Raw genomic sequence first — 72089 nt, forward strand, 5'->3', positions numbered from 1 at the left:
ATCCTGTGACGTAGTAGAATATTATAAAATATACATATGCTTTAGTATGCAAATATCTTCATATGAATGTATGTATAAATATACATGTGGAGATATTAATATGTAGAATGTTCATTTAGATACTGATTAGAACAAATGATGAATCTCCTGAAGTGATCATATATATGATTCACTCTTTGATGTTATAATTATGTGATATATGATAAGTTTTAAGTCAATGGAAATATTTCCCCCTACTTTTCTTTAAGAATATTTCTAATTGTATTCAATGGTCCATTTTATTTTGGCAGAAATTTTTGATTGTGCCATTGAAACAAGAATTAAATTTTTTGGTGATTACCCTTCTTTTAATTTAAAAATATAGAAAAGAAATTCAATATATTTAATTGAAGTTATTTATATTTGTACTTGGGCAAAAGGAATAATTTCAGAATTACAGTAATTATAGCACTTGAAAAAAAGGGCAAATTTGAATCTGTTTAGTAAACAAGAAAGATGAAATTAAGGAGAAATCATCAAATCGTAAAATGAAAAAGAATTTCTGGAAAAAATGCCTAGTCCTTCATCTTATCGTTAAGCTTAAAAATGGGAAGACATTTAAGACTTTTAGTTGTCCTGTTTAATCTTTAATGTTCTCATTTATAAAGTATCCATAAACTCACTCAGTTCTATATTTAAATCCTTAATAACTTTGATCAACTTTTAGAAGTTACTCTTTAACTGCAGTTTAGATTTTTCCCATTTCATGCCAATTTCTTCTTGATTTGTTCTTTAAAAGCACAATGAAAGACTGTTCAACATACTTCTCACAAAGGCCCTTCATTGACTTGAATGGGAATCAAACCACCCTTTAGCCTGCTTTTAGATTAAACCAATTGAATTAATTTAACCTGTTTTTTTAATGCCTATTTTCCATGCAATTAACATTATCCTTATGGCTTTTCTCAGAACCCTTTTTAGTTTCTTCATATTTTTTAAGATAGAGAACAATTACTTCTTTAACCCTTCAAAGTCACTGATTTCAATTTACTATCTTAGTCTCTCATTGAAATAGTGTGAAAAATTTACTAAATCGGTATTTTTTTATACCAGATTTTTGTCATACAAGCCCTTCATCAGAAAACTCTTGATGATTTAATTTCTTTTTTTTCCCTTCCTACTCCCATAGGCATCTCTCCACTTACTCAAATTTTACAAAATCAGCATTTATCTTATTACCTTTATTCACTCCCACAACTGTCGCATCAGCCAAGTTTATAACTTTTGTCCTCCCACTTCAGTTTATTTCATTCTTATTTTTTCTTTTTTTTTTTTAAAGATAATGAAATTTCATTCTGGTATCATACCATTATTATTATTGATATTTTTCTTTGGCATATCTCTCACTGAATATGTAGATCATTCAATTTATCTCCTTTTTCTCCCACTAAATTCATTTTGTCTTGAAGAAAAGAGAAATGTTTCTTAAAAATAAAAAATTATCCTTTGGGCAAAAGATATCATTTGCCTTCAATTTTAAGTATCATGTAGTCAGAGGTATGATTAACTTATGATCACACAATTCTTTTTATAAATAGAATTAAAAAATCACTCAACATACATTTATTGAGGAAATTCTCTTACTCAAATTGTCACCTTTTTTATATAGTTCTTTGTATGCTATTAAACTCTGAGATTCTTGAGAGTAGTAATGACTTTTAAGGTACTTTTGTATCCTCAGAGCTTAATGCAGAATTTGGTACATAATAGGCACTTAGTGTTTTTCAACTTGATTTGTTTAGATAAATTTGGAGTGAACTCAATGCATGACTTCTTTCATTGATGTTCAGTTGCATAAAAATTGGAAATGAAAAGAGAGATAATGGATGTAGTCCAAAGTCTTATTTTTCTGTGTGGCCAGTGGTAGGACAAGAGGACAAAGGTTTGGAAAATAATATATATTTTTCAACTAAATATATAATGAATACATTATTGTTTCAAATCTCATTTTCCTATCAGAATAAAACCAAACTCCTCAGCATGACATTCAAATCCCTTGGGTATATGAGACTGACAATTTTTTCCCATTATTTCCTTTGGTAAGTACTTTGCTCTAGAGAAATCAGTTGAACCAATGTTGATGGCTTGTATTTTACCTATTCTTGTCTTCACTTTTATTCTCATATTCTTTCTTCTGTCTAGAATGGGGCCTCCTCATTCTCATCTATTAAAATTCTTCCAATCCTTCAAATATCATATAAAGCCTCACCTTCTCCCCATTCTATTGCAAATTAATCTATCTCTTTTTAAAATAAACCATTACACAAATTTTAATTAGATTTTACTTTATGTTATATTGTAAATTGTCATTTGGAACTTAGAACACATTTTCTATAGCAAATAATGACATAAGAATGCGGTGAGGTACTCAGGCTAACCCAATAAAGTCCATTCACACAAAATGGAGCTCAAGAATAGTTAAGCATTGCCTCTATGAGAGAATATTCTCTCTCCCACTTCTGCTCCTGCTGAAAAATATTAAGGAGCTGGGAAGAGAAGCTTGCATAGGGATCTCTAGGTTCTGTAGTATTATAATGCTAGATTGTAACTGACTTCAGAAAGCCAAGTATTACATTTTCTATAGAGCATTTCTATCTCAAAAAATTGGCAAACAGTACAAATCAAGATTTTGTTTATTGTCTTGTTAATTGTATAGCTTTAAGATAGCAATGGAGAAAATATCAATAATGATACTTTAACTTAAAAACTTCTGTCTAGAATGGGGCACTTCTCATCCCCCCCCAAAAAAAAAAACTTTAAACATTTACTAGTATATTTATGAACAAGTTCCTAGACATTCTCAAAATGGTAGTCATTAAATAGGTGATATCAACCATAGAGGAAAAAAAGAAAGAAAAGATTTCTATAGGCAGTTATGGTGAGGAAGACAGTTAAAGTGTTTGTGGCAAATAGTGGGTTACTTTCTGGGGAAACCACTTGTATATAAGGGTCATAATAAAGCATGTTAGGAATTCCCTACTATTGCTGTACAAACCAATTCATTTAGTATTTCTTCATATCAGAAGTAATTTGTATTACTAATTGCCTTTTTAATGGATCCTCCCTATCTTCTGTTCCAGATTTATAGTTTCTATACAAAAAAATTAATTTCTACTTTAGTGTTGTGTATGTGATAAATACTTGATATTTTTTCTTTATTATAGACTTATATGTCATATATATATGAATATATATGTATATATATATATATATATATTTAATAACTGAAGGCATATACCAGTTCACATGTAGGTCACCTAGTCAATTATATCCATCTTCAAAGTACACCATTCATTTCCACTCCCAAAATATGTCACAAACCTCCAGTGATATGCTTATCTTTTTATATTTTTTTGTGACAAATAGAAGAAAATTAAATCAAGACAAATTTATTTAAATAAATGGCAAATACATGTTTAATCTATATTGGGTTGCTTGCTCTCTAGGGGAGAAGGATGAAGGAAAGGGAGGGAGAAAAAACTGCAAAACAAGGTTTTGCAAGGGTGAATGTTGAAAATCATCTACAAATATTTTAAAAATAAAAACCTATTATTAAAAAAAAAGAAATGACATAGTGAACGTAGCATAAATATTGACACCATTCTCCTACCACTAAATCTCACTAATAAGTCAGATCCCCATAGCCAAACTAATATGCCATCTCTCATGTTTTAGAGTTAGTCCTGAGATCTTAGGGAAGTTCTTCTCTAAAACTCTCAGCTTAAGCCATACTGGTATTACTCTCTCTTTCCTTTCTCATTCTCTGCTCCAATTTTCAATTGATATCATTCAGTTAGCCAGATCCAATTAACTTCTAGAAAATGTTATATATGAAAGTTATACTGTTAGAAAAGCTGGTATTAAATACCCCTCAAAAATCTGACATTCTCTCACTAGTCCACAGAATACATAAGAAAGTGAGCTCAAAATTAAAGAATATCTATTACCAATTGGATAATTCATATAAATTGAAATTCCTTTTGCTTGACTCCTTAAGATATTTCCCTTCATTATACAATAATTTTCTATTAAAGTCTTTGTTCAACCTATCCATGGCTACAGATGAAAACTTGGTCTTCATATGTTTCAGGGATGCTATTAAAATACTAGTGGTATAATGAGAAGCTACAATCGTCTTCTGACCAATAAAGTTCATAAGGTTCTCCTTTGTTCAAAAGTGACCAGAAGGAAAGAGATCTAGGCACTCTTCTTGCTACCCCCAATCTTTATGATAGAAAATACTCAAGAGTGTTTAGCTGAAAGAACCACTCATCTCCTCATGTCTTCAGAGCCTCTCCATTTTGTGCTGTTCTAAAGAAAATCCATGGACCATGATGAACTTTCCTCAGTCAAAAATCTGTAAAATATCATACAAGCTCTTCTAGTGACTTCTTGAAGATACCAAAATTGATTAGGATATTTTCTTATTTAGATGAAATGCTATTGAGTTATTTGATTCCCTTTATATATGTTCCTACTTGGATAAAATGTCATATCATTTTAAAATTTACTTTGTGTTGAATGGAGTAAAATGATTGATTTACTTAATGAACATGCTTCCCCTACATAAGAAAAGTAGCCATAAAAGTTGCCCCAAAACCTGGATCACAGTTATAGATATGTTGGAAGCATAAACACAAATAGGCAATTTATATGGAAAGTAACATCAGAAATGTGTGTATTCAAGATCTGTGCACAGAGGAGGATACACAAAAAAGGAGACACTTGTGGTCTAATCAGTGTGCATATGTGGATAGAGAACTCCTTTGTCTTATTCTCTATACTCCTTGCTGACCCTGCATGGCATTCAGTCTTTATGAATAAATATCTGTCAAGATATTAAAAAAGTGATTTCTCACCAAATATTGTTTGCTCCTAGTCTGTAATGGCCACTCAGTGGAATGCTTCATCAGTACAATGATAGCTAACATGGTTGTACTGGATACAATGTTTATGGAATGTCTCTTCACTTGTAGTATCTGGCTTCTGTTGGTAGGTTCCATTGGATTATGACTCCTTCATTATGAAGCTTGAGTAAGCTATCATTCTTTTTGTAATTTAAAATTCATAGATCTTTAAGACAGCTTTTTTATACAAACAAATCTCTAATTCACTTATTTATTAGAATAAAAGAAAAAAAAAAACTAAATCCATAAGGATTTCTCTGTGTAAGTAAATCCCCAGGTACCCTGATCTTTGAAGTATAGAATTTCATAGCTAACTACTATCATTTTAGGGTTAAATCCATTTTTGAAAATCAGTTTCCCAGTAATTGAAAAGTAAGCTTCACTTTGATTTAGGATTGGAAATTATTTGTGGCTCCCACATTTTTTACTTTAAACTTCTTTTGAATCATATTCCTATGAAAGTATATCTTCAACTATATACAGAAACATAGAAGAAAAAAAGTAAACTTTTGGGACAATGTTATTTTATTTTCCTTGCCTAGTAGTATTCCTGATTACATTCCTGATGTAATTTTGTGTATTTTATTTGTGTGTGTATTAATATAGATTATATATATATATATATAAAACATATAGTATATATACTATATATGTTTTAGTATATATTGCATGTTTAACATATATTATATATTATATGAGGCAGCTAGGTGGTACAGGGTGTCAGGAGAACCCAAATTCAAATGTGACCTCAGGCATTTATTAACTGTAAGTCATTTAACTCTGGGCAAATCATTTAATCTGGATTGCCTTCTACAAGGAGGTATGTGTATATGTGTGTGTATGTGTGTGTGTGAGAGAGAGAGAGAAAGAGAGAGAGAGAGAGAGAGAGAGAGAGAGAGAGAGAGAGAGAGAGAGAGAGAGAGAGACTCTGTGTGTATGTGTATGTGTGTACATTAAGTAAACTAATTAACTCAATAGATAAAGAACAGGGTCCGGAGGAGGAAGACCTGAGTTCAATCCAGCTCAGATACTTACTAGGTGTGTGATCCTGAGTAAATCAATTAATCTCCATTTGCCTTAATCCACTGGAAAAGAAAATGAGAAACTAGTATTCTCACTAAGAAAACCATGGGCAGTATGGTTCATGAAATCATGAAGAGTCAGACATAATTGAAGCACTAAACACAAAAATATATGTGAATCTTTTTTGTGTATGAGAATACTAATCTATATATTTTTATGTGTTGTGTGTGTGTGTGTGTGTGTGTGTGTGTGTGTGTGAATGTGTATATTCCCATAAAGGGACTTAAAATAATAGTAAATATAATAACAGATTTCATAAACTGTAATTGAAAAATGCCTCAATATCTAAAAGTCATAAGATATTCAGTTATCTATATTTAGATAAATTTACCTTGATATTAACACAAAATGACCATTATTCCTGTCTCCTCAATCACATGCTAGTAGGTATTCGATTATGCAGACTGGGTGAATTTTAATAGTCTGGCCATTAAGCTTATATAGCAGAGTTTTCAAACATATTTGTATTGCCATCAAAAGATGCAATTATACTTTATTTTCAAAACATTAGTCTGAATTTGGACCTTTGTTTGCTGTTATCCTAACACAATTTCCAGACATTTTAGTATCATAAAATGTGCTGTGGCAGCAATTCTCCAGCCGAAATGCATTGTCTTTAAATAGAAATTGTTTTCCTTCTATTATCAATATGCATTAGAACTGTTGAACACAAAATAAAATACTGCATTTGTAATTTTAAGTGAAACTATCTTTGCATAATTATCTGGTTGAGTAGCATTGAATGTACATAGAAGTCTTCCCAAATCACATAAATATTCATGTAATTGGAATGTATGCTGTGCACTTTGTATCAACAGTTTAAAAAAAAAGTGGCATTTTGTGATTATCATTGTTTCAATGTATCCCTTGAAATGAAAATAAAATTTCTGATGTTTGTTGAACATTCAGAATAACAAATCCAATGTCAGAATGAGAAACTAGCACATTTTAGTAAGTTAAATTTAATAGTATACAAGTCATTGTCAGGATACCCATTTTGAAGAAATATCTTTAACTAAGAAAAATTAAACCTTACCTAAAATTTCAGCTTTCACAAAAGGTACCTTTAAAAGATATTTTCATTAAGGGTCTTAAAGAAAAGATTTAAGTTTTTCTTAGTGTAAGTTCTTCCCTACACAAAGCATCACAACCCAACCAGCACCTCAAACATAGAAATTAAGAGATTAACACAGGTCAATGGAACAAAGACACAATTTAAAGCCAAGTCTTTCTCACTCCAAGTTTCACTTACTGTCACCTGCATAAACAACCTATTCCATTAAAGTCAGCTAAGCCTTTTAAAAACAATAAACTAAATGTCATTATTGAGAGATACTCTGAGGCTTTTAGAAACAAATGGTTGTTGTTGTTGTTGTTGTTGTTGTTGTTGTTTCCAAAGAAAATTGGAATTTGATTATGATCAGTTTGGGTTAAAATTTTTAGTTACAAGATCATAGATATTTAGATTTGGAAGTAACTGTTTTACAAATGTGAAAATTGAGAGTACAGTCAAATTTTAGTTGAAAAGGATCACACAGGTGGAAGTGGAACCTGAATTTAAAATAAATTTCTCTAATTTCAAATCTTACTCTTTCCACTGTACCTTCTTTAGCAGGCAGAGAAATAAGGTGAATAAAAGCCTTAATCTCCTTGATTTGGAATTCAAAAAAGACCTGATTTCAAATTCACTCTGTGTTCAAATCCTATATTTTTGCTTTTCTAACTTCAAATTTCACATTCCTTTCAATTTTCTAGCCTCTCTAACTTCTTTGATTTTAAAGCTCAAATAATTCCTACAGTACCTTCTTTAGTTACCAAAGAAGTAATAAAAATGAAAAAAACTTAAAATAATAATTGCAGAATATTAGGAAAACCTAAGTTCAAGTCAAAAAGTTTAAATTCAAACTCAAAAAATATGACCCTAGGCAAATCACTTAACCTGTCTGATTTAGTTTTTTTCATCCATAAAATAAAGATAATAATAGTCCTTATCTCCCAGAGTTGTTTTAAGAATCAAATAAAATATTTGTAAAGTTATTAGTATAGTACATTGCATATAGTAGGTGCTATTATAAATGTTAGCTATTATTAATACTACTTAATTAAGTATCTGAACTGTATTGAGAGCTCTTATAGATCATCCAAAGATAATGCACTTTCAATTTACAGATGGAGAAACTAAGACCAATAGAGAAATGATTTTTTTATTGGTCTTATACTTAGTAGTAAATATCTAGAATCACTCAATTCTCTCAAGGCCTTTGAATACTGCCTAGATTGAATGTCTTTACTTGTTGCTCCTAAGGATGTAATTTTACAATATTCCCTTGCGATATTTAATTTATAACCTATTTCCCTAAATAAATAGCTGATTCTCGTTTCTATTAATTTCTCCCAAGAGTTGTGTTAATGGCATTATTCTTTATATTATTTAAAGATAAAATTATCTTCTAATGTTCTTGATTTTATTTGATTCCACTAATCATATAAAAGGGAAGAGTTTTATTCTTTTTTCATTACTATTTTTCTTCTAACTTTATTTTTATTGATGTTAAAAACACTTTTATTTCCACATATATTCTTTCCCCAAGAGATTTATTTCTTGTAGCAACAATAATAGAAATTCTTTTAAAAGTACTTTCACAAAACTCACCAACAAAGAGTGTCAGAAAGCATATGCAGTAGTCCATATGTATACTTATCATCTTCAATTTATAGTATATTATGTTTGGATATAGTAGTTTTTATACCATTTTTCCAATTAAACTGAGAGCTCATTGAGAACAGGCAAGAACTGTACATTTCATCCTTTTCATTTCCTCTTCATGCTAAAAGTTAGCCATTAAAAGAATGCAGCATTCAATTAATTTTTTGTTATTTATTAGGTGATCATTCTATTTATTTTTCATCAGTCCCTATACTTTCTTATGCTCATCTTATTTCTTCACATTCATCATTTCTTATGGCACAGTGTAATCTGCTTAATTATTTTTTAATCAATAAAAATCTTCTTTGCCTATTTAATATCATCTCTTGATAACACATTTTCCTCTTGTTTTCAAGCAGGGCATGACCATTTTTTTTTTTTTTTTTGCTCTCTCTGTGATGTTGTTCATCTTTAGTTCTTATCAGAGAATGGTATTCCAGATCTGGTATAAATCAAAGTGAAAAAAATGCATTGATAAAAGGACTCTTACCATTATGGGAAGTCAGGAGTCAATAAAAGTGTTTTGCAATATTTAGAAAGCCAGTCACCTTACTCTTTTTCTTTTTAACTCTGGGTCCAACTCATTGACCATTTATACAGTCTGTTTGAAATACTCATACTCTCCTTAGGATATCCAGTAGGATATCCATTTAGATGCATGCCAAAATCTGGACAATAGTCATTTTATTGATCTTTCTTGTGTAGATAGATGAGTGAAATTCATGTGTTGTTACATATCTCTTCGATCTCCTGTGGTATCTTGTCAATGTACAATCAACACAATGTCATCCTCAATAAGGACCTACTTGAGGACCTCACCTTATATAGGTGATTCCTGTTCAAAATCAAATTGGTATATATCTCCTCAATCTTCCTGTTTTATGTTTCATATTATGTTTAAAGTATATGTGCAATAAATACAAGATGATATGGTGATGGGGAGGCACGATCACAGATAATTTTGTATGGATTCCATCACCATACTGATATACTGCTTCCTGGATATTTTCCAGTTTGTCAATGTCCCCTTTTAAAAGCCACCTTTAAAATTAATAACTCCCTAGTTTTTCACCTACACTATACAGGCATACCTTGGAGATATTGCAGGTTCAGTTACAGACAATTGAAATAAAATATTGAAATAAAGCAATCACAAGAACTTTGAATCAGGCTTATTCCTCTGAAGATGCTTCTGTGTAACTATCTAGCCTATTAGCAGATTAGGCCTTCAGCAAAGATTTCCACGAACAGTAATTATGCTACCATTCTTTTGAAGCAAAATAAACTAGTATGGCTCTACACTATATACCTCAAGCATACATTGTCTCTGGGATCTTTTGGCCAAGTATAGTCCAAGAGTAATGATGTTGATTTACAGAAATCACAATTTTTAAATCTGACTTATTTAATTTTTATCTATTTGTCACAATACTCAGGAGAAATTCAGTGCAGAGGTTAAGCTTCAGAATTATATAATTATCTGTCCCTTCTGTCTCTGGTTTTTAGTATGAGTACGCACACAAATCCTACCAATTTATGATGATATGGGAAAAACAAAATAGAAAAAGACTTGGGATTTTTATCTCAGTCTCTTCTAATTTCACTTTCTCTTAAATGGAATGATTAGCAATTCTTATAACTTTTGGAAGCTGAAGAACCTGAAAAATAATACATAGAAGCCCCATGCCTAGGTAGTAATGTAACCATACATAAAATTGTTTCACATAATTCTTTATGTTCTTTTTGCTCTTGTGTCTTTCACACTCTGAACTTTTGTACATTACATTTTCACAAGGGTTAAAAATATTTCCTTAGATGGTTTCTAATCTTTGGTTAATAAAAATCATGATAAATTTGAGATGTCAAATATACAATGTATGCTTACTTAATACTGTTATAAAGCCTGCAAATGCACTTAGGTAAATTTTCTCTGTACTTCAAGTCACCCTTTGGGGTCAACAGCTACAAAGAGAAACATGTACTAAGAGTTATCTTTGATTCTTTTCAATCAGACCTGAATTCCCTCCTGAGGCTTTAGTGTGGGCTCACACAACAGCCTGGGACCACCTACTTTATGCTATAATAAGATTGCTCACATAATGCTGGTGCCTTAAGTCTAACGAAGCTTTAATTTTCCTGTATGCCATTATTTTATCTTGGTCTGATTTTGTGACATGTTCACACAAAACAAACATGATCACTGTTTCAAGGGCTCATCCAAAAGACCAGCAGACAGTAAACTGAATGAAACCCTTATCTCCAAAGGATGTTGGCCTGAGCCAGTCCTGCTGGGATTTAAAGTATTGGTTCCAAGGAGTCTAGAAATTTCAAACCAGACGCTTACACAACCCATTTTTCTCTGGCCTTATGACTGAATACACTAATTCATTTACCATCCAAAGTGTCCTTCTATAATTTATGTCACATATGGCCTTGTATTTAACTTCATAAAATGTTCTGAATACCATTTATATCAAGGTCATTATACAAAATAAACCATAATATATTCTTAAAGAGGCATCTTTGAGTGGAAATAAATGTATATGAAACTAGAAGTAGTTATTAATAAGGATCTATATGGCACTTCATATTTACAAAGTGTTTTACAATCACTTTTATTAGTTTAATGTTCTCTTTGCTTTTGTGCTCCAAGTGCAGCTTATACTAAGCAGGGATTGCCCCTAGGAGCCTAGACTTCTAGAGGTCAAAAGCTGGAGAGACTGTCATTCTTGTAAGTTGTATCCCAAAGCTTTTAAAGGGATTATAATGAGATAGATAAACCTTTCTTAGATTCTTGTTTTTGAAGATTTTTTATTTTAGTGCACATAATATAGTAAGTGATGGGAATTAGACTGACTATCTCCCATTACAAGAATATTAACTTACATATGCATACTCACATGCATGTCCCTATGATGTCATTATCATTGGCATTGTAACCCACTTTGCTACACAATCCATGGGAACTCATGTGAAAATTTCCTGAGTGAATGGGAAATGCCAGTGATGGGTGGTGTTGGCACAGTAAGCCTTAGGGAATTAGGTGTCCTATACCTTCTCAAAAAGAATCATCAAAAACTATTCTAGACAATTAGGATATAGTCTAGACCCTAAGAATTCCATGGTCTGTCTATTAATGGTCCATGCTATAATGATTTATTCATAAACTATCAAAGTAAAATTTAGGCTTTCAGCAAGGGAAGTGTTCACAGAAAGGCATCTTTTGAAACACAATTAGTGTTTAGTAGTAGTAGAATTAGTAGCAGTAGAATTAGTAAATTTGCAAAAAAAATTGTTAATGATATTCAAAGTGCACAAAATAGAACTATTTTGAGAAGTCAATCCAATGTTAATTGTTGTTTCATTGAGTCAGGAAAGTGATTTAAGGTCTTTTAAGTTTATATACAAAAGTAAACAAGTTCTGACAAATCTTGTGAAAACAGAAAAATCTCAGCTGCTGTTTCATTCAAGAATGGACTCATTTAAAGGCTCTTTACCAGAAAACTACCTTTTAGATAATAATATTTAGCCTCTGAAACTCATGAAACCATCTAAGACATAGAGGGATTGGGATGAAGTACACACATGGATAAAACAGAGTTTTTATTTGTTTTGTTTTTTGTTTTTTTTTTTTTAGGTGAAGTAATGGCATAAGATGTATAATAACCCTTACTCTTACTTTACTCAAAGCCCACTGCTCAGGTACAAATTTATCTTCTGAAAAATCAGGTCTGATCCTATCAAAAATTTTCACCACGACACCCTCTTCTTTTTCCTTATTCTAACACTTAAATAATTCCCCAAAGTCAGTTGTATTAAATTATATGTGTTAAGTATGTCTTTGAAAATTGCATTTTTATTGCAGAATTGACAAAGATCCTCTCCTTCTAATTTCCACTCCATTGAGTTTGGATGAGAATTGTAGTATTCACCCAATTGCTCTCTCCTATTAATTTTTACTCGTCTAGATCCAATTCTTTTTCCATAGAGAATCAAGTACATATGTGCTTTACAATTTCTAAAAGTACAGTGTTCTACTCCAAAATTATAATCAAACGTTGGCTTTTCATAACCTTGGCAATGCTCTCTAAACATTTTCCTTGAACAGAAACAGAAGGCTGTTTTCTAAACATCTGTCCCATCTTAGATGAAATTCTACTTTAACTCTTTTAACAAACTTTCTTTGTTGCACTCGCCCTAATTTCTGGGTTAAGGAGACTTTTCCACTGGATCAGGAGCAGAGATCAGGGTCCTGTCAGCCCCATGTTAGGAACCAAAATATAGTGTTTGTCTTCTTTTTCTGTAATATAAGATGGTTCTCTCTGGGAGCAGGTTTCTCGGGGGAGCTTTTCTGGAGGCAGCCTTAGTTTCATTTCAGAGTAATAACCACTCCAAATGCAGCCAGGTGTTAAAGTAGTTCTTTACTATTTCTTCCAAAATAGCCCAGTTAGTTTTCATTGGTTCTGAGAGCTCTTGCAGCTTGTCCTTTGCCTCTGCTTTCTTCAGCCTCTAGCCAGCATAAAGATGGAAGATGGAATGAATCTGACTCTGCCTCCAAGAGTGAGCTTGTGGGTTTCTGCATCTCCCAGAGTGTTCTGTGGCCCTGAGAGTTTCTTGATTATATGCTGTTCACTGAGTACACACCAATCATTATATCACTGGGAAACCATTATTTTTTGTATGATTAAATCAATGCTAAACTAGATTTAAACATTGTCTCCTCAATTCCACTTAGTACCTTGCTTCAAGTTCTGGCCCATAACATCTCCTTGTAGGATCAGATCAATCATACTGAACTATGCTAAATTAGATAATTATCGTCTATCAACTCTAATGAGTTAACACTTTGTAAGGATTCCAACAACACCCTGCATTCAAAAACTGCAGCATCTCCCTATTATTTCTAAGATAAAAGAAAAAATGTATATTTGTCTTTTAAAGTCCTGCATAACGTTCTACATTTAGTCTTCTTACACCTTACACCACTCCATGTTATCCAATGCCACCAGTCCCTTTGTTATTTCTCTCATGCAACATTCCATTTTTTTGACTCAGAATTTTTTCACTTTCTGTCCACCATACCTCCTCATCTCTTTCTCCTCACATCCTTGGCTTCATTTAAGCTTCAGCAGAAGTCCTACTTTTAAGAAACCATTCCCAGTCCTCATTAATCTTAGTGCCTTCTGTCTAAGATTATCCACAATTTCTCCTTAGTATATTTTCTTTACCTAATTGTTTTCATGTTGTCTCCCCTATTAGAATGTCAGCATTTTGAGAGCAGTGATTTTTTTTGTCTTTCTTTGAATTCCCAGAAATTAGCACAAGACTTGGAAAATAGTGGTACTTAATAAATACTAGTTGACTGAGTGAAATTGAGATCTTCACTGACTTCAAGTTCAATGTTCTATCAAATGTTGATATCATTGTGAAGAAACCACAGATAGATTCGTTTAAGTATCTCTGCACATCCACAAATTGTCCTTTATGTAACTTGCCATTCATTAATCCTGCTTCCTCCCCCAATAACCAAATAGAAAAAAAAAATCTGATTTGTTTCTCCACTTTGATAATCTCTCAAATATTTGAAGACAGCTAGCATGTTTCTTCTGAATTTTCTCCTTTCAATTTAAATATGTTTCTTCCATTCAGTAAAATTTTATATAACATGGACTAAAATTTGTTACCTTCCTTATTGCTTTCCTTTGGATGTCCTCCAGTTTATCAATGTAATTCTTAAATTAGAATGTAAATTCTATAATGAATGGCTTTCTGTGAGATTAGCCTCACAAGATATACAGTATGTACCCGGCACCACATTTGAAGTTTTCTCAGCTGAGTTGTAGGACTATAGAATTTGTATTACATCCTGGTAGAAACTTTGAGCCTATCAAATATTTTGTACTATTGACAGTTATTTTACATGAAATTTCTCTTTGTTTCTCTGGCTATTGGATATTATTAGTGATATATAAAAATTCTGATAATTTATGTGGATTTCTTTTGTATCCTGCAATTCTGCTAAAGTCATTAATTGTTTCAAGTAATTATTTATTTGATTCTCCTGGATTCTCTAAATATACCATCATATCATCTGCAAAGATCTAATTGTTTTCATCTCTTTTTCTTCTCGTATTGCCAAAGCTAACATTTCTAATACAATATTGAATAATAATGGTGATAGTGGGTAACTTTTTTTTTGAGAATAGTTCTAATTTATCCCCATTACATATGATGCTTACTGATGGTTTTAAATATATGCTACTGATCATTTTAAGGAAAATTCATATTTTTCCTATATTCTTTAGGAGTATAGTAATAAATATAAAATTTTATCAAATTTTTTTTTCTTCATCTATTGAGATAATCATATGATTTTTGTTAGTTTGGTTATTGACATAGTCAATTATGGTAATAGATTTCCTGATATTGATCCAGCCCTGCATTTCTGGTATAAATTCTACTTGGCCATGGTATTTTATCTTAGCGATAACTTGCCTTGATCTCTTTGTTAATATTTTCTTTGAGATTTTGACATCAATATCCATTAGGGTAATTGAGCATTTAGGGTTCTTTCTCTGTTTTGACCCTACCTGGTTTAGGTATCAGTACAATAATAATAAGTAAAAGGAATTTGGTAGAACTTCTTCTTTCCCTATTTTTCCAACTTGTTTGCATATTATTGGAATTAATTATTCTGTAAATGTTTGATAAAATTCACATGTAAATCCATCTGACCTTGGAGATCTTTTCTTAAGGAACTGATTAATAGCTCTTTCAATTTCTTTTTTCTAAAATGAGACTATTAAGTAATTTATTTCCTTTTCTGTTAATCTGGACTATCTATTTGTAGGCATTCCTCCATTTCACTTAGGATATCAAATTTAATGGCATAAAGTTGTGCAAAACAACTCCTAATTAGTACTCTAATTTTCTCTTCATGGGTGGAAAGTTTTCCCTTTTCATTTTGAGATTAATAATTTGATTTTCCTTTTTCCTTTTTCTAATCAAATTAATTAAAGTTTTATCTATTTTGCTGGTTTTTTTCATAAAACAAACTCTTAGTTTTATTTATTAATTCAATAGCTATTTTTTTACTTTCAATTTTATTAATCTCTACTTTTATTTTTAGAATTTCAAGTTTGGTATTTGATTGGGGATTTTTAATTTTTTTCTAGCTTTTTTAGTTGCAAGCACAATTCATTCATCTTCACTTTCTCTATTTTATGCAAGTAAACATCTAGAGATATAAAATTTCCCCTTATTACTGCTTTGGCTGCATTCCATAAATTTTGGTACATTGTCTCATTATTGTTATTCTCTTGGATGGAATTATCAATTGTGTCTATGATTTTGTTGTTTTACCCACTCATTCTTTAGGATTAGATTATTTATTTAGTTTCTAATTAATTTTTGTTTTATTTCCCCCTGGTCTTTTATTGCGTGTAATTTTTATTGCTTCATGACATGAAAAAAAACTGCATTTATCATTTCTGCCTTTCTACATTTGATTTTGAGGTTTTTATGCCCTAATATATGGTCAATTTTTATATAAATTACATGAGCCACTGAGAAAAAAATACATTCCTTTCTGTCTCCATTCAATTTTCTCCAAAGATCTATCATACCTAATTTTCTAGAATTCTATTTACCGCCTTAACTTCTTTTAATTTATTTTGTGGCTAAACTTCGAGAGAGCAAGGTTGAGATCCCCGACTAGTATGGTTTTGCTGTCTAATTCTTCTTGCAGCTCTCTTCACTTCTCCTCTAGAAATTTGGATTCTATACTACTTGGTGATTATATGTTTAGTATTGATATAACTTCATTATCTATGGTAACCTTTAATAAGATGTAGTTTCCTTTCTTATCTCTTTTAATTATATCTATTTTTGCTTTTGCTTGATCTGAGATCAGAATTACTACTGCTGCTATTTTTGGTTTTACTTCATCTGAAGCATGATACGCCAGCCTTTTACTTTTACTCTGATTTAAATGTTTCTTGTAAACAATATATTATAGGATTTTGACTTTTAATCCTGTCTGTTATGCACTCCCATTTCATGGGAGAGTTCATCTCATACATATTCACAGTTAAAATTAATAACTGTATTTCCTCTAGTTATATTTTTCTCTTTCCTTCCATCTTTCCCTCCTCCCCAATATTTTGTTTCTGACTACCACCTCCCTCAACAAACCCCCCTCTTTTACAGCCCTTTCCTTTTTCTTATACTTTTTTTCTTCTATTTCTGTTCTTCCTTCTATTAACTTTCCTCTTTCCTTTTATCTTCCCCCTCCTACTTCCTTACAAGGTGAGATGAATTTCTCTGTGAAGCTAACTATATCTCATATTCTCTTTTTCAGCCAAATCTGATGAAAGGAAGATTCACACAATGCTCATCCCTCTCCATTCTTTTCCTCAACTGTAATAGGTCTTTTTTGCCTCTTCATTAGATATCATTTACCACATTTTAACTCCATTTTCCTCTTCTTCCGGTAGAATCCTCTTTCCTACTCTAGTTTCTTATTTGTATAATCACAATAAAATCAAATTATACCTGCACCCTGTAAGTATACTCATAACAGAGATGCAGATCCCAAGAGTTAAACATATCATCTTCCCATGTAGGGATGTAAGATTTTTAACTTTTAAAAGAAAGTTATTTTTTTCTTTCCCTTTTAACTTTTAATGTTTCTTTTGAGTTCTATATTGAAAATCAAATTTTCTGTTCAGCTCTCGTCTTTTCATAAGAAATAAATGAAATTAATCTATTTTATTGAATGTCCATCTTTCCCCCGAAAGATAATCTTAGTTTTGTTAGATAGTTGATTCTTGGCTAAAATCCAAGTATATTTGCCTTTTGGAGTATCAGATTCCAGGTCCTTCAATCTTTTAAAGTGAACCTGCTAGGTCCTGGGTAATTCTGATTGTGGTTCCATGATATTTGAATTGTTTTTTTTCTGGCTGCTTGCAATATTTTCTCCTTGACCTGATAGTTCTCAAATTTGTCTACAATATTCTTTGGAGTTTTCATTTTGGTGTCTTATTCAGAAGGTGATGGATAAAGTCTTTCAATGGCTACTTTATCTTCTATTTCTAGGACATTATGGCAGTTTTCCTTGATAACTTCTTGAAAGATGATGTCTAGGTTCTTTTTTTTTTTCATCATGGTTTTCAGAAAGTCCATTAATTCTTAGATTGTCTCCTGGATCTGCTTTCCTGGACAGTTGTTTTTCCAGTGACATGTTTTATATTTCTTCTATTTTTTTCTTTTTCCTTGGTTTTGTTTGTCTGATTCTTGAAGTCTCATTGAGCCACTCACTTCCATTTTTTCCATTCTAATTTTTAGTGAATTATTTTCTTCAGTTAGCTTTTTTATCCCCTTTTGCATTTGGCCAATTGAGGTGGTTCACTGGATTTTTTCCCACTTGCCAAATTCTATTATTCAATGAACTGGTTTCTTTTTCAAAACTATTTTGTAAAGAGTTATATGCTTTTTTTTCCATTTTGTCAAATTTACTTTGTAATGAGTTATGTGATTTTTTTCACTTCACTAAATCTATATTAAGGAGTTTTCTTCAGATAATTTCTATGTTTCCTTTTCCAAATTTTTTTGCTAGATTCTCATTTCTTTTCCTCATTTTTCTTCTAAGTTTCTTTTAAGGTCTTTTTTTAATTCGTCCAAGAAATCTGGATGAGATGGGGACCAATTCATATCATCCTTTGTGGATTCATCTAGAGATGATTTGCCTTTAGTATCCTCTGGGTTGGAGATCAGTACTCTATCTCTATAAAGGCAATCTATGATCAGAATTCTTTTGCTTTTGGCTAATTTTTTTAAAGCTTGAGGTCTACTCTTTAGACAAAGGGCTAAATTTCCTTTATAAGTAACAGCAGCTTTAGGCTGTCCTGGGCCAGTGCTTCTGACTTCCTTCTGGTGCTTGATGGGTTTGGCCAAGTCCCATGTTATTCTGAAGTTTAGAGACTCACTCTTTGCTTTTGTATTTTCATTGGATGTCTCACAACTAATCTGTTCATCTATTGGTTTCTAACCCTGATATAATAGCCAATGCTACTTTATTTTAGGTTACAGCCTCCCAGTAGAATCCCTGGCTGCTTTGTCCCTATGCTATGCCTGCAGTTGGACACTTCCCCTGTGCCAGATTTAAACAGAACTTTTCTGAAGTTCTTCCAAAGTATCTGCAGCTGTAAATTTGTTACATTCCATATATTTGTGGGTTCTGTCATTCCAAAATTAGTTCCGAGGCTTGATCTGGTATTGATTTGAGGGATGCCAGGAAGAGCTCAGATAAAGACTTGTCTACTCCATGCCTTATTGGCTCCACCCACAATTTTTGAAAAAAGACATGAATAAGATCTTCCCTCACTAAGAATTGAGGAGAATCAAGTGTGGCCAGAGGTGTCAAACATATCACTGTGGGTTACATATGCTCCACAACACTTTCTAATATTGCCCAAATAGATTAAAATGTAATTGAGAAATATTTTTTAAAATAAGTCAATTATAAATAATTTTAATATATGTTTCAAAGTCAATATGTACTTATAGGAATCCTTCTGTATGTTTTACAGATCCCTGTTTTTATCAGAGTTTGATACCATTGCTGTGGAACATAAAAACTTAGCCTGAGCTAAGTCTTTGAAAAATGAAGGATTTTAAGAAGTAGAAAGAGAGGAGAGAGCAAATTTCAGATGTGGGAAATCAGTGCAAAGGCCCAGTGCAAATGTTCTATCTTTGCATTTGGTATCGCCAGTCTTTCCTAATTCCCAGGGCTTCAGAAAAATCTCTGGTTTACCTCTTTCTGAGGTAGTCAGAGACTTCTGGTTGCTATCTAATAAGGAACACAACAGAGCACTCAAGCAGTTGCATGCAAGCTCAGGATCTTTATTCACGTGGTTACATCCTACTCTATGACCTTCTGCACTCTCTTAGTTCCTATTCCTAGCAGAGCTCCAGGTAAAAAAGGATTGAGCTCCTCCCCCATAGAACTTATATAAGGTCTATGAGATCACATGCACAGCCAATCAGAGACAGAGACACTTCCCATTCACAACACAATAGAAATTAGAGTTCCCACCCACAAAGGTGGTCCATGTTTACTCACAGCAAATTTCGTTTGGGATCTCTGGGCTTTAAAGACTCTGTTTACATCCTGATTGCACTGGGTTGACTTTTCTTTGACCCTTACAGCCCAGAAACCCAAGAATAAAGTCCTTTACATAAGAAATAGTAACAAAGAGAGTTTAATTGAATCACACAGCAAGAAAGGGTAAATAATTTCCAAAAATACATAGATGGGTTAGGGCCAAATTGTAAAGGGATATAAAAGTTAAACAGGAGTATGTATTTTATCTTAAAGGCAATCAACCATCTCTAAAGTTTATTTAATATGACATTGAACTGGTTAACTTTTCACTTAAGTAAAATCATGTTTGTAGCTATAGTGTACAGTGGAATGGGGAGAGATTTTGAGTGTATTGGGAATGACTAAACTAGAGATGATAAGGACCAAAATGTGTGAAGAGAAAAAACTGATTCTAAGTAATAAAAATTGTAGAAGTATTAATGGAAAGATTTGTCAAGGAATTGAATACCTAAAGTAAAACATAATGAAGTCTCACGATTAATACTGAGATTGTAAAACTATGAAAATGGAGCAATGGAGTAATTCACCAGAAAAAGTTAAGTTCATTGGAGGGGAAAATTTGGAAGGGGATATATAAAGATTTCTGCTTTGAACATAATGTGTTTGAAATTTTTCTGGGATTTTCAATTGGAAATCCCTAATAGTCGGGGTCATGTTATACTAGGACTCAGGAGAATGAGAGATGATATATCATCTACTTTCTAAAGATAATTTTTAATCCAAGAGAAATAATGAGATCATAGTTTGAAGAGAAAAGAAAAAAGGACTCAAGATAAAGCTTTGAGGCACAGCCCTGCTAGAAGACAACAGAAAATCCAATTATATACCTAGGCAGCCTTCATCCAGAAAAATATTCAGGCCAACTTTAATCTTGTGTGAGTTTATTGTTAATTTTTTTATGTGAAAAATTATACATCAGAATTTGGCAAGTATTATAATTCAGGCTTGCATTATCATTACCATTATATAGAATTCCAAAAATGTTAATAATGAAGATTAAGTTAAAGGTGTATTCCATATGTTTCCCCCTCTTAAACATTTATTAACATACCCTTATTTTGCCTTTTGCTCAGTAGGATTGAAGAACCCTCAGAGAATATAATCATAATAAGATCAGAGGTCTGATAACTGAGGGTTAATATAATACTAGCATTATAAAGAATAAAACATAATACTTAGCATTTATGTGATGTTTTAAGTTTTTCAAAATGTTTTTCATTCATTATCTCATTTGAATTATATAACACTCTCACTACATCATATCATCAAAAATTCTATAATATAACCACCTTTAGATTGGGAAATATTTTGGTCTTTGCATCTCTAAGGCTTAACTGTGCTTGACATATAATTGATGCTCAATAAATATAGCTGATGGATTGATTATTAAAATATCATAAAGACATTTTTGCCTAAAAGAAGAAATTGGGAATTCAAATAACAAAATTGTGGAAGAAATTGGCAGCTCAAAGTGTACATTGACACTAGAAATATCATTATATTCTGAGGATGATCTCCAATATGTTAGACATATTTTATATAAAACAATTTTGGAAAGACATGCATAAGATTCACATAGAAGGAAAAGGAATAAGGGATATTTGTATGTTGTACCAGTGGAAAGAGCACCCATACTCAAGTTTTACCCATATACTGAGAAAAATATCTCATTCTGTTTATAGACCAGAATACATATTACACTATAATACATAATCAAAGCATGTGGTTTTGGAGTTAAAAGATTCTGTAGTCTAATCTTGCCTCTGTCACTAATGTCTCTTGTTCTATGTGAGAAAAGTTGTAGCTGTATTAATGGAAAGATTTGTCAAGGGATTGAATATCTAGAGTAAGAAATAATGAAGACTCAAGACTAATACTGAGCTTTTGAAATTATGAAAATGGAGCAATGGAGTACTTCACCAAAATAAGTCAAATTCATTAGAGGGGTCTCTAAATGTGTCAGAGAATGAGTCACAAAATTTCCTAGCTTCTATTTTTCAATCCATGAAGCTGGATTAGTATTGGCTAATGATAACTCCTGCTTCACAGATTTGCCATATGAAAAGTACTTTGTTAAATGTAAAACACAACATTAATGTTATTCACTGTATTTTATTAATATAAATGATGGTGATTAGGAAGAGGAGGATGAAAAACATGGGTTTGTATTATCATCATTGGTCTTCATGCCCTCACTTCAATGAATTTTTTTTCTGTCATTATTGTTACATATTCTCACTTCATGCACTATATAGCCCATGGCCTCTGTTAAAAATGGAATACACAATCAGAGCAGTAAGTAAAAATTAAATTAAAACTAATACTATCGGACATTTGCTTTTAATAGAAATACCACTATATTTTGGAGCTTGCTTTCAAATACATATAAACACGATACCATGTATGTGTGTTAATAAAAAGTATCAGTATGCTAGACAATTACTCTTCTGCATGTTTTATTTCTATATTCATAATGTTTACTATGAGGGTGAGATTCTATCCAGGAGTAAAGAAAAGTTAATAGATGACACGTTACATTCTTGTGCTCCTGACAATGTCTTTTTGGCCAATTTAGTGCCAGAAGGAGTTCTTCAAGAGGATTGATGGCTATGGTGGGGGAGGAGCACCTCTCCTCCCCTGGAACAAGTCCCAAGAGGCAGCTACTACAACTTCTAACACTTTATTATTGGTTAATTTGGGGCTTCTTTCACTCAGATGACATTGCTAGAAGGATGTCACTGAGCAAATCAATACCCACTGCCTTACCATTGATGTGTCTGCTACCTTAAACAACAACAGCTGTGTCTACAACCATCTCTTGAATTGTGCAGGATACTAATTATTGTGAGCCCACTCTACTTGGAACCTGACTATCCAGGAAAATTCTGGCCCCTCATGCAAAACGGACTGCTGCACATTCAGCAGCAGTCATTGTGGTTTCTGTCCCTGACAGCCCAGACTTTCTCTCTTAGCTGTCAGGACTATGCAAATGAGTCCATTCACAATGAAATTAGAATGCATGTGTACTTGCAGCTTTAAGCAATAAGAACAGATGATGAATTCATTAAAAGTAGATGATGCTTGCAATTCTGATGATTTTTAATGCTGTCTATATTACCTTGTATAACAAAGATTTCAATTCCTTTTACAGGACTTGTTCTAATAATCCAAAGTTTGTGGGTGTTGTTTTTTTTTTTAATGTTCCAAGCTATAATTGAAATAAATATATCATAATTTTCTTAAATTGTTCTCTGAATGGCAAGTTGAAGAATATTTTTTTTTCTAATTTTTTCTAATTTATAAGAATGCAAAGAATTGGACTCTATAGAATGGTGCCAGACTGCTGATATATCTTTTTTTCCTATTACAATCATTTTTGTGCTACAGACTCATAAGAAAAATTGTGATTTTTTGATATTCTCTTCTAAACTTGATATATTTACTTAAAATTGTGAATTATACTTAAACACCAAATATATTGAACAATATAATTGGACTGAGCATGTTGGAGAAGGGAACCAGACTTATTAACCTTGCCATTTGCATCCTAGAACATTTTAGTGTTTTTGAGATCCAAGATTATAGAAAACAGGAAGATTCACCCTAAAAATTTGCCAAATTGTGAAATATTCAGGCTCAGTGGGAAAAATTGACATATTTATAACCATGAAAAAAAGTTTATATTTCTGAGTACAAGCTATGTTTCCTTGATCTACTTCTGGTCTAACCCTTAACCAATCCTAGCTTACTTTTTTTTTCACTAAAGAACTCCTATTGAACTTCCATTTGAATTCCCTTCTATTTCCTGAGCCCTTTTCTGGGGTCTTATTTTGAAAATAAAGTGTATTTGGAAAGATTGCTTAATATCTTATGTCTAATAAATTCTTTTATTTGGAACAGATGGGAATCTGGCACAATAGTGGCAAGGTGGGAGTAGGTGTCAATAAAGGAGAATAGGCTGCATATTTTTTTCTGACTCAGTCTACTCCATTTGTAGAAAATGTTTATTTGCAATATTTTTGACAATGGTGCTTTCCCTCAGCAATTATTTAAGGGTAACAAACTTTATGTTGAAGAAGCCTATAAACTATAACCACTAACCAAAGAATATCTTTGACCAAAAAGTCCTAGAAATAAGTTTCTCCCCAGATTATTAGTCCTGTTTCCAAACAGACAGACAGATAACCAGAGAAAGACATATAGAGACAGGGAGATGGATAGAAAGATAGATGGGTAGATACATATGATAAATATAAAAATATGGTATGGAGGTTGATGTGGATATAGTTATAATAAATTGGTTCACTGGGATACGGTGAATGACCTTGATATCTTCAATGTCTATCTAAGCTCAATGTGCTCCACAGTACTGCTGTTATCCACTGTTATCCACAAGTCAAGTGAATGAGACATGAAATATTTTAAGGAAATGACTGTTCACAACTTTAGCAAAGTTGCAGGATACAAAATAAATCCAGATAAATCATTATCATTTTTATATATTACCAAGAAAGTCCAGCAGCCAGAGATACAAAGAGAAATTTCATTTAAAAATAAATTAAGATAATATAAAATATTTGGGATACTACCTGCCAAGACAAATTCAGGAACACAATTACAAAATACTTTCCTCACAAGTGAAGTCAGATCCAATAATTTGGAAAAAATAATAAGTGTTCTTGCGTAGGCTGAATTAATATAATAAAAATGACAATAGTGCCTAACTGAATCTACTTATTCAGTGGCATACTAATCAAATGACCATGAAATTATTTTATAGACCTAGAAAAAAAAAAAAAACAACAATAACAGAGTTCATCTGGAAGAACAAAGATCAAGAATTTCAAGGGAATTAATGAAAAACATACAAATGAAGGTGGCCTAGCTATACCAGATGTAAAACTACATAAAGCAGTATTCATCAAATCCATTTAGTACTGGCTAAGAAATAAGAATAGTAGATCAGTGGAACAGGTTAGGTTCATAGGACAAAATAGTCAATAACTATAATAATCTAGTGTTTGACAATGTCAAAGACCCCAGCTTTTTGGATAGGAACTCACTATTTGACAAAAAAAGCTGGAAAAATTGGAAACTATATGGGAGAAAGTGGGCATTGACCCACACTTAACACTGCATACCAAGATAAGGTCAAAATGGGTTCATGATTTAGACATAAAGAGAAATATTATTAGCAAATTAGAAGAACAAAGGATAGTTTATCTCTCAGATTAGTGGATAAGAAAGAAATTTGTGGCCAATGAATTGGAATACATTATTGGACACACAATAGACAATTTTGATTATATTAAGTTAAAAAGTTTTTGTACAAACAAAAGCAATGCAGACAAGATTAGAAGGGAAACAATAAACTGTTAAAAATATATGATATGTGCTCAAGGGCAGGGATGGTTTAAAGTCAGGTGCAGGCGGAGGGCAGGCAGCGGCAGCGAGAGCATGGCAGGCAGGTCACAGCTAAGCAGACCAGAGTGGGGTGGGGTGTGATCTCAGCCATCTCTGTGGGGAGAGCTTTACCACAGTAATGGATACTTTGCCCTGGCAGCAAGCCAGTAGACAAGCAGAGAAACTAAAAACAGTAAAGACTATAACCCCCAAAAGCTAGGGTCTCTCGGGACCTGACAACACCCACCCACAGTGTCTCAGCACGCTCTCAGAGTCTCAGAGTGCAGGCATAGCACAGCCATTGCTGTCCTGCTAGTGCTTTGCTACTGCCCCCTGCGGTCTGTAGAGGAAGCTCTGTAACACCAAACACTCCCCGCACCCCCCAAAAAAGCAGACCATTTGTTATTCTTGTTAGTTTGTTTGTTTTAACTCTTCTTTGACAAAATGAGTAAAAAATTTTAATGGACTCTAACTATTTATAGCTTCTATATGGATAGAGAGCAGACATTAAACCTCAAGGAGACTAAAAACAGACTGTTTCCAGATGGAAACAATATCCCCCAAAGGGGGATATGATCTAGTCCTCAACACAGATGACTCTCATAAGAGAAATTAAAAAGGCTCTTACAAAAGAGCTAGAAGAAAAGTGGGAAAAGGAAAGGGAAGCTTGGCAAGAGAGTCTGGATAAGTCATCCCACTCATTTAAAGACAGAGTGGATAAAGAAATCAAATCCTTGAAAAACAGAAATAGTGAACTAGAAAAAGAAAATAGCTCTCTAAAAAATAAAATTGGCAAAATGGAAAAAAATTCCATAGAACAAAACAACTCCCTTAAAAACTCAATTGGACAATTAGAAAAAGGTATTTAAAAAGTGAGTGAAGAAAATACTTCATTGAGAATCAGAATCGAACAAATGGAATTGAATTATTCGAGGAGACACCAAGAATCAGTCAAGCAAAACCAAAAAAATGAAACAATGGGAAAAAATGTCAAATACCTTCTTGGGAAACAACAAACCTGGAAAATAGATATAGGAGAGACAATCTGAGAATTATTGGACTCCCTGAAAAAATATGATGAAAAAAAGAGCCTGGACACTATTTTCCAGGAAATTATCAAAGAGAACTGCCCAGAAGTCATAGAAACAGAGGGTAAAATAGACATCTAAAGAATTCATTGATCCCCTACTGAAAGGGACCTTAAAATCAAAACATCAAGAAATATAGTGGCCAAAGTCCAGAACTATCAGATGAAGGAAAAAATACTGCAAGCTGCTAGAAAAAATCAATTCAAACATATAGGAGCCACAATAAGGATTACTCAAGACCTAGCAACATCCACATTAAAGGATTGAAGCTGGAATATGATATTCTGAAAGGCTAAGGAACTTGACATGCAACCAAAAATAACTTACCCAGACAAAATGAGAAATCCTAATTAAGACAACTCTGAGGTACACCCCTCACAGATTGGCTAAGATAACAGGAAAAGATAATTACAAATGTTGGAAGGGATGTGGGCAAATTGGGACACTAATACATTGTTGGTGGAGTTGTGAACTGATCCAACCATTCTGTGGAGCAATTTGCAACTATGCCCAATGGGCTACAAAAATGTGCATATCCTTTGATTTAGCAATGTTTCTACTGGGCTCATATCCCAAAAAGGTCTTAAAGGAGGGAAAGGGACCCATATATGCAAAAATGTTTGTGGCAGCCCTCTTTGTAGTGGCAAGAAACTGGAAACTGAGTGCATGCCAATCAGTTGGCCGAATAATTTTATGGTATAAGAATGTTTTAAAATACTGTTGTTCTATAAGCAATGATCAATAGGATGATTTCAGAGAGGCCTGGAGAGACTTACGTGAACTGATGCTATGTGAAATAAGCAGTACTAGGAGATCATTGTACATAGCAACAAGATTATATAAAGATCAATTCTAATGGATGTGGTTTTTTTCAACAACAAGATGATTGAGGTCAGTTCCAATGATCTTGTGATGAAGAGAGCCATCTACACCTAGAGAAAGGATTATGAGAACTGAGTGTGGAACACAACATAGCATTTTCACACTTTTTATTGTCATTTGCTTGTACTTTGTTTTCTTTCTCATTTTTTTCCCTTTTTGATCTGGGTTTTCGTGTGCAGCACAATAAATGTATAAATATATATGCACATATTGGATTTAACATATTTTAACATGTTTAAAATATATTGGATTGCTTGCCCTCTAGGGGAGGGGAGAAGGGAAGGAAAAGAATTTGGAACACAAGGGTTTTCAAGGGTCAATAGAGAAAAATTATCCATGCATACATTTTGAAAATAAAAAAAGAAAGAAAAAAAGAAAGTAACTGAGTTCTTGAGAAACAGCTCTATTAACATCCATTTTGCATGTTATTATTTCCTTATTTGTTCCCATCCCTCAATTTTCATGACAAACTATATACTAAGTCCTATTTATATTGTAATTTTTGATTTGATTTGAAATTTGATGTAACCAGAGAGATAATATAAAATCACTTGTTTATTTTACAAACAAGGAAACCAAGACCCTTGAAATTTGACTTCCTTAAATCACACAGATAGCAAATGGAAGAGATAGGATTTAAATTTGAATATTGTAATACTAATTCTACTATATTTTCACTATATTATAGGAATAGTAACCAATAGGTCTAAAACCTATCAATGAGTTGGAGGGATATCTACCCCAAGCATAGGAAGGAAAACACAATGGTATGGGAAGATGAGAAAAATGGTTCCCAATGACCATGAAGGCAACTGAAGCAGGTGCTGAATTTGGGCAGACATTGAAGGTTCCAAGGTCATCCACTGCATCCCAGGCTATCACCAGTCTGCTTGACTTTTCTCTTGGCACTGAACTTAGCTGATAAGAGAGAGGCTAGTGGCTTTGTGCAACTCTGTTTCTTTAATCCAACAACCATAGGAGCCAACATATAACCTCATGATCTCATTGGTTGTCTTTGAAAACAAGACCTGAACAATATTTCCTCTATAGTTCACTTTCATATATTCTGTTGCCAATGCCTACTACATCCTATTACAAATCCACATTATCACCGACGAGGATTATTCTAATAGTCTCCCAGTTATTTTTCCATTTCTGTTTTCCTTCCTTTCCAAACCATAGATGTAATTTTGTAATTCTTCTCAAAACTTTTCAATATCCCACTATAATATGGCCCACTGAAAAGAGTTCAGTCTCCATTCTCCACAGCCTGATCTTCCACATCTAGCACCAGTTTATTTTTTTGTTTGTTTCTTTCATGCTTTTCCCATTATTGTTCCAGTTTAGTCAATCTGACTTCCTTGCACTCTCCCATATATATTCCATACTTTTTTGCCTCAGTTTTTAGTTTATACTGTTTTAATACCAGTAAGAGGTCTTCTTCCTCTTACTGAATTCATATCTCATCTATGAAATCCAATCCAAATGACAAATCTTCTACAAAATCAGCAATAAACGTTTTCTCTTGTGCCATCACCACTTTGTTTATACTTCTCTTATGTACATGTCATTTATTACTTTGCACTATATATTTGATGTATTTCTTATGACTTTCTATTAAATTTTAAGCCACTTAAAAGCATTATATTTGTAAGATTCAATCTTGTGTTTCCATCAGTGTCTAATTCAACTTTTAGTATGTGTTCTGTGCTCAGTATAAATTAAATTAAACACACACACACACACACACACACACACACACATACTATGTTTAATGTTAATTGTCTTAATTCTTATCTTTTAGAAAAGATGGCTCTCACCACACAAAGTAAATCTTGCTTTCTGTGTTTAAATTTCTAAAAGTGTTATTTTAGGGAATGTCTTTCTTTGGTCTCTATTGTAAATTCCTGGCTTGTTCTATAATTTTAGAAGATTTTTTTTTATCCAATTACACCTCTCTTTTTCTTTTTGAGTAATTTCATAGCTATTTTACATATTAGTTTAGAACTATAGTTTAAAAAAAAACTTTAAAAGAGAAAATACAAAAATAGTTTTTTTTTTTACAAGTGATTCATAATTTTTCAGTTTTTTTCCTCTCTTACAGCATTTCTTAGTTCTTCTTTCTCCTGTGTGATAAAGGTGATATTAAGTCATGAAATAATTTAATGGAAATCAAGAGATAAATATGAAAGAAGCATTAAGAGTTTTCAATTTTGAGATAATTGAGAGTTTATTGTACATAGAGAGAGGAATGAGATGCTCTTGAAAATAAAATTCTGATTATTCTAATTAGGAAGGACAAGTGGGTAGTTGTTTAAAGAAGCCAATCAATTCATGTTTTTAAAAGATACATAATAAATATGTGTATAACACAGCAGGCAATAAAAAGTCACATGCTGCACTGGTATCCTTGAAATTTTGGAGAATATGCACAGAGTTTGTGATAAGTTGGGTGGACTTACTGGGGCAAAGTTTTGGAAGGAAATGGATAAGAGGTACCAGGGATAGATAGAATCATTGGTCTTGTAATGTGAATTGCTGGAAGAGATTTTCAAATCAATGGGATCATAATTAAATGTGAGTATTTAAATGTGATGTACATACAAATGATAAAAGGATAAAATTAATTAATGGTAATGAAGGGTGAATATTAAAGAGTAGCTCCTCAGGTAAGAATAACAAGAATATGAAATACATGTAATTAATGTTGAGGATTTTTTTCTGTGTGTTTAACTCTTTTAGGGGCAAGTGTAAGAGCACAAAAAAAGGAAATATTTGGGAGCAGTTCAAATACAAAAGTATGATATAGTCTCTTAATGATATAGTCTCTTAATAATAATATCATGGGTCCTAATGAACTGAATATGAGCCACAGAACTGAGAATTCAAATGATACAAAAGGACTTTATTAAAACCGAAAGAGGAATCCAGTCTATAAAATCTTTGACAAATTGTCAATGAATTCTCAGTTTTAAAATATTTTTCAGCAAGGAATCCACTGACTCCTGAAGCATACTATTCCACTTTTAGATAGCTTTACTTGTTAGAAGTTTGCCCTAATATAAAACCAATTTTCTTGCTATATAACTTGGATTTGTAAGGTCATACAATAGCTTTTTGTAAGATCAGCATTTATTTTATAGTAATTCACATGATGCGCCTCTAAAAAGGAAAGAAGGCAGGACTTGAATGGTATATAAGACTATGGATATAAAATCTTCAGCTTATGTGGTGTCAAAATTCATGAGTTTTAGATGAATCTCCATTTTCCTGTGTGGATAGTTTCTGATCCACCACTATAGCCTTAGTAAATGCAGAAATGCAGGAGACTGGAATTTTATATTATTTAGCGATTAAAAATTGTATCCCTTTAAATCTTTTGATAGATAAAGTTATTCTTATTTTATGATGCAAGAATATTTCATTGTGTTTCATCCTGATCCTGATTCAGTTCACTTGCTTGAATAAGTTCTCATCTGCACTAGAAGTCATCTGTTACTATTCCTACTTTTTATATGGCTAGAAGCTGATACCCAGATAAATTATCTTGACCAAGGTCACATAGATAGTTAATAGCAGAGAAATTATTTGAATTTTTTATTTAATGTGCCTAGTTTTTCCCTCTGAGAATTACTCAAATCTAATCCTTCTTCTATATTATAGCTCCAAGACTTCACTAAGCCTTCTCTTCTCCAGCTTAGAAATTCATAAATTCTATTAGACAATCTTTATAAACTAGGGTATCCAGCTCTCTAACTTCTGCAATGCTCTAATTTTTCATTCTTCCTAAAATGTGTTAGATATTATAATTATTCTTATTAATTTCTATCATATTAAATCTGATCTACTGACATCTTGACTGTCACATGAAAATTAGCTCATACTACATAACCAAGTGATTACAATTGCCATGGCTACCTTAAGGGCATCTTTCAAATATGATCCCTTCTCTCCACTCACATAAGCATCCTCTTAGGGCAAACTTTCATCACCTATAATCTGGTGATTTTGCAATGACATTCTAACTGATTTTTCTGCCTTGCATCTCACTTGACCCCATACCCTTTGGAGTTACCAAAATGGTTTTCTTTAGGTATAGATCTGACAGTTTTATCTCATTACTCCCTATTACCTCTAAGGTAAAACATAAACTCTATTTAACCTTTAAAACCTTGATAGCCTTGCCCTAAATCATCTTTTGTTGATCATGAGATAAGACATTACTCACTCCTCCTAGATTCTCTGATCCTGCCTAATTAGCCCTCTTTTTCAAACTCACACATAGTAATCCATCTTTCAAATCCATACCTTTACAATGGTTGTCACCCATATTTGGAATTAACTCTCTCCCTACTTCAATCTCATTGAATTCATCCATCATTTCCTTCCAAATTAGCTAATATTGATTGATGATGATATAGCTAACTATAACTTATATAATACTTGTGGTGTTCTCTTCTTTTTAAAAATATAATCGTTCTCTCTGGGAGCAGGTTTCTTGGGGAGGTTTCTGGAGTCAGCCTTAGTTTCAGTTCAAATCAATAATCACTTCAAACTCAACCAGGAGTTAAAATCCAGTCCTTTATTGTGTCCTTCAAAGTCTTGAGCTTCAGCCCCTAGCTCCCTCCAAATGTCTCCAGCCAGCTCAAAGGTGGAATATGGAATGGATCTGTCTCTGCATCCAATAGTGGGCTTCTCTGCTTCTGTGTCTGGGCCTGAGAGCTTCTTGCTTATATGCTGTACACTGAGTATACACCAATCATTATATCACTGAGAAACCATTATTTGTTGTAGAATTAAATTAATTCTAAACTAGATTTAAACATTGTCTTCTCAATTCCACTTAGTACCTTGTTTCAAGTTCTGGCCCATGACATCTCCTTGTAGGATCAGATCAATCATACTGAACCATGCTAAATTAGATAATTATTGTCTCTATCAATTCTAATGACTTAACACTTTGTAAGGAATCCAACATCTCCCGCTTTCTTTTGATTTAGAACATAAGGTGGTCATGACCTCCCTGACTTCTCAAGGAGATGAGAACCCCAAAAAGAAGGTGATCATGCATTCCCTGACTGCTCAAAAAAGAAGTGAAAACACCATAAAAAGAAGGTAGTCACATCCTCCCTGACATCTCAGGAAGGGAGATGAAAACACCAAAGGAAATGGGAAATCAAATCAGATTAGCAGGTTTCTGAAGGGGTTCATTTGAAACAGGTATACATAAATCCATCAATATGGGAGGCATTACACATAATTACATAAGCACATAACAATATAACACAGGCTAGTAGTAATGTCACAGATAGCATGAATCAACATGAGAATTTATACATGTCCATAAGTCCTAGAAATAGTCCAAAAGGAATCTATTGTTCATTAGTTCATGTGCCAGGAATCCAATAATTCCTTTAAGCTTTGAAGTACTGCAATAGTCTGATCAACAATTTTTTATCTCAGGGAATCCAATTATTCCTGCTGGTTTTCAAGTCCTGGAAACAGTTTCATCTTGTATTAGGGAATTTAATGATTCCTGAAAATTTTAAAGTTCTTTTAACAGTCTCATTGTCAGCCATCCTCTTTCAGTATTACATTCAGGTGCCAAAATGTGGTGTTCTCTTCTTTTATATAATATATAATGGTCCTTTGGGAGCAGGTTTTTTGGGGAGGCAGCTTTAGTTTCAGTTCAGAGTAATAATCACTTCAAACACAGCCAGGAGTTAAAATCCAGTCCTTTATTGTGTCCTTCAAAGTCTTGAGTTTCAGCCCCTAGCTCCCTCCAAATGTCTCCAGCCAGCACAAAGGTGGAATATGAATGAATCTGTCTCCACCTCCAAGAGTGGGCTTCTGTGCTTCTGTCCCTGAGAGCTTCTTGCTTATATGCTATATACTGAGTACATACCAATCATTATATCACTGGGAAACCATTATTTGTTGTAGGATTAAATCAATGTTAAACTAGATTTAAACATTGTCTCTCTCATTCCACTTAATACCTTGTTTCAAATTCTGGCCCATAACATCTCCTTGTAGGATCAGATCAATCATACTGAACTATGCTAAATTAGATAATATTATCTCTCTCAATTTTAATGACTTAACACTTTGTAAGATTCCAACAAATACTTAACTAACTTATTTAATTACATATTACTTACTATGTTCCATTAGTTTTCCAATTATTATCTCACTTATAATGATCTTGTGAGGTAGATACTATTCTTAACCCCATTTTCCAGATGAAGATGTTGAAACAAAGAGGGGTTAAGCAGCTTGCCCAGAATCACACAGGTAGTAAATATGTGAGTATGAATTTTAAATCATGCCTTTGATTCCAGATTTTGTACTACTTAGCAACTACTCCATGATTTAACAATAACTTCTAAATGAAGCCTTTACTGATTTTCTTTCCTGCAAATATACTCCTCAACTACCTAATGTTACTGTACTTATCAACTATGTGCTTATTTGCATTTATCTTCATACTTATTTCATATATCCATATATATATATATATATATATTTACTGTCTCTTTTTATTAGGTTATAAGTTCATTTTTTGTATGTTAGTATCTAAAACCCTAATTGCCACAGAGAAGGCACCTGTTAATTAACAATTCTTTAGAGTTTTGTAACAGCTGCATTTGATTGCTATTCATGCTTTTACCTTAGTCACTAATAAAAATTTTGACTAGCAGCCCAATGTTTCATTCGATCTACACCAAGATGAAAGCAAGGAATCTTGGTATATTATTCTGTCCTTAGAAGTCAGAGCTGGACCTTATTGTAGCAACAGGAACAAAAATGAGAAGCTCTCTGACCCCTAGATATATCTTAGCCTGGTTTTCTTATTTTGTAATCCAATTGTTTATGTACAATGATGAGCTACAGGGAGCCAGGAAGAGTCCCTGTACAATCAAAAATCTAGAGATAGAAGTCCATCTAATCCTCCCATTATTTTACAGATATGGAAACTAAAGTCCGCAGAACCTATCCTAAACGACTTACCTAAAGTTGCATAGATAGTAAATAGCAAAAACAGTATTTGAATCAAGATCCTCTGAATCCAGAAAGGGTACTGGAATTTTATTTTACTTTACTTTACTTTACTCCAGAACCACATCTCTGCCTGCCTGGAAACTGGGTACTTATCTCCATTTGCCTGAGCTCCATGACCATCTTTTTAGCTAGTCTTTTATACTACATTGTCCTATAATCCACCAAGCGGAGACCTAGGGCTAGTTATGGAGAAAAAGAGACTGTCTCCTCTTAGCAACTTTTTTTCCTAATCAACTCAAGACCCTCTCCACTCATACAATAAGGTAAATATGGAGAAATTTCCATCCACAGAATGTTTTAATATATTCAAATTCAATTAATCTTTGCAAAGGAAGTCATTATGTTTAGAACATAAGAACTGAGCACACTCAGCCAAATAGGGGGGAAAGGTAGATTTTTAAAATTCTTATACCACAATATCAGTCTGTGTAATTATTGCTTAGATCTGCCCTGGAAGTGAGATCTATAATGAATGTTTGAGAAGACAATCTTTTTGTTTGATACTGACAGACATTCAATATCATTTCTCACTACAGTTTCAAGCACAGCTGCAGAACTTGGGAATGCATCACTGACAAGATAAAATGGTTGTCCAAAGTTTCTAATAAAAGAAATCATGGAGGAACTGACTATTGATTTACAACATTTAACTACAAAGAAAGGGTGACTACTAATATACTGAGATGAAGATGTCATTCGCTTGTGGAAAAAAATGCTCTTTTTGTAATGCTAAAAAGTTGTTGCCCCATTTATATATGTTAATTTATCAATAAATTACTTGTCAGAGTTAATATAAATAAAATCTATTTTTGGAGGGAGTGAAGAATTTATACCAAGAATTAAAAAGAGAGATGTATCATTCAGGGGAAAAATGATAAACTGCTCACTGAAATTTTAATCTTATGTTTTATCATGGCTTGGTGGTAGCTTCAGTTCTCATAGCCCATGTTCAATAGAACATTTTAACTTCCAACAAAGTTCAGTACAAGTGCCCCCTTGAAATGAAATCTTTCCTAAATCCCTCAGTTTGCTAGTGTCCCATATCCCCAAACATCTTATGTTTATCTTATGTAGATTATCTTTGTATGTATATGGATGTTTACAGTGGATAAAAAATCTCAGGGTCTGGATGGTTTGGGTTCAAGTACAAACTCTGACAGAAATTGACTATATAATCTTAGACAAGTGAGTCCCAAATTCCTATCTAAGACTATATAAGTTAATAATCAACATTACTGATCAGTGTTTGAACACCAATAAAATCATAGCTCCTGATGCTATGCACTTAGTTATATGTTTACATATCTCTATCCCCTAATAGAATATAAGCGTTTTGGTGACATGGGCAGTTTCATTTTTCAACATATACAACATATACCTGTTGTAAGCACAGTGCCATACAGAGTACATACAACTTAAGAAATGTTTGATCTATTGATTTACTGACTTATTGACAAGTCAGCTAAAGATCTAAGGTTTATTGCTAGAAAAATCCTTGAGGATCATCTAATCCAATCATTTTATTTTACAGATAAGGAAGATGAAGTCCAAAGAAATTATTTTCCTAAGGTCATGGAGACAGTAAGCAACAAGTTGGAATTTATTGTAAAGTTCTCTCCCTCCACCCAAACCATTATAGAAAAGTTTAAAATATATAGATCAGTTGATAATATACCTTTCTTTTGAAGACTAGTCCTTAATGAAGAAGGCCAGGACCAACAGTTTATCACTGGGTCAAATTTTTCATGTCTGCTAAGGCATGGAAGACTTTTAATCTGAATCTTTATAGAAATAACCATACCCAGTAAAATCACAGAACTTCAAAATACTGAATTAGAAATGTTCACATTATTTGTAAGGGATAAAAATTATAACATATAGTATACACTCACAATTAGCTGCAATTCTTTTTCCATGTAGCCATTTATCAGGAAACCAAGTTCCAACTATTTCAGTCATTTTGCCACATTTTCTTCTGTTTTTTTCCCTTCCTCCAATGGAAATAGAGACTCAATAGACCTGAGAAAAATCTATCTCCCCCTATATATCCATCTGTACCCTGAGGAAGTTTAACCAACTTAATGTCACACTCTATTCTGGGACTGTTATTATTATTGTAGAATGAATGAGTGAATAATTACCTAACTATATCTAAGTTTTCCCAGGCCATCTTTCATATATCCAGTATAGAAATCCACCAAGATACTAAGGTCTAGAGTAAGTCTCTTGCTATTCTCCCTATTATTGCAAATATTTATATTTTTCCCTTAAAACAAATGACATATCTTCCTTTTTATTTGGAACAATGTTAAAATCAATATTACCATTGCTACCAGAAAGGGCAGCATACTGCTCCATGATTCCATTCACAATGCTTGAGAAAACCCTTTCTTGATTCTCATTCCCTTATTGCTATTACATCTAACTTATAAAATAAGCACTGGAGGAGAAGGACTTTATCAATTTTCTAGTTTTATGACCAACATCTAGTATAATTCATGGTATATAGCAAGTACTTAACATTTCCTTATTCCTTAATTCATTTATTTATGGCATATGAAAATAACTAATACATAAAAACTCTTTGGGTCCTACCAAAGTTTCCTTCATTTTTGCGCTTTCTTCCTTCCTTCCTTTCTTCCTGTTATATTTTATTTTAAATTATTTTATTTATTTATTTGAGACAATCTTATTTTTTCCTATCCAGGTTAGAATCATAGTAACTATTAAGGAACTTGATCCTATTGCCAATAAGTATGGAAACTTCAATCTGCTCAATTTCCAATTAGTTTACAGCCTGTAGATGTAGATCTCCACTCTTGATGGGAATTTAGTTTCAAAACATTAAATGTACATTTACTATTACTATAGTTATATAAATTGTACTAGAATTTGGCAAATGTTTCCAGAAAAATGTAAACCTTGGGAAAGAAATGCATACAATTAAAGTATGTTGTGAAGCATGAACAAATGACTATAAAGATAATATTACTGCTAATAATTCAGAATCTGAGGGAGTTTCAAATTCTAACAATTCTGGCCACAGATTGTCAGGTCACAACCTAAACAATAATTTTTATAATTCTTCAGGTCAATGTAGTTTAATGAAAAATTTCAGTGCATACATCATATTATGTTAAATACAAAATCCACTACTGAAAACCAAGTCCACGATATTAATCTATGACTTACTTCTGAGAGTCAGAATAAAAAAAGAAATTTGATAAATATAAGAAAGTTCCAAAAAATTATAGCAACAGACAAATAGATCAGCAAATTATCTCACTCAGATGTTTTAAAAATTGCATGCAACCTATAGAATTCCACATTTTCCCAGTTCTTGAGTGACCAAACTCAGAAGATAGTGACTTCCTCCTGCCTGGTTGTTGGTTGCTTTTATTTTTATTTCCTGTGTAAGAGTAAGATTGCTGTTTGGGGAAAGTTAAATCTACTTCAAGCATAAGAATCATTTGTCCCTTGAGGTGCAGAGTTTCAGTGAATAGCTTTTCGTTCCTTCTTATTCATCCTCTCTTTCCAATTTGTGCTGAGTAGCACTACAGGGTTTCATTTAGTTTCTCCCGCTTCATATAGCTTTGTTTTTGGCTCCATAGTTCTTGGGTCCAATTTTCAAAGGTAAAGCTTCAGATGTCATTTTCTTGGGATCGTCCTCTTCAATATGGGTTCATCTGCTCATGCTGTGCTGAAATATTATGTCCTGGTTGCTGAACACTTACCATTCCTGTCAGGTGAGGAAAAAAATCATACCAGGGATGTTAAGTAATTGCTATATCTTTCCCCCTATTGGTCAGACAATAAAAAATGGAAGAATCTAATAGTTAAATTAGAATGAGACAAAGTAATACAGTTTCTTTTTATCTATATGATGTCCCTTTATGCTATTACTGAGACTTGGTGTGAATAGCTTCCTGTAATGTACTTTATTGGCATAGCGGAGCACTTTTATAAATAAATATGAAAGTTTGGAATTTTTTTTCCTTTGACTTGAGATAAAAACTACCATTCAAAAAAACCTGAATAAAATTGAGTGTTAATCTTAAAATGTTGAAGTTTACATAAAGCATTAGCCAGATATTTTATCTACTTCTCTATGTTGTTGAGGTAAGATCTTAATATGCTGTTGCCAATCTCTGACTTGAGGATTCAATACCCTTAATTCTAAATACTGTATATTTTCATCTTGTATACTCTTTTGGGTGAAGACTATATCTCACTGGTTCTTATGTTCTATTCCAGTGAAATCTCTGTTGTATTACACACGGGGACTTTTCAAAGCTTTAATTCTCATCTGATATAATCCACTCTGCTCATTCTTCATATCACCTCTATCTATTCATAAACTATTGGAAGAGATGTATTTGTTTCTGATTTCAGTAAAATGGCTGACTCCATCTAACATAATTTCTTTAACTCATACATTAAAAGTTCCACATTCTTGCTGTCTCAGATTATAAAATATCCCTACTTTCTAGTTACCCATGAACTATTTGTCCTTTACCCATGATCTTGATCCTACTGGTCTTTTAACATTGTTTGAAATCTTGGTGGAACTACAACACTGCTTTGTTCTCACTCAACTTTAATTTCTCTCATTTTGTTGTTTCATTTCCACTGCCTAAATATCCCTTCAGTTCTCTTGAATTCAGAATCTTGCTTTGATTTTTTACTTCATCGAATTCCCATTCTATCTCTCATCTTCATAATGAATATAATTATATTTTATTTTGAGCCATGCATATAATTTCTTCTTGTGAGGAATTCCTTCTCTATCAAGGCAAATCAGAAATTGTTCTGCAACTGATCTTCTTAGATCTTTCTTAGAAAGTGGTTTGTAGGCACTGAAGTTGTTACAAGGATCATTTGAGCTAAGGCCTTCCAATACATTATAGATACAATGCCTATTCATACAGTCTTATAAACCTGAGATCTTCATTTCATCACCACCCATTTTCTTCATACTCCTTTGCAATATCACTTCTTAGATCTCTAATTTCCTATCTGCTATACTCATTTTACACCTCTCTAAATTCTTCCACAATACTCATTTTGGATGTTTTTTGTTTCTCCAGCACTCTTTACACTTGATATCTTATCTCTACTCCTCTCCCAAAAAGCACCTCCTTTTCAGCTTTCTCTTAAATAGTATTCCTCCACCAAATTGTAAATTTCTCGAAGGTATGGACTCCTTTTTTGCATTTATATTCCCAGAAATTAATACAGTGTATTAATATAACATAGTAGGAGCTTTTTTCCTCCCAATCTTTACTCTCCTTGAAGTCTCAGTATTCTTTAATATTCATGATAAATATTCTTCTAAATGTCTTCTCTTCCCTTGATTTCAAAGGTAATATTCTTATTTCTCTTCTACTTCTTCTCCTTTCATAATTATTCCTCTTTTTATCTTATATATCCCTTTAAAATAGGAATTCTCCAATTTCAAGCCATGGTAATACATAGAGTTAAACACAGAGACTAGAAATAATCTCATTGGAATAAGAAATAAGAAGGGGAAATTTTTTAAACAATATATTCTGGCATGTTCTATGAAAATCATACTTTTAGAGAATAGCCTAGAGCACAGAGAGATTAAATGATATGCTCAGGATCACATAGATAGTATTTGTCAGAAAAAGGATGTAAATCCTGGTCTTCCTAGTTCGTTTATTTCATATCCATAAAATTGGAATAGATTATTAGAGATAGAAGGAAATCATGTTGAACTGTCTAAAATGGCAGTAAAATTGCATAAATAAGTAATTATTTATGGGCACAAGATTGTTCCACCTACTCTATAAAATAATTTGCAATTATGTAAAAAGACCAAGGTCATATACTTACACACAATTTAATCCATTCATATTTAGGGCTATAATTTTAATTTTAAATCAATATTTCTTCCATAAAATGTTACATATATACACACACACGTGTGTGTGCACATACATGTATGTGTGTATATGTGTGTATATATTATATATAGGTATGTATTTACCTGTATGTTCCTCTGATAATAAGTGTATATGCATTTCTTGTATATTATATATTATATATATAAATACATATATCTCTGTAGTTTGTTTTATTTTCTCCAACTTGATCCTTGTTACATCCTTTAAAATCCTCACTTTTCCTGATAACCTTCATAAATAATAATTATTTGAAATTTTTCTCATTGTACTCCTCTCTATTTTGTTTCTTTGACTTCCTTCTTTTCTCATGTTATGTAAAATTAAAAGTGCAGTGTGTTTCATCTTACTCTCTAGCCTCTAAACCATTTTCTTAATTTTAGTGTCCTTAATTCCTTATACCTCGTTCTCATATTCTTTTTCTTTCATTCTACTACCTTTTAAAATTCTTTTTTCCTTTCTGGATTTCTGTTCCTAAGCATTTTAATTCTGCACAGAGAAAGGAAGTGACAATGGGATTTGTTCCACGATGCAGTTGCAGTGGTCATGATACCCTATTCTGAATTAATGCTCCTTGGACTCCCAATCACTTCCTTACTCAAAGTAGAAGCTAATACTGAGAAATATAACTTTGGTTTACATAAGTTATTATACTAAATTGCTCACTTCCCCATCATAAAAGTTAAGGTTTCTGTAAAGTCTTGTTTTCTTCCTCTCCAGTCTCCATAAAATTATTTCAAATTATTGCCAGAATATTCTCTGTTTTAAGGTAACATCTATCTACTGATCATGTCTGTGTGATCTGTCCATCTCTCTAATCTTTTACTCTTCCATCACCCCAAAACATTTGAAAAGAAATTGAAAGAATTTTCTTCAGTATTGCTCTTAACTTCTGGGCAGTCTATTTTGGGGGCCAACTATTAATTATCCCCTTCCTAAAAGAATTACTCTCTTTATAGTACTATTTACTTACTAATTAAAGTAAGGATTTTTTTTTTACCTTGATATAGTAAACCATTTTTTCCTCCTATTATCCTCCTGGTTATTCCCTTTATGTCTCATGTTCACTGATTCTTTATTGCATTTCTACTTTCTTTTTCAATATCCCAAACAAGCAAGTTATGGTTTTGTTTTGTTTTGTTTTTAAGCATTTCTTAGAGTGATACCCCAGTGAGCAGAATTCACTTATTATTTCTTCAATAAACACCTTCTGCTGGCATATTTTAATTTATGTAAGCTTTGCTTCATTTTCATTGTCCTGGGTTGTTGTTGTTGTTTTTTCTTTGTTTGTTTTGTTTTATTTTGTTTTGTTTTTGCTTATTTAAGTGTTCTTGGTTACCACTCACTTCATAATTTTCCCAAATTTTCTTCCTTTACTTTCTATATCAAACATAAGTATTTCTCTTGGGTTTTATATCTTTCTATTTGGCAACATATTTACATTTGTTAACTGAAATGGTTTATAAGCTCTTCTGTTTTGTTATGATAATTGATTGTATTCATTAAAACTTATGAAATTGTGATGTTTGTGTTAATGTTTGATAGCAATTTTTTTTGGTGTCAATACCCTATTTAAATGTATCAGATTGGAATGGCTTCAATTGTGGGACATATCATCTCACTTTTACACTGTCTTCTAATTTGGTGTTGATTTTTAAATTTTTTCTAATAATACATTGTACTAGCTACATGCAGACAGATGATTTAGAAATTATTCTCATATAAGTAACCATACTTATCCCCTGTCCATTAGTAAAGTCAATTTATTGGGTTTGGGGGGGTATTGTTGGTCATCATTTGCCACATCCAGCACCTCCTAAACCTTTTCTTTGATTTATTCACTATGTACATTTATTTTTTTTTTATTTTTAGCTCTTTTTCTTTAGTGCTTCTGATTGAGCTACATGCTAGTTTATGTTTTGGAACATAGGTTTTTGCAATGTTTCTCATAATAAGAAAAATCATATTAATTGATTCAGTTAATTTTTGTCAACAAAAAGATTAGTTTACTTGTGAATAAGGTGAGCCATGGTTGCAGGCTCAGAGGACCTCACTTCCAATTTTCCCTTTGTCATTTCCTATCTGTGAAATGTTAACCAACTCATTTTCCTAATTCCTAATTTCCTAAATAATCATATCTAAGATGTAGTGAGTAGGTTAGACTAAATTATATCAAAGACCCTAGTCAGCACAAAATTTGTAGCCTTCCATAATTTAATATTTTGTTGGTTTGAGGTGGGGGATAGTAATTGTGAGAGCTAATTTATTTGCTGAAATATATTTGCATGGTAGGTTAATCAAAAGAGCACTGGACTCTATACAAAAAATTTGAGCTCAAATATCTGTCTACCACTTAATTTAATTAATCACCTTGGGTAAGTCATAGCTTCTCAAGGATTAATTTTCTTCATCTACAAAATGGAAACAAAAAGACTAGATATTTCTAGATCATTGAATTACTGTATGGGGAATTAAATTAAGTCCTCCAATCTCATATAATCCTCATACTTACAGCCTTCTAAAATTATACCATGTACCCTGGCTGAAAGGTGTTATCTACTGCTATCCCTATTTCTGAGGCAAAGTTATGTGGCTTGTCCAGAATAACACTGATGGTAAATATTTGAAGCCAGATTTAAACTCAAGTTTTCTTGACTACAGATCCAGTATTTATCCATTTTATTATCTAGCTGCCACTTACAGATGAAAAAGCTAAGGCTCAGAATGATTAAATGATTTGTCTATGATCACACAATAAAAAAGTGTTATAGCTAAAAATCAACTCTAGATCTCTTAAAGTCTAAAAGTCTAATACCTTTGCACCTTAGGGAGAAAAAATCCTATAAGGTTAAAAAAAAAAGCTTAACTTACAAAGTACATTAAGGAAAAAGTCCAATTTCATGTCACAACATTTAAATACTTGCAGCTCATTAACATTCATTCCCTTAAAGGTTTTCCTTTCCTCTCCAATGTAAATATCTACAATTTCTTCACAACTGATGCATATTTACTCTGAGACTCTTTACTGTTCTTGCCTTATTTTGGACCTGCTCAAACGTTTCAATATTCTTTTAAAATTGACATGCTCAGAATTAAATATATTAAACATAAACATCTCCATGTGATCAATGGGGAGATTGAGAAGGACTGCTGCTTCCCTGAACCTAGGAAGTCTATGCTTCTAATAAAGAGTCATAAAATTGATTTGAATGGGTTTTTTTTGGTTGCTTTATCCCGCTATGCATATGTTGGTTTGTTATACAATGAAATCCTTAGAATTTTTTCAGATGAACTGCTTTCTAGCTATATTTCTCCCATATCTTAGCACATCTCTGTCTGCGCATCATAGATTTTTAAAGCACTAAAATGAAATTACTACCTGTTGAACTTGAATCCATAAGATTAAAATTTGAATCCTCACTCTTCCATATGCTAAATAGGGTACAAATCACTTTCTATATCTGAACAGGTTCCTGAACTGTCAAATGGTGTCAAGCATTACTGCAACATTAAGCTTGTGGTCATCTTGCTTCTTATGAGGATCAAAGGAGATGACATACATTTTGTTAAAGATCATGCAAATGAAATATGTGAACTTCTTAAGAGTGGATACTGCCTTATCCCTCTTTGTTTCTCCAGCTCTTAATATGATGTCTGACACATAATAGATATAAAATAAATACTTATTGGACTGAAATGACATATGTGATTATTAATGAAAATGAATTTTATTTTTTCAAATAAAATATCATTTAAGTAGTAGGAAATTTCAATATTAGAAAACATAGATGGTAGTGCTGTTTTTCAGTAAATAGAACTGTCACCAGATGTACTTTTTCCTGTCTAAAATAATATCTTTCATTACAAAAGGAACATCTATCCATGTGCTAATTATCGTCTTCTGAATCCAACAAAGAGTGTATTTGCAGTAAGTTGTAGCATGCACCATGTTTTTCAAGTGTAAAATGTTGTGATTGGTTCCCAGGACTTTCTAAGCATATATGGCTTCAGATTATTTTCTTTGATTTTTTTTAATGGATCCTGTGGATGAATTTTCTACAGTTTTTTTTTTTTTTGTCTGAACATGGTTTTTCTTCCCATCAACACAATTTTTTAGCACTATGGCATATGCAGTAGTTTTCAAATATATAATGATTGTTACAATGCCATTTAAGTTGACAAGAACTACATAGGTTGTTGAATTCAGACAATCTGAACTCAGACTGTTAGTTACTAGAGCAAGAGATTAAATAATTTCTCCAATGGTACTATCCTCCTTATTTCTATAGTGACAGATCGATGATAGACAGCAAAGAAAGGATAATGAAACTGGTTCCATTACCTGAGAATTTAACGGTTTCTTGTGTATAAAGTTTAAAACTGAAAGTTCTAACAAAAATTCCACCAAGCCTAAACTTCTTACATTTACTTCCCTTCTACTAGCAGTATTTTTTTCATCATTTCCCAAAGAACCAAGAAAATGGGGTTTCATTGTAAATCCAAAAGTAGTTTAAGGAACAGAGGATATTCATATAGATAAAAAACATGACAGATAAAAAAAATGAGAGTGATAAATTTTGACTGTGAGTTAGATCTTCCACATACTTAAATGGAAAGGTAACAGGAGGGAGGAAGAAAGAAAAAAAGAGATAGAGAGAAAGAGGGAGGGGAGAATACCAAATGGATAGGAAAGTGGGAAAAGTGGAAAGACTTTTAGAAAGGGTAAATGAAATGTTCTGTAAAGTAAATTGATGTCTATTCAAGGGTTACGCATGTCATATAGAAATAAATATGCTGTAGTAGGAGTAAAAAAGTCAATGTGGATGAGTGGAGAAGTCCCAAAACTAATCAAAGCTGAAGAAGAAGGAAACGTACAGTATAAAACACGAGGTACAGAGAAGCACTGGCAAGATTATAGAATGAAGTAAAAATTCTAAAAAAAAAATGATAAGAAAATTAAGGGTAGAAATGAAAGGAAGATTGCACAAGAGTTTGAGATAAATCAGAATTCTTTCAAGTACATAGGTAAGAAGAGGTCAGTGAGGGAGATAATAAGACCTCTATGAAATGGAAGTGTAATTTATTCACTGAAAAGTAGATATTGCTATCAATTTTAATGACTTCTTTGCATCAGTTTTCAGAAAAGAGGATAGAGAAAAGATATCGGCAAACAGACATAAATTTGCATATCTCAGGCAAGGCAGATGAAACACATATCAAACCAGAGCAGGTGATTAAGTTATTAAACTATTTAATTACAGGCAAACCACAGGACAAATTGAAAGCCAACCTGGAATGCTGAAGTTCATATCAACACAGAAGGAGTTTGAGCTGATGAATTTTAAAAGCACTTGTCAGGAGGAAAGTGGAGAAAATTATGATCTAGAGCAACACACTGGCTTTACTGAGGGGTCCAAACGCTTGAAATTCTTGATAGAGTCATGGTCTTATAGGGAACATGTAAATGTGATGGATGATAAAGTACTTAGTTAACTTTTCACTAGCATTGTGGTTGGGGAAAGGGCACTAAAATAGTGTTGAGTTTTTCAAACTATTTTCCTCAATTTTACAGAAGCATACCTCTTATCTTCCAGGAAATCTCTCACCAGACTCTAAACATTCATGAAGAAAACTGAGTCATTTCTCCACAGGTTTCTATGAAAAAAATGGAATCAAGCATCAAGAAACAAGCAAAGTTCTATCAACTTGGCACCACCAATGTTACATATTGCCAGGTATTTTGAAAAAGAGAGCATTCATACAGCATTTTATACCAAGTGAGACCCCATGTGTCTGTGCATTTCAATTGCCATGCAAAATTGGAAATTCTTACACCATTCTCTAATTTTAAGCAATGGAAAAATAAGCAATGTTCAAAAAGAGAATTAATAGACATAAAACCAGAGCATATATGAGGACATTGCTTATAAGATCTATATATTTCAGAGTCCTGAGAACATATCCATATATGTAATTTCCCCCTGATACTCCTTGTGTTCATCTTAACCAATGAGGGTTTACCAAAATGACAAAGATGAACACAAGTTCACTCTTGATTTCTTTTTATTTCAGAAAATATTGGAGCTTTATAGGAAATATTATTTTCAAGGTTCACTAGAACAATTTCTGATAGGCACCTCATCTGGAATCTACTGATGTATCCTATCCCTAGTCTTAGTACTTTGACTTCCCTATATTCAAACACTACTTCTTATCATAATATTATGTTTTTTGGACATTAGGGAACTTGAATAAATAAAAATAGAGAAGCAACTTAGTATAGTAGAAAAGCCTTCTTGGGAGTTCCACAATTTAGTATCTGAATTTGGTGCTATCATTAAAAAGTTATGTAATTTTGTCAATTTACTCATAACCGGTAAAACAAAGGAATTCTAGAGTTCACATTAACAGAGATGTATTTTTATCTTTAGTGAATTGATATAAAAATCATTTAGCAGGAAGGAAGAAAGAAGAGGAAATAACCAGTGAAATTGATACTCTGGCTCTACTGATCTGTCTGAAGCCATTGGATCCATGCTCTGTGAAGACTAATTAAATGTAGTAATTAGTACATTTACTAATTAAATGTAGTAAAAAAACAAATTTTTTACTTAAATTCCTAACAATAGCATGGTACGGGAAACAAGACACTCAAACTGTGTTCAGTTTGGGATATGTTAAGACTGAGAAGGCAGTAAAGAAGTCTACCACTGATACTTTCACTTTCTCCTTTAGTTGTTATTTGAAATTACTTTGTATTTATAAGTGTATGTGTTGCATTTCTTTCTATATGTAAATATTGTTTCACACAAAAGAATGTAAGCTTTTTGACAGTAGAAACTGTGTGATTTTTGTCTCTGTTTCTCTGGGGCTTATCCTAATGGCCCTCATGTAAATGTAGTAGACACTTATAAATACTTAATGAATGAATGAATGAATGACATTGCCAAGTGGATATCATTCCAGATGTGGGACAATGGTGGCAGTGAATTGAAGGTGATGTTAGTTTGAAAAAAATAAGTTTGAAATGCCTCTAAGAACTATTAGTAGAACCGTAAATGTAGGATAGACATTTGGGAGTGCTAGTTTAAAGCTTGAAATAGAGTTTGAGTTCAATTATGTTATGTTAGGCAGTCACTAACATAAAATGTCTATTGAAGACAGAGTAGAGGAGATAGCTAATGATGTGTATATAAGGAAGATATAATAGAAACATGGATAGCCATTTGAGGGAATCCCATATTTGTGGTTATCAAAGAGGTGTTTTTGAAGGAGACAGAGGAAAAAGTATAAGGAAGAAAAACAATATAACAATAAAGTTTTATATCAAAAACTTACAATATGATTAGTTTTGTATAAAGTGCTGAGGATACAAATGCAACAGTCAAGCACTCCCTGTTGCTTAGGGAAGCTCTGTAGAATTCAAAGGATACTTTCAAGTGTCAAATGCTGAAACTATTTCAAAAAGGATGTGCAGTGAGAATTTTTGAATCTAACAATTAGGGACACCATTGGGGTTTGAGAGAGTAGTTTAGGAAGCATTTTAAAAAACAGAAGTCATATTACAAGAAGTTAAAAGTGAAATAGTGTTAAGTGAAGACAATATATGTTAATTCTTTTAAAAATGAAGAGGTAAAAAAAAAATAAAGATATGATGCTTTAGTCAAAAGATTAGGATAACTTAGGATTCATGGATAATTTAAAAATGTTTTGGTTTTTTTAAGTATTGAAAACACTTGAATTTTACTGTATGCTACAGGAAAGGAGTCAGTAGAAAAGGACTGGTTAAAGATGCAAGTGATAGGAGATGAACACAGCTAACAAAAGGAGAAAGGATTAAAATCACAGATGTAAACCTTGGAGAAGCAGAGAATAAATAGATAAATCTGTCTGGATTGGAAGAATCATGCAAGGAACAGAAGGAAAATGGTTGGAAAAGTAAATTTAGACAAAGTGCTGATGATATTTTAAAATCCCAAAATAGATTGCATTTAGTAAACACAGAAAACAATGGAAATTGCTGAGTAGAGTAGTAACAACATAAGACAATGCTGTAAGTCTATCAACTTGTGTTTCTGGAGAAGAAATAAAAATAAGAGAAAAATTGTAGAAAGACTAGACAAGAACTTACTCTTATAGTGTGCTTGTGAAATTGATTAGTTTAGGGCCTGGCTTATAATAAGGCTTTATAATTGTAGACTAAGTAATCAAAGTAGCAAGAGTGGAGAGTATGAGGGTTATTATAAAGCAAAAATCCACAAGATGTTGCAACTAGCTGGATCTGGGAAGAGAGATAGTAATGAGTCTAATAGAGCACCAATGTATTCAAGCTAAGTCGCTAAAAGAATTTCCATAAATGGAAATAGGGAAGTCAGAAAATAAATTTACATTTCAATTTTAAACAATTTGAGTTTATAATGCCAACAAAACATCCAAGGATAAGTGCCATGCAATTTCCTGCTCTTGGTCCTCAAAAATTCTTTGTACTTTTATGATTAGTGTCAGTTGTAATAACAGCAAACATTCAATCATTCAACATGAACTAATTAACTATTTTTTACACAGTGCCTATAGCACTTATCATGATTCTTAGACTACAATAGGGGCTTAATAAATGCTGTTGACTTGGTTTGACTTTTACAAGCAAAATACTTTGCTGAGGAGAAAAACAAATTTAGCTAAGGCATGGTGCCTGTTCTTATATATCATACATTTTAATAAGAAGATAGGACACAAATAATGACAACTATTATATATTAAATCACATAAAAAGTGCATTAGTGAGTTACAAAATAAAATTCTGTATGAGATCTGACACTGAAGGTCATTACTGAAAAGGGGTTGAGGGAAGCATCATAAAAGAGAAAGTAATATTTAAGATAGTCTTTAGAGAATTGCAAGAATTTAACAGTGAGAGAGAGGTGGAAACAGAGAAGACAGACAGAGAGAAACAGAGACAGAGAGAGACACAGATATACACTGACAAAGAGGATGGTCTATATGTATGAAAGAATGTGAGCAAAAATTCACATATGGAAAAGACATGAGACTTCTAGAAAAATGTAAGATAAGGTTGTAAAGGTAAATTGAAATCAAAATCTTGAATGCTAGGCAGATGAATTTGAAATAGGCAATAGGGAAGAACCACTGAAGACTTTTGAGGAGTGATGTGACACATTAGATATTTGCTGAAAGAGGATTATCTTTAACAGAAAGATGAAGAATTGATTGAAGGAGAGAGCAAAGGAAATCCTTAGTATCCTTCAAGGCTCAATTCATATGCTAACTCCCCCCTCCCCCCAGCCCAACCCATGAAGCCATATCTGATGCTCTCAGTTATTTCCACTAAAATTACTTTCTTTGCCTTTGCTTGTGGGGGGATTGGGGGGAGGGTGTGGGAGTGGGTGTGTGTGCATCCATATCTACATACTACTACATTGCATTGTTTTCTTATCCGTGTATGTACTATTGGACTCCAAATGATATAAGCATAATAAAGATAGATTCTGTATTGTTATTGCTGCTGTCTTTGTCTATTTTTTGGAGATGGTCCTCTAGAATTCCATTCTATATTTCCCCCTGTCATTAAATAGACATAAGTGCCTAGGACAGAACTCATCTTCATATTCAATTAATTAAATTTTTTTTTTTTAAATAACCACAATAGTCCATAAGAGTGATAATCAAAGCCTGTGCTATGGTAGTAGTTGGTGGATAGAGTGGGGTTTGAAACAGAGAAAAGTGGAAAGAAAGAGTACATGTTGCCAAAGTATAATTGATATAACTTGCAAATGATTCATTATTAGAGATAAGGGAACAATTGACTCAAGCTTTCAATATGAGAGATCAGATGAATAAAAATAATGCAAAACTAATTACAAATCTGCAATCTGAACACTATAATAGTAGTCTATTGGAATAAATCAAGTCAAACAAGAATTAAAAATGAATCAAATTATATTATTTGATGATCTTGATCAAACATATTGATAAAGAAAACTACTAAATTTCAACATCATCAACAACAGAAGCCATCTGAGACAAAAATAAAATAATTAGTTTCATTCACTAATATAATACAAACTGGATATTTTAGGGAGTAATCAAAAAGCATAAAGTTCCTGACACACATATTTGGGGAGTATACAGTAGTAATTTCTTTGGAATGAGATTCTGGAAAAAATTATTTCCCTCTCAACTCTTATCTAACTCCTCCCATCTCTATTTGTTTTCTGAGTAATGTAACTACATCTTTGAAAAATTCCAGACCTGAATGAACAATTCTTCAGAGTGGTTTTGGCTGCAAAAATGCTTATATTTGGCAATTTAGAAGGCCAATGACATTAATGAAGGGATCAACTCTATTCTGGAGTAGAAAAGTTTTAAAAAATTACTTTTTCAAGAGTCAGCAAATAATATGTGTACAAGCAAATCTGGCTGCCTTTCTAGTTCTATGTGCATGCTGACATAAGTAGATTCCATGTTGAGAGATAACTACTATTTTTGGAGATGGTCCTCTAGAATTCCATTTTATGTTTCTCCATGTCATTGGTCTTTTACTTATAATTTATCTTTAACATCTTATAATCAATCATTCAATCAACAAGTATTTCAATTATTAAAATTCCTAATATGTTCAGGACATATTAAGCTTTGGGAATGAAAAAAAAATGGTCTCAAGGAGTTTAAATTAACCACTAATTCCCTGTTATTAAAAATACACATGTTTCACTTATATATGTATGTATTCATATATATGCATATAAACACAGGTGTTTAATATAATATATAATGTTATTATAAAACATGTGCATGTATTTATATATACATATGTGACTCATTTGGGGGGTTCTAAGCATAGATATTAGAATAGTTTGTCATTTCCTTCTTTAATTTACAGCTAAGGCAGCTGAAGTTAACAGAGTCAAGTGATTTGCCCAGGAACACAGAACAAATAAGTACCTGAAATCAGATTCGAACTCAGGAAAAGTAGTCTTCCTCACTCCAAGCCCGGCACTCTATCTACTGCACAATCTAAGTGTCCCCACATACACTGTACATATCTCTATCTATCGATCTGTCTACCTATCTATATATACACTGTCAGACGCATATATACAGACAGACAGACAGACATATACATCCATACTCAAAGTGAACACAAAGTAACTTTGAGAATAAATTCACTTGAACTTATACTAACTGGACAGAGAAAAATTCCAAATAAAAGATGGATTCTAGTAGATAGAGGTGACACTTTAGGCATGAGGGACAATCAGTACAAAGATACAAAGGAAGGAAATAGATTACATTGTGTGGAATGGTAAGTAAACTCTAATGCTTAAATAGAATACATAGAGACTATTAATGGTTAAGAAAGATATTAAAGATGGAAGGGGCAGATTGTGAATCTAAGAATTTTCTATTTCATTTTTAAAGTAATAGAGAGCCACTGGAGCTTATTAAGGTGTGTGTGGGGGGGGGGGGGGAAGTGTGAGTATATGTGTGTATGTTCTCTGGAGTGATAGAGGATGATGGGTGAAATCTTTCACTTTAGGAAAATCAGGCTGCCAACTATATGGAGATTAGATTGGAGTAGGGAGAACCTGACTGTATAATTAAAATTTCATATTACAATTAACATATAGAATGCAATTTTTGTTTTTTGCCTACATTATTTTCTTCTCCATTAAGGAGAGTTCCTAAAAGTGATATCTTCTTTACTACCATGGACATTATTTTGTTTTGACAAATTTATAAGATTTCTATATCTAGCAAAATAAGCAATAATTATCTTTATTTTTAATATAAGCAAAATCAAAGTTCTTTAAGTCATTTTAGTGTCCACAGCAACTAATAATCAAATTGTTTATCAAAGTAACAAATTGTTAAAAATGAGCAATTCAGTCATTCTCCATGAATTTATTCATCCTTCCTTCTAACTGTTTAAGCTGTTCATAAATACCAACTCTTTAAGTGTGGGCTTCTATGTTCTCTCTCCAGTGGAACAGATATTTGCTTTTGTGTTATCTTGAGTACTTTCTAGGTTAAAGGGGAAATCTATCCTTATTGTATTCTAGAATATGAGGTGTTGGAATCCTTACAAAGTGCTAATTTAACATGGTACTTAGCAAATCCTCTAGCTCACTAATGTATTAAAGTACTCATTGGAGTTCACATATTTGGGAGATTTCAGGGTTTAATATGAGATATCCGAATTCACATCTCCCTTAATCCCTGCCTCCAGAAGGAGGAGTCAACCTTTGGGAGATCATATATAAAGAGACTCTTAGCTTTGGGTTAGTTAGTTACTTCAGAACATTGCCAGATGTTGGAGAGGAGCACTCTGGGAGGAAGCCCACAAGCCCTCTCTCAGAGGCAAGAGAGATTCATTCCATTTTCCACCTGGCTGGCTGGAGGCTAAGGACAAACCTTTGGATTTGGAGACATTTGGAGGGAGCTCTTGGAACCAAGCAAAGAGAGAGGCCAAGAAAACTAAATGGACTATTTTGAGGAAGCAATAAAAGATCTGAACTTTTAACACCTGGCTGCATTTGGGTGATTATTGATCTGAACTGATACTAGGGCTACCTCACCAAGAAACCTGTTCCCAGAGAGAACCATTATATTTTAAAGAAGAAAAAACACCACAATGAGGAATAAGTAGTGATGTACCCTGAATATAATCTTTATTTTTTAAGAGTTGGGACTCATAACCTACCAAAGCCTTATTTTGAGATAGGTCTAATGTTCCTAGTGGAAATCTTATAATAGTTTTTCCAAAATCATCATAGGTCATTGATTGATTAATTGACTGATCAGTGTATGTGCATTCTTTTTCAAAATATTTTTTAAAACTAAATGTAAAATAAGAAAAAGTTAAATAGAAAAATTAAGAAAAGGAAAATAAAAACAAAACAAAATATTGTCATGAGTTCATCAGAACATAATGGAAGATTCAGAAGATATAACAATAAATTTCTATCTCAAGAAAGCATATATTACAATCGAAGAGATTATATACATGTGTCCAGTTTTTCTTTGCATTCTTAAAGATTATTCTTTGTTCTCTATTATGCACTATTTACTTTATTCTTTCATCAGCCCTACCTACCGCAAGCAGGCTATAGTTAAGGATAGATATATTTATATATACATATACATATATGTACATCTATATTCACACACATAAATACATATGTATACATCTACATGAATACACACATGCATATATATATATATATATACAGATGCATTTACATATATGTAGATGCATTCTAAAACAATATTTATATGGCTGAATTATACTGTAGATTTCTGTCTTGATTTAATCTTTGACTTTAAGTTTGAGATCAATGATTATTAGCCTTACTTTTTAAAAATTTCTAATAAATTCTACTCCTGATCCTTGTTGTACTTCACTTCTACTGCTAAATTCATCTTGCTATTACTCAATCTCCCCCCACCCATGGTTTCCTTCCTTATCTTCTCCCCACCCTTTTCCTTACATCTTTATCTCTTCCTGTTAATCAACAAATCTTATCTCACTCCCATTAATCTAAACACACTTCTGTACCCCACCCTATCCTATGCCACCTGGTCCACAATTTTCATCCCTTTCCCATTAATCTACACATCTTGTCCCACTCCACAACTCTATACATCCTTCTATATTGCACTTTATCCTATGACCTCATCCCACTTATTTCTTTATATATTTCAGAGGGTGAGAGGGTGCTGTATCTTTCATGGTGTGTGTGTGTGTGTGTGTGTGTGTGTGTGTAGTTTATTTACTTATTTAGATGTAGTGTTCCCTATTTAACTATTCCTGATGTAAGTAGGTTTTCAGAACTAATAACCTTCCTCCCTCTCTAAAGCTTCTGTGTCTGTGTCTATTCTTCTTTTGCACATTATTCATATAACATAATTACTATTCTTCCCTTTTCCTAGATAATTTTGCTTTGTAGAGTCAGATCATACTTAACTCTACCCTAATCTTTCTTTTGAACTAGCCAATCACTTATGTCACTCTTAAATATATGGCATACATTTCCATGCAAAAATAATAAAACAATTTGTCCATGTTGAGTCCTTTGCAATTAATCTTTGATATTGGCTCTTATATGTTAAATTTTCTATTAAGTTTGGGTTTGGTTGAGACAAAGTACTAAAAATAGGTGATTTCTTGGAATACCCCTTCAGTTTTTCTAGATATGACATTTTGGGCCACAGGCCTAATTCTTTTGATTATCTATCTATCTATCTATCTATCTATCTATCTATCTATATATATATATATATAAAACTCCAGGACCTGCAGTCTTTTATTGTAGCTGCTGATAAATCCTGTACAATTCTACTTGTAGCTCCAACATATTTAAATTGTGGTTTTTTGTAGGATTTTTTGTTTGTTTGCTTCTTGCAAAATTTTCATTTTGATCTGGAAGTTTTAGAATTTGATCATGATATCCCTCTCTTTGAGGTGGTGATTGGTAGATATTTTCCATTTCTACTTTCTCCTTATGTTCAAACACTCCAGTACGATTTTCTTGGATTATTTCTTGCTTTATTATGGGAAGGCTCTTATTTTGATGACAGATTTCAAGTAATTCAATTATTTTTATTATGATCTTTTCTTGATCTGTTTTCCAGATATATATTTTTTTCATGTAAGATATTTCACATTCTATTCTATTTTTTTCATTCCTTACGTTTCTTTTTTGATTATTTCTTGGTCTCTTATAGCTTTGCTGCCTTCCCCTTGCCCAATTCTAATTTTAAAAATATATATTTTCTGCTTTAAGATTTTGCATCTCCTTTTCTAGTTGGTTAACTTTTATCTACTTTTTCTTGATTTTTTTGTTTATTTTTATTTTTTCTTCAATCTGTCTCATTTAATTTTTGAAATCTTTTTTAAACTCTAGAAATTTTTCTTGGGCAGGTATCCATTTAACATTTTGTGGCAGAAGAGGCTTTTCTTATGTTACTGTCCTCTTTTGAATATGAACCCTGGTCTTCCCTGTTACCCTAAATTTATATGATTGAGTTCTTTCTTCTTTTCCTTCTCTTGCTTCACCTCCTCTTCCTCCTCTTTTTACTCCTTCTCTTCCTCCTCTTCCTCTTCTGCTACCTCCTCCTCCTCTTTTTCCCTCCTCCTCATCCTCTTCCTCCTTCACTAGAGTGATTATATCATTATATCAAACTAGATTAATTATATCATTGTATCATACTAGAGTGATTACATTATTATATCATTCTAAGTATATGTGAAATAGAGAATCATTGTCTTATCCATCACTATTAGTAAACATCCTGCTGTAAGTATACTTGCTTCAAGTATACCTTTCCCAGCGTTTTCCCACTATATGTGGTCCTCTACATTGACATATAAGTTTTTTTTTTTCCTTCTAATTGTGTGGTACAGCAAGTCCTAACTCAAAATGACTACTCAGAGATTTCTCAAAGTAAAGAATCAATAGTTTTATTAGAATCTCGCGAGAAGTAGAAGGTCCACTCACTGGAGTTCTCCAAAGAGAGGAAGTCGAGGTCACAGAAATTAAGACTGATCATATAGTCATAACCCAAAAGAATCCATAATCCTGCTTCCACTTATCCAGTTAATTTTCACTGCCTGCTTAGATGGAAATAGCACAGGTTTGTTAAATTCAAGCCAAGCCAATATAGTTGGCTTATTGCAGATATGTTTACCTAAGTTTATGGTGGTCAGTTTCACAAAGTTTACAAATGCTTGCAGGTGTGTTTGCCTAAGTTTATTGGTTTATGATGGTCAGCCTTACAAAGTTTTAAAATACTTACTTGAGCTAGTATGAGCATTCTATTATAAAGTTTGTACAAAGAATTTCCAAACCCATCAGATCTTCCTAAACTAAATTTACATTACAGGTTCAATCTACTTTAGTTAATAATTTTATGAGAAACCATATAATCCCTCATAACAAGGAGATTTATTTAGAGGTAACTAATCCATTAAGCAAGAATAACCAAGGAGACATAGTTTACCTCAGGCTTCCTCAATCAACAAAATAGAGATAGCTAGTTTGGAGACTTGAATATCTCCAGGCCATTAAATAAGTAGTCATGTTCTTCTTTAAGCACTTAAGTAAAGGTCCAGGAAGTTATCTCAGGTATTTCTGCTAGAAGATCAAGTCTTTTACTCTTCTTCCTAGAGTCTTAATGACTAAAAGACCTTTGGTGCTGAGTCTTGAACTTCCTGCATTTATTATTCTGAGAAGCCCTCAGTTTCTCATTTCTCTCATAATCATATTTGGAAACAGACCTCATACTGATATTGCTGGGTCAAAGATTATAGGCAATTCAAGAACTCTTCAGATACTATTCCATATTTATTGGATAAATTTATAATTGCTACAATAATGAATTAGTACTCCAATTTTTTTATATCCCTTCCAACATTTATTGCTTTCCCTTTCAATCATTTTAGTGGACCTGATAGATAAAAAATGATATCTCGTTTGTTGTAAATTGTTAAATAGTTATATATGCTGATATACTGATATACACATTTATATGGCAGAGATGAGGTAGAAAAGAATTCCAGGGATAGGTATAGCCAGTCAAATTATCTTTTGGAAGGTGGAGTACTTTGTGAGAGGAACAAGAAGGAGCCCCAATGTCACTGGCTCAAAATTCTCTTACCCACGAATTATTCACTTGAATAGATAAGCAGTAACCAGGTTGTGAAGGACTTTGAATGGCAAATGATTTTATGTTTTTAAAGTCAAGAGGAAGGATTCTATTTTCAAATAGCAAAATGAAGATAATTAGATGAGAAGCTACATTGTACATTTTAAAATAATGAAAAGATAAATTATCAGGATTAGTCTAAAATTCACTCTGACCATCTCTTAGCTATTGATATCAGGGATTCTAGCCACATTTTAATTTAAATAGATTTTCTTTCATTCAATTCAGGACAGTTGATATTAAAAACAATAGATCCTCTCTTCATTATTTAATCATCATTATTCTTCTCCAATTTATTCCCCTAATATGTTAATGCTAGGACCAGTCCTTCCATCCCTAATTTAATGCAAGATTTTTATATATGGCATAATAGCAATAATGTTAATGGAATCTGTGGTTGTGCCTTGACATCAGTCTCCCACTAACAAAAAGTGATGCTGAGGCTTCAGTTCAATATTGAACTGCCACTTTGGTGGCAGGCTATTGCTGAGTCAAAACTCAGATTTCATTAACATCACATAAATGAAGTTCATGGTAAAATAAGTCTAAGAAATAGGGGTGACAAGAAACATGTCACTCATTTCAAATGTATCCACAGAAGTTTCAGCAAAGCTTCTTATGAGAATGCAGAGTGGGGACCCTCAAAATAATGGTAATTTTACAATTAAACCTGTTCATATGTAAGTGTGATTCTGAAGTTCAAGGAAGCCATAACTTACTAGCTGCTTTCAATTGATCCTCACTGGACACAGCCATGATTGCAGTATAAAGAATGTGCTCATAAAATTGAGTGAAGACACATACAGCAAATGAGTGGAAACTTGTTATCAGCACCTGCAGGAACTTCTGAATCACATGAGAGTGTCCACTGTGATTGCCTCAGTCTCTATCATGCTCCCAAAGAATATGTAGAGAAATGGATGTTTCAAGAGCATTTTGAGGGTTTGTCAAAGATAGCAACTTAATATCAATGAATATCCTAAATAAGGAATATAATAAATGGTTAGGAAAAATAGTTCTGAAAAAAATCTCTTCAGGAATTGAGTAGCCTTCTCAATAGAGTTTTACACTCTCAAGACACTTTGGAGGCTATTTTTCTTTCCTATCTACAAGAAAGGATAAACAAGAGACATGACTCTTCTCTCTTCTCAGACTTTCTTTTCAAAAATGACTCGTTGAAGAATAGAACCTATTAATCATTTTTTAAAAATTTTGCCTTACAACAGAAATTCTTGTGTAATGATTCTAATTTTAGGGATGGATATATCTTCAATTGTTGACAGGCATATGTATGTGCTACTCTGAATCTGAGAAAGAATCTCAACTAATATAACTGTAGTACTTCAGTAAGCCACCTAACAATTGTCTAGATCTATAAACCCAGGAAAGAGGTTTCAAATCATTATTTCATTCTATTATATCAAATATACTAAATAAGATATAATGAACTAAACTTCATATATAATTTGAAATTCTTAAATTTGTAATTTGAATAATTATTTTTTTCTCTTCCTAAGCTGCTTAGACCTTTTTTAATTTTCATTTGTGAAAGCTTAAACATCTGGCTATCCAAATATAGCTTCCACAGCCCTTGTTACTCAATCTTTTGTTTATTAATCATCTTCTGCTCATAATCTAAATGATGATTAGTTTTGTCTCAGTGATTTCTTACTACCCTAACATGCATTTGAGTAATCCAGGATTTTGATTTGCTATCATCTTGGCTGGGGACATATTCATTTTTTGTTTTAAGCAATTAAGGGGAAAAAATAAATTTAATATATATGAAATTTAATATTTTTAGAAAATGCCAGCTTTCATACACAATAGAGGAATGCCCATATATTTCACAAATGCATTAGTATGGAAAAATAAGTTTATTTTGAAAGTATAATTAAGCTGTATTTTTTTCCAATTTGAGAATTAGTCTGCTCAATAATAAATTTACACACTAGTTAAATTATTTTGATACTAGATACTTGATACTAGGACATGTTAAACCTTATAAGAAAGTTGGAGGAGAGAAGATATGGAAGAAGAGATGCCTAGAAAATATCTTCAATAAAACAGATATTTAGATATTTGCTATTGCCTATAAAATGGATTGCAGAGATTTATTTTCACAGAAGACTAACTTTTACATGTTGTATATATCTTCTTTGAATTAGTTTTTGATACCCTATTTTCCAGCTGAAATTATTGTTTCTTTACTAGAAATCAATTGCTTTTCATCCAACTATGTATTGTCTTCCTTCTTCTGATGATGCATGTTGCAGTGGAGGTATTTTGGAGCTGGGGGAGGAGGGTATGCTTATATATATATATATATGTGTATGTATATATATAACTATATTATACTAGGTCACTTGTAAGATCCCTTCAGACTATGAAATTCTAAGGTTTCATGTTTCTAATCATATAGGTTATCATCTGTCTTTCTATTTTTCTATTTTAAGATTATTCTTTCTTTTCACAAAATATCTTTCATAAAATTAAATTCCCCAGCAATCCAGTGAAGGCCATTCTGAAAAGTTAAGACATAAGAAACAAAGATGAAGAGTAGAAAAATAAAACCAAATATCAATGTTCAGGAATCTTCAGCCCTCATGGCTAACCACCTGCTTGGCTGATGCAATTGTGCTTATCTAATTTAATTTGTAAGCCTCTAGGGCAGGGACCATGTCCTTCAATATGTCTTATAAAGGGTTGAACTCAACAGGCACTCAACAAATAGCAATAGTAATGATGATGGCCTTGACCTTTCGAAGTCTTTTCATCAGTAGTATTTACCAGAATTATTTCTATTGCTAGTATTTGTTTGAATGATTTCACTGACTTAGAAATTAAAGCTTCAGCTGACATAAATGAACATGGCCAACACAGCTAAATCTTAAGCCTGAAAAATAAAATGTTTCTCTTGTAGTCTTTCAGAGTCCAGTAAAAATCACTCTGGTAAACTATAACAAGTGAAAGAATCTTGGGAAATTCCTTTGAGGATATAATTAGTTTTCTGGTTGTTCAGAGCTATAGATATAATATAAGTATTATGAAAGTCATGGCATTTCTTCCTACTGTGCCAACTGGCATCTCTTTGTGTCTGACCAGGAATTATTTCCTGAAGAACAACAGCTGTTTAGAAATGTATGCCATTTATCAAAAAAGAAATTGGCCAAAAGGATATGGATAAAATAGCATAAATTCGTCTTTGTTGGAAAAGGACTAAAGATACATTTTTTGATGGTGAATTATCTTGGTCAATGAAAGACTAGATGCTTCTTCAATTTCATTTGCAGATTAGCCAGAAAATTGTGAACATTCTGGACTTATCAAATATGAAGATTTTGGTAAAACTTTACTGTGAAGAATGTTTTAAAAGGCACATTTATACACCTGCATATATATAACTGTCATAAAAATAATTCACATAAGGAAATAACTAGTCTTTGGAATAATTAGTGAAAGAATGAGTTACTGTGCTGCTTTTTAAAATAATAATACCCAGTATTTATATGATACTTTAATGTTCACAAAAAACTTTACAATTATTATCTCATTTGATCCTAACAATAACCCTGAAAAGTAGGTGTACTTATTATTCCACTTTTATAGATGAAGAAAATGAGATAGAAGTTAATTCATTCCATCAGTAAACATTAATTAAGTGCCTACTACATGTTGGACCCTATGTTAAGTGAAAATACACAAAGAAAGGTAAAAGACATTCTTTGTTGTCCACTGAAGAAATTCACAGTCTAATGGTGAAGACAATGAGAAAACAACTATATATGAACAAGGTACATTCAGCATAAATATAAAAGGAAGGCACTAGAATTATGGGGAAATTGCAAAGGCTTCTTTAAAAGATAGAATTTTAAGTGTGATTTGAAAGATTCCAGGAAAACTAGGAAGTATCAGCAGGGAAGGAGAGAATCCCAAGAATGAGGTACAGTGAATGGAAATACCTACAATCAGAAGATAAAGTTTCTCTAAGATCAATAATTAATAAGAGTCTGAAGCTGAATTTGAACTTATAATTATCTGATTCCAGATCTAGCAATTTGGCAACATGCAACCCATGGTTCAGAAAAATCTTCCTTTAAATTTATATTTATATAATATTTTTTCTACAAAGTATCCAACATATATGATTATTGAACATTCCCATTCTGTTCCATTTGATTAACAATTATGAAAGGCCATTGGTTTGATGCATTTTGATGCCTTTAGTTTTACTATTGGAGGAGTTGAATCTTTTCCTCAAGGGTAAAGTCTGATAGGTCCAGGAGGTTTGAAGTCATTCTGGAAAATATGACCACAAAATTATTGTAGTCAGGCAAGTTTCTGAGGTATGAAGGGTAGTGAGTTTCCAGAACCCAGAACCTAACTAAAATAAGTCTTCTAACTAGCTTCAACAAAAAGATCTTAGTTTACAGAGCAAATCAAAAACATTCCAGTCTTCCAGCAATGATGAATAAAAAGTTTTGTTGTTGTTGTTGTTTGTCTGTTTTTGTTGTTTTTTTGACTAAGCTCATAGTTTGCCCAATCTTCTAGAATGGATCCCTTGAACTACCTTTAGAATCTTCTTTTGGCTCCAGCATTTCAACTATTTCTAACAATTCTGTTATAATAATGGAAGCTTTTCTACAATCACAACCCACCTCCACAGATACATCTCTGAGGATACTAGTTGCCCCAGAATTAATTTTATCAGTGTACCAAAAAAATCCCCAGAAACTTAAGTGAAGCCCTGATTGTTTTTTTCAGTGGTATATAGAGACTTCTGACCCAAAACCTGACAAAAGTTTGTCCTTTCACAGTGACAAAGTTTAAACAATCAATGTTAAATTGTGAAATGATTTTGTGATTTATGATTCTTTTCTTTATAATTATTTTTAAATCATTTCAGAGAAGAGATTAAAAAATGACTATCAAAAAGAAAGGACTACTTAAAACACACCATTGACCAAATACAAAAAAAAAAAAAAAAAAAAAAAAAGAGGTGTTTATATGTAAACCTTCCAAATACTGAAAAAAAAAAAAATACTGTAGTCAAATATTAACAGAAATGGGAAAAGAAGGAGGGCTTGGATAGAAAAGGAAAAAGGGGACAAATTGAACAACATTTATACAGGAAATTCTATAAAAAGATACATTGATAGCCAGCTCTGTAGTAAGTATTCAGAGAACATGACTGAAGTCAGTTTGCCTGTGGCAGAAGTAGATTTATACAGTCAGTGACAGAAAAGATAAGATTACTCAGAGAGCTGGTGAGGAGCCTGTTTTGGTCATTAGACATTAGAAATAGAAGGTCAGAGGATTTATTTTGAAGAAGAGGTTTAGGGAATCGGCAATGAGGCTCAATAGTATGAGATATATTGTCAACAATAGGAGTAGGAGAGAAAAGTTAAGTACAGGATTGTTAGAAATAGTTGAAATGCTGGAGCCAAAAGAAGTGTTTTAGTTATGGGACTAGGAAAGTCTTATATAGTCCCAATGCCTGCACATAAATCAGAGGTAAAGCAATACAAACAGAAGCCAGTGAAGGGATTTAAAAGGACTCTCTCAAAGTTGTCAAGTCTAAAAAAAATAGTCTGTTCTGACAATTCTTTAATTTTAAAATTCTTTTTTTGACATGTTCAGAATATTATTTTTCTATAGTCCTTTGGTATAATGAAAAATATTTATTTGAAAAATTGCAAGAATGAACGTCTCTTCTTATCAAATAAATAATCTTATTTTTAAATAATGGAACAATTAGAATTAATTTTAAAGAAAATTCCTTAAAACATTAACCAAATATTTATTTGGTAATTAATAAACTAGATCATATTGGGTAAGAAATAAACATGACTAAATTATGTACAATTAACATAAACTGAGGAAAATAGAGAATTATTCAAATAATGGAATACCAAAGAAGTGTTTGAATGGGAAAAACAAATGTTATGATCAATATTAAATGTCTCTTCAAAAAACCCAGGTTCCCTACTACTTCCATCTTCTTGGGTATAACATGTTTCCTATCTGAGCTTTAATTTCCTCATCTTTACCATAAAAGTACTACCTTGTTTAATTGATTTCTCTTATCCTTTTAAGCTTTAGTAGCTATGATTCTAAAATATAAATAAATAATATTCAGATTAAATGAAAAGTTTAAACTTTAGTAATTTAATTAATTTTTGCTTGAATTTGGCTGTGATAGTCCTTGAATAGAAATTATTTCACTGATCTTCATCTATGTTCCCCTTACACCAAATTTGTATAACTTGGCCTTAAAAATGATTTTATTTTTTCAGCAAAGTTTGGTTTATATTCTTCACAAGAATTTTTGTTTTTGATAAATTGTTTGATTTGATACCTTGCTATTCCAAAGGAAGCTGCCAACTTTTCAGTTAAAAACAGTCTCAGATAGCACTATCATTATAATCACATTCACATTCATAGATTGCTAACTAAATGTCAGGCAATATTATAAGTGCTTAAAGATTATTATTCCATTTTAGTCTCATAATAACCCTGGGAGGTAGGTGATAATATTATCTCATCTTATAGACTAAGAAGCTGAGGCAAATAGAAATTAAGTTACTTGCCCAAGGTCACACATTTAGTAAATAGCAGTTCCATCCTCATACCATAATGACAGTTTCTATATGCATTTATTATGACACACATTCTTCCTCTTAGAACATACTCAAGTTCAACTCTTTGACCTAATCTAATCCTATTCATTGCCCCTTCAGGCATTCCCACAGAGGCTTGGGGAAATCCACAGAGATTTTTTTTTTTTTTATGGCAGTCTATGTCCAATTAATATGTGTGTCAAGGAACATGTATTGTGTAAGTATATTGTATGCACACATGCTTTTGTAGATGTATGTATGCATATACACATGTAACATACTAAAGTATGTTTGCACAAGAATATGCATGTGTTCATAGATTTATGTTATGCCCATATGTTTGTGAAAACATTTTGAAAAGCTAAAATTATCAAACTTCAATCAAAAACTAAAGTGCCGTTACTATTAATAATAAATGATAAGAACTATGTTGCTTGATCAAATATACACTTGATCATTTTAGCACGTTAGCTACATTTAACTTCATCATATTTGACAAGAATGAAAACAATCCATAGTCTATGTATGTACATGTGCTCCTGTGTGTGTGTATGTATCTGTATAACTAAGGTACAGTATAAGAAGAATTTAATATAACCAGGCACCTAAAAGACCATATGACTAAATAATTATTCAGCGTAGGTGACAGCTTTCTCAAAATTCTCAACCTGAAAATTGCAACCAAATTGTAAATTTCCCTTCCTTTTTAAATAAACAGTTGAATATTCTTCATTTTACACATCAACTAAAAATGTCTTAGTAAAATATACATTAGATTTAACAATATGTTTTTAAAATCACACTATTTTTACATTGTCTAATTGTGATAGATCTCAAGTTAGGTCTTCTAACTATGAAAAATCTCTAAATATATTCACTTTAAAATATCAAGTTAACAGCACACTACACTTCTGCTAAAGTCACATGGAACCAATGGTATTATGTTTCACTGTATACCAACTGCAATGAGGTCCTTGACAAGTTGCCAAATTGAACTGAGTTTTCAAAGATTTGGATCCATATCATGCCACAGGTTAGTTAATTAAAATACCCTTGCTTTGTAGATATCATAAACTTAAAACTGAATAAACTGTTTGAAAAAAATTCAAAAAAGTACTCGCAGAAGTATTAAAAACTAAAACAGAGTGTTTTAGCAAAAAAAAAAAAAAAAAAAAAAAATCCAACCAACAATAATATGTGATTTTTTGCCTAATTTTAGTAATTTGTCTTTTATTGTGGTATTATAATTCCTTCCCTTTAGTTGTTTGGAAGTATTTATTATTACTTCTATAAATGATAACCTTTAAGAACAACTTCATTTGTGGAAAAAAGTAGATTTGCAATCTTATTTTAATGGTACAAGAGTGACACCTAATGACTACTTAGGCAAATCCCATTCAGTTTCCTTTGAGTACTTTCACAGATGCATCTATATTTATTTCTTATGATATAAAATTATAGATTTCATTGGTTCAAGGCCATTAAGAAATAAGCAGAAGAAGGGGGCCCTTGTTGGGAAGCCTTTTCTTCTGATAAAAATTTTTCTCTGCTTCTTTTACACCTCAACTGCAAAAACCAATATTTCCATAGTAGCAAACTTCTTTATGAACATATAATGAGGAAAGAAAAAGGGAGTTCAGTGAAATGTCAAATTGACAATGAAATCTTAATTTGAAGAATTATGAAGAGTTTTGCATGTAAAAGAAATGTACAGAGAGCTCACGGTAGGACTATATAAAACCAAGATTTCTGTAGTTCTGTATTTTTAAAGCTCAATTATAAGCAGTGACTTCCTTTCACAATTTTTCTGTTTTAATGGGCATTAAAAGTTAATAGCCATCTTGGCTGTAGATAATAAAGGTTTCTGTCATTTGTTGAAGTGGTACAATCGATATTAAAGCAAGTGACTAGAGTCATAACAAAGGCCTCAGTATGGGGCTACCAAGAAAGATATCTTGGATTTTCAGAACAAGAAAAAAATGGAATGTTTTATAAAAGAGCCTGCTCTTTGAACTGCTAGGAGTCCATTCTACCTTTTAGATAATGTGCTTTAATTGGATTTTTTTTAAAATCATACCCTAGAGACTGAGAATTTTTGGAAATTACTATGGGTCTATATATTTTCATGGGAAGTAATATGTCACATTGAAGTATATTAAACTTAGAATACTTTGTAAGTATTTTTTAATTCACCACAAATGGGTTACAATGAAAATAGATGGCCTGTGATTTTTAAAGTATTTACCTAGAAATCTAAGCTCCAAAATTGATAAGAGCTAAATAGTAACATAGATTAATTATACCAGCTCTAATATGACTTCATGCATTCTAACTTTTGTTTAAGATAACTATTTCTTGATACAAAAGCAGTTGTCAGACAAACTTAGATGACTGATTAAATAGAACCAAAGACTCTGGGTTCTACAAGGCAAAAAAATGCTACAGACAAAATTTTATTGGTCAGAGACCGTCATTTCATACTGACTTCCATAAATAGGATTGACTTGGTTTATCATCATTTGAGAACATGGTCAACCATGCAACTAGGGCTTTGCCCAAGGGTGTTTAGGTTTAATAGGTGTTGACAGCACTTAGACTCCTTCAGCAATTGTAGAAATAACTGAAGTTAACACCTTGTTAAAAAGAATAATTATTACAAATAGGAAGCTACCAGAGCCCCCACCCCAACAATTGTGCCTTCTTCCTAATTGATTATACTCTGATGTTACCCTTTTCTATTCTTCCTGTAGTGACCTATTAGGGTCCTCAGGTCTTTATTACTTATGCTGTCCATCTGTCCCATTCGCCCTGCCTGATCTTGTCCCCATTTATGAATTTTTAAAATGGTTCATTTGAGGATTCTGGGTTCACTTTATTCTTCTAACCATAGGTTCAGTTATTGTTAGTTATGACTCTACATATCCCTAGATTCTTTTTCATCTCAGGCCACATTTCGTCCTGATGATTATGGTAAATTCAGCATACTGTTCCAATGAGTCTGTTTCATCATCATCAGTACTAAATTGAATATTTTGAAGAGTAGAAAGAACAAGGCTTTAAAGAAAAAAGTGACAGAGGTAATGAAATACTGAAGGGCAATGATATTAATGTACTCTCAATTACTGTTACTAAATGCATTTTTCAGGATGCTTTATTTGGTTTCTGCTTAAATTATATTGATTGCAATAAATATGATATTGTTCAATTCCTTTTCTTCTTACCATCACTAAATAATTTAAAGACTGTCATAAAGGAAAATGCCAACTCTTCAATTTCAGAATTGCTTTGATTGTACACCAATAAATAAAATTAAAATAACTTTTCACTTTAAAATAGATATTTTATGTAGATGTCCTCCAGAATATTATAATATTATTTCATAAAATTTATCAGACTATGGTATTAAAATTCAAACCTATAAAAAGAAGCTTTTTTCGGGGGAAGACTGCACTTGGTCTCATTATAAACTTTAGTAAAAGACAAAATAATTTCCCATAGACAATATACCATCTGTCTCTTAAACCATGTGAAAAGAAAAGCTTTTAAAATCCAAACCGCTGCTAATGTGACATGTTGAAACATTAATCACCCCCTAAGGCCAATATAATTGTAGCTCCATGTTAATTACCTAACAATTAACAGTAGTAATTTCCAAGGGGCAATCAATGAATTAGTTTGTGATTTTCCCACAGACTTAAGTCCCACACTGCCAATCTGAATGCATTTCAAACTCTTCACTATGGCTCATCAATGACACTTCTGGCGTATGAAATAAAAATTCATTTGCACCCTTGCTAATTAGGCTTGAATATATCCCTATGTGTATTACAAACTCTATTCACTTGCACAGAATCTCTGCCACAGGCATTTTTCCCCATTTAAAAATTCATTTTCTATTAAATTAGAAGGTCACCTAGTAGGAAAATGTACTAATCAAGATTTTATCACTAACGAATTAAAGGTTTTTAATAAGCAAGTTTAATTAAGTTATCCTAACAAGTGATAACAGCTATTTACAACCTATTGAGATGTGCCTTTGTGCAAGTGCATGCACAACACACACATGTGCATATGCACATGTACATGCACATGCACGCACACACATACCAGAGTATAATGTATATAAAATTACATTTTACTTCATATAATAGAAATATATACTCTATACTATAGTGGATACCAAATAAATGAATGAATCTGGAATAGTTTTAATATCATCTTATCTGGGTTTTTTATTCTTTGCTTTTTAAACTGTTAAATCTCTTTTTTTTTTTAATTTGGGATTTTTATAAGAAGAGAAAAATGCAAAATATTACTTTATCTCAATGTATGTTAAAAATAGAATTTTTCAAGCATTCTAATTGTGGCATGGTAAAGAGCATAAGCTTTGGCTGCCTAAGAGTCTGGGTACAAATCCAATTTGTGATGATAAGAACCTTTTAATCTTGGGTACATCCCATCACTTCCCTAGATATTGGTATGCCAACTGAGAGGTTTGGATTACATGGCCTCTAAGGTCCTTTCTGGCTTTAATTCTTGATATTATGTCAATATATATGATCAATTTAATTCTTAATTATTATGATGTTTTTATGTATTTAATTTTAACATAAGAAAATATCACTTGGCTGATCATTTATTTTTCTAAAATGTATTATTATATAAAACTTAAAATCATCTTGTCTAATCTGTTATTTTTAAAATGAGGAAACTGAGACCAAGAAAAAAAAAGTGATTTGCCTAAAGTCATACTGGGAGTAAAGAGAGAAAGAAGGCTTTGATTCTAAGTCTAGTTCTTCACTGTAATAGATTAATAACTAATCATTTCTACTTATTAAAATGAACACAACATTTCTATCCTTTGAGGGAAATTCAAAAGAAAAAATAATATTGTAATATATTTGTTACTTTGATTTTCTGAGCTTCTATTTCCTGATCCATAAAATAAATATAATAATATGCAACTATTTTCCATGTAGTTTGATTTTCTTTTGAAAGTTATCATCCATGTGATATAGCAATAAATAACCTATTCATTAGTTCATTTATGAATTTTTCAAATTTTAATTTTTTAAAATATTAAGATAAGTACAAAAATCCTAATTAAAAACTAATTTTATAATAACTAGATTTATGACCATACTAAGAGAGGTGGCATGAATCAGTGGGAGCCAGTGAGCTATCACAATGGTTAGAATGCTTGTCTGGAATCGGGAAGATTCATTTTCCTGAATTCAAATCTGGCCTCATACTCTTAATAGCTGTGTGTAACTCTAGATATGTCACTTAACTTTCTTTTCCTCAGGGTGCTCAAATGTAAAATGAGCTAAAAAAGAAAATGACTAAAGTATCTTTGCCAAGAAAATCCTAAAAGGGATCAGAAAGAGTTGGGATATGACTAGAAAATGACAAAACAACAAAAATGGACCTGTGCATATAGAATTGACTTCAAACCCAGGAAAATCTCTCATTGTGATGTTTGCCCTGTTATTGAATATAGCAGGTTACATTCTGTGGGCTTTAAACAACTCCATAAGACAAGTAACCAAAAAGTTATTGACTTTTGTTAATTAAAAAAAAAAAAAAAAAAAAAAAGGAGTTTAATCAGCAAGAATGTCCCCTATAATCAGAGTATTATTCCCCAAAGCCAAGAATATTGAATAGAGCCCTTATGGCAGATATATGGAAAGACATCAAGAATGTCATAGGAATAACACATGGAAAGACTAACCATATAATGAGATAAACTCATATAAAAATATATCAAATTAATCACCCAAAGGGATGTATAATATAATTGAACACTGTATAAGACCTTTTCCAGTGCCCCAAACTGTAAATATCTATATCCATAAAAATTATACACACACACACAGATTTAGCTATACCTATAAATATAGGTGTGTGTGTGTGTGTGTGTGTGTGTGTGTGTGTGTGTGTGTGTAAATGTTATCCCACTGCGTAAAAAATAAGAACTTTTAGGTCTTGGACTATTAATTTATTGTCTTTGTAAGCCCCATCCTCAACACAGTCCCTAGAACATTGTAGAGACTAAATAAATGCTTACTGTTTGATTAAAGTATTTACTTTACAAAGCTCATTTTTTTAATTTTAAAATTTAATTTTATTTTGAACTTGATAAAGATTAACAAAAATGAACATTTCAATATTGAATAGTAAAAAATTATTTCAGGTAAAGCGGCATTTCTATTATCAACAGTTTTTTAAGTTAAGTAATTTAACTATATTACTTTTCTCTGTCCTCTTTAGACTTTTTTGTGTTCTTTTCAGTCTATTTTAAGTACTTATTGTCATTTCCTTTTTGTGTTTTTTGTTGTTGTTGTTGTTTTCATTTTTTATCATTTCACTTACATAACTCCTCCACTATGAAATAAAAGAAGTCTTTCCTTGTAACAAATATAGGTAGTCAAAACAAAAACAAATAAACACATTTAGAAAATATCTCAGAAAATATCATAACCTCTCTACTAATATCTGAGAACTAAACTATATTATCAGTCTTCTGAAGTCACTATATCTTTAGGTTTTTTAGTCTTTTTCTACCTTTGTATTTTGTAGTCATTGCATAAAATCTTCTAGTTCTGGTCACTTTACTATGCATTTGTCCATACAGCTCTTCTTAATTCTCTTTGAATCTACTATTTCCATTATTAATTCTAGCACAATAGCATTCCATTATTTTCATTTCCATAATTTACTTAGCAATTTCTCAAATATTGGACAACTACTTTAATTCTAGTACTTTGCAAGTACAAAAAAGTTATGTTTTTTTAGACAAATATAAATGATTCCCCTCTATATTTAACCTCTTTATGATATGTATTTTGTAGCATTATCTCCATGTCAGATGGTATACATTGAATAGTAACTGAATAATAAATGAATAGCATCCATCCACACTATTTTCTAAATAACTTTAATAGGAGAAAACCATGCTGATTCTCATAACAGGGGTGCATAGCAACATAGATATGGAGAAAGGAAGTTGGGGAAATAGCTATCTATCTGAACCATAAAATGCAAAGACAAATATACAAGAATTTGCTGTAGAAAAACATGGAACAGAAAAGTAGGTAGGTGCCGTGAAAAAATGATCTGTCATGGTTTCAAGAGACCAGAGTTAAAAAGAGCATAGTTGCAACGGAAAATATGCAAATAAGTAAGAGATAATCATAAAAAGCAGATTTAAAAGAAGTACTGGAAATATAAGAACAAGTGATTATAGTCTGGCCTAGAATAACACAATGTAAAATATAAATTATTATTTATTTTATTTTATTTTTTATTATAAACTTGTATACATATTTATATAGTTATCTTGTTGCACAGGAAAGGTCATATTTAGAAAGATGGTAAAAATAACATGAGAAGAAAAAAATACAAAAATGCAAGCAAACATTAACAGAAAGAGTGGAAATGTTATGTTGTAGTCCATTCTCATTTCCTAGTGTTCTTTCTCTGGGTGTTGCTGGTTCTATTCATTACAGATCAATTGGAACTGATTTGGATCCTCTCATTGTTAAAGAGAGCCATGTCCATCAAAATTGATCATCATGTGGAAGTGGATCTCTTCGATAAAGAGAGCTAATTCAGTTTCAATTGATCAAGGATGGACAGAAGCAGCTACACCCAAAGAAAGAACACTGGGAAATGAATGTAAACTGCTTGCATTTTTGTTTTTCTTCCCCGGTTATTTATACCTTCTGAATCCAATTCTCCCTGGGCAACAAGAAAACTGTTCGGTTCTGCACACATATATTGTATCTAGGATATACTGTAACCTACTTAACATGTAAAGGACTGCTTGCCATCTGGGGGAGGGAGTGGAGGAAGGGAAGGGAAAAATCGGAACAGAAGTGAGTGCAAGGGATAATGCTGTAAAAAATTACCCTGGCATGGGTTCTGTCAATAAAAAGTTATTTAAAAAAAAAAAAAAAAAAGGATTGATCATCATGTAGTATTGTTGTTGAAGTGTATAAGGGTCTCCTGGTTCTGCTCATTTTGCTTAGCAACAGTTCATGTATGTCTCTCCAAGCCTTTCTGTATTCATCCTGCTAGTCATTTCTCATAGAACAACAATATTCCATAACATTCATACACCACAATTTATTCAGCCATCCTCCAATTGGTGGGCATACCTTCAATTTCCAATTTCTAGCTACTACAAAAAGGGTTGCCACAAACATAAAATATCAATTATTAATTGTCACAAATTTTCTTTCCTCACCACATTCTTTATAAAAAGGTGAAGAGACAAAGAAAAAGAATTATGAATAAAAGAAAATAAAATAAAAGAGTTATGATAAAAAGAAAAAAATTAGTAATTATTATCAATTGCCATCAATATGAATGAGAATTTACCTATAAAAATAGAGAATAATGGTTTACAAAGCAAAATTAAATAATATGTAGTTTATTAAAAAAAAATACTACTTTGAATATTAAGATTCACAAGGATTTAAAT

The sequence above is a fragment of the Antechinus flavipes genome, chromosome 1, assembly GCF_016432865.1.
Source record: "Antechinus flavipes isolate AdamAnt ecotype Samford, QLD, Australia chromosome 1, AdamAnt_v2, whole genome shotgun sequence".
NCBI lineage: Eukaryota > Metazoa > Chordata > Mammalia > Dasyuromorphia > Dasyuridae > Antechinus > Antechinus flavipes.